Source organism: Gorilla gorilla, chromosome 8 (assembly GCF_029281585.2).
Source record: "Gorilla gorilla gorilla isolate KB3781 chromosome 8, NHGRI_mGorGor1-v2.1_pri, whole genome shotgun sequence".
NCBI lineage: Eukaryota > Metazoa > Chordata > Mammalia > Primates > Hominidae > Gorilla > Gorilla gorilla.
Window position 1 is genome coordinate 99,712,904 of NC_073232.2, and position 72,089 is coordinate 99,784,992.

General features: G+C 45.2%; 1 protein-coding gene, 2 long non-coding RNA genes and 1 pseudogene across 3 annotated transcripts in view; 2 read left to right on the top strand and 2 right to left on the bottom strand.

Annotated features, from left to right (window-relative positions):
* Positions 1 to 10,383: 10,383 nt before the first annotated feature.
* On the top strand, positions 10,384 to 21,920 carry LOC115936005 (uncharacterized). The gene is made up of 3 exons (XR_010135090.1): positions 10,384 to 11,370; positions 12,403 to 12,461; positions 18,391 to 21,920. It is a non-coding gene; the product is annotated as an uncharacterized lncRNA (long non-coding RNA).
* A 3,891-nt stretch (positions 21,921 to 25,811) lies between these two features.
* LOC115936003 (NUT family member 2D-like) lies at positions 25,812 to 34,847 on the top strand (annotated as a pseudogene).
* A 19,194-nt stretch (positions 34,848 to 54,041) lies between these two features.
* LOC101143887 (procathepsin L-like) lies at positions 54,042 to 58,892 on the bottom strand. Its single transcript, XM_055353220.2, is given in 8 exon segments — positions 54,042 to 54,420; positions 54,935 to 55,052; positions 55,645 to 55,807; positions 56,287 to 56,511; positions 56,718 to 56,864; positions 56,965 to 57,087; positions 57,705 to 57,841; positions 58,764 to 58,892. Coding segments are annotated over 7 exon segments (1,002 nt in total). The 5' UTR covers positions 57,831 to 57,841; positions 58,764 to 58,892; the 3' UTR covers positions 54,042 to 54,320.
* Positions 58,893 to 64,210: 5,318 nt separating this feature from the next.
* The window catches only part of LOC109028507 (uncharacterized), an 11,160-nt gene continuing 3,281 nt past the window's right edge, over positions 64,211 to 72,089 (bottom strand). Inside the window, exons 2-3 of the long non-coding RNA XR_010135116.1 lie at positions 65,676 to 65,828; positions 64,211 to 65,026 (exon numbers count right to left, since the gene is read on the bottom strand). This is a non-coding gene — a long non-coding RNA (uncharacterized lncRNA). The remainder of the gene's footprint in view (positions 65,027 to 65,675; positions 65,829 to 72,089) is intronic.

Here is a 72,089-nt window from a genome sequence, read left to right on the forward strand (position 1 = left end):
CAATAATCCCTTGAGAAATATACTACAATAATCATCTTTAATTCACAGTTATTGAAAATGAGACACAAAGAGGTTAAGAATTTTGTCCAAGGTCAGGCAGCTAGCGTGACTTAGCAAGGGTGTAATTAAGAAAAAATATGTTTTTCTTATCTTATGGGAAATTTGGAAAAGCAAATATCTACATTCTCTTTTTAATAAAAAAATAAAATATAAAATGTGAGTCTCTCTTAAAGCAGGGAATCAACTTTAATTAAATTGAAACAATACACAATCTTTTGTTGTTCAGGTTCTATATTATTATTATCTGTGCTGACAGCAAAAGCTAAGAACAGAAAATATTTCTGACCCAAGTTGGCAAATTATGAATCAACCTGCTAAAGAATCAGAATAGACTAACAAGTGGAATTAAATATGATTATTCTATATTATATGTATAATATAAAAATTTCTTATTGTTATAATTTTACTAAGATTCTACCAGTTTCAACTAAATTATCTTTTAAATCCAAGCTTAATAAAAGAAATTGGCATGAGATGTTTTCATGGGAAATAGTGACAATTCATATTATTTTTAATTAAGTGCAAATGAGATACATTATTTCTGTATTTCATTTTCCTTCTAAAAGTCATCTTTAAAGTTTTAGTTTTTCTGAAGTTGACAGCTATTACTAACTCTTTTGGGCCAAGTTTTTTGAGATAGATTAATTTATAAAATTAGGAAGAAACTAAAGTAGTTGCAAAAGTTTCTAAAAAGATAATAAAGTAGTTGTCTCTATGTTATAATAGAAAATGAGAATGTGAATGCAGATCATTTTGACTGTTTGTGTTTTCAGCAAATATTACCTGAATATTGATATATAAATTAGAATTCCCCAAAGGAAAACATTTTAAAATGTTAAAATTAATAAAATCATTAACTTACATACTTGTCCTTAGTATCAGGACAATCTCCAGTGGATTCAACAGAGCATCTGCAGTTTTGTTGAATAAAGGTTTCTGCAATATAGACTTATGGTGTGAGCTTACTGGGTCACATTCTTTGTTCCTTCTTGGAGCTTTGGGAGGCTTTTATAAAAGAGCTGCTGCAGTAGAAGGACTGAGTTGTGTCACACTGAGGATTTAAGTTTCTATGGGAGAATCAAATTCACTTTAGTATAGGGATTTAGTGGGTTTCCCTAGCCTTATTAATAAAATACTAATACGACATTAAAAATGCATACTTTGTCTTACAATAATCCAATTAAGACACTATTTTTGCATAGCAAAATTCTTTACTAAACACCAGTTGCAAATCAAGTGAAATTGCATTGGCAAGAGGTGATCATACTGCTCTCCTACTCCTGCCCTTTCCTCCTACTCCAGCTGAAAATACTTGCTGCAAATGTCCTTTTATAGGAGACTTTGACCCCAGGGTATAGAAAAGGAAAGGAAAAGGTCACATATATATATGTCTTGTCTATAACTGAAACCTAATACCAGCACAAAAGCCTAAAAGGACCGATTTTTAGAGGGCGTTGGCAGGAAACTCTTTGCTCTGCTATCATCTGTTTTAAGCTACTTTTATACATGATTTATTTTTTCAGCTTCTACTCTGCTACTATTCAACTGCAAATGCAATTTGTTATATTGTACACTTCAACACCTTGAACAGCATCCTAATTATTATTGAAATGTATTACGAGTTCATAAAGAAAACAGCATTTTGTTTCTTCAGTCATCTACTTAGGATGAAAGTGTTATTTAGAAAACAATAAATGGGAAAAATGATACATTAAAAATAAAAATTGCATATTAACTTTTTAGATCAAATAAACCAATTTTAAGCATTTTCATGGACCTTTATAACCAAAATAAACATTTAAATACAGATAATTTAATTCAGTATTTTGTTTCTTGAAAATATTGGAATATGTGTTTTAGATAATGCATATATTTGTTATTGAAAAATAAGCTTTCAATAGTCAGCTGACTTCATACGTAAATAATAATACCATTTTAAATTTATTCAAGGATTTAGGTGTTCTTAAATATGACTTTATAACTTATTTTACTCCCTTAAAGTAAATATTTATGGCATCTGTAAGTCATTGTAAAATTGTAAAATTGGTATAGCGTAGTATTCAGATTGTCCTTTGTAATGTTTTATACTATTCACATTTGTATTTAATCACAAATTTGATACAATTTAGCCAAACCTTCAACACATTTATGAAGAGAGCACTACCGAGACTTTATACAATGGAATAAAATAACAAAATGTGCTGACAGCATTCTTCCACTCAAAGAGGTATATATATTTTTTATTATAATTCTTTAATTTTATTTTTTAGCACCCAATGATAGGGAAAATTACTGGAAGTGTGATTAAGGCTATCATAAGATACATAAACTGTATGGCATAAGCATTCTCAACTCAACTTCACACTCTACATCGTTTTATCAACTTAGTATGCCAGCTTTTTAAGTTTGGTGGAATCTGGTATTCCACACCTACATGTCTCTGAATCCCATCCGTGTACTGATGCCAAGATGAACTGAACCAGGGACGAATTTTTCTCTTATATGGAAACATGAATATATTCCAAACTGGAGTGAGCTCTCATCAGTGGTTTGCCTATGGTAATTACTTTGTGCCTTGTAATGGGTCATGTAGTATCCTCATAAGGGTGCGTCTGAGTCCCAGACCCTCTCCCATTCCAGTACCTGTAAATATCACCTTATTTTGAAATAGGAGCTTTACAGATATAATAAAGATCTCAGGGTGAGATCATCCTGAATTTAGAGTGAGTCATGGGTATTTGGGACACAGAAACACAAGCAAGGTCATGTGAAGATAGAGACAAAGGTTAGAGTATGCTGTCACAAGCCAAGGAGTGCCAGGAGCCAACAGAATCTAGAAGAGGCAAGGAAGGATTCTTCCCTAGAGCCGTCAGAGGATGTATGGCTCTGCCTCCACCTTGATTTTGGTCTTCTGGCCTCTATAATTGAGAATTTTTTTTCTTTTTTTACTATTTTAAGCCACAAATTTTGTAGCAATTTCTTTTGGCAGCACTAGGAAACTAGTTAATACCTCTATTGTTTGGTTAAACAAAGAACACTATTAAGTATTTTTAAAACAATGTACATCAGTGTTGACTACGGTAAGCATACAGTTTATAATCAGATAGGTTTCTGTGTAAAATTTCATGTTATTATATTGATTTGTTTTAACCATACAAGACTTGCTTGGATGTGGTACCATTGAATATCATCCCCATTCCCTCCTGTCCTACAGCTTTTTGAAATTTATGGGGCTTTGTTCTAGACTGAACATTCCTTTTCCCTCAAATTTCATATGTTAAAGCCCTACCCCACAACGTGACAGTATTGGGAAATGAGGCCTCTGAGAATTAATTAGGTTTAGACAAAGTCATGAGCATAGGGCCCTCATCAATGGAATTAGTGTCCTTATAAGAACAGGAAGAGAGTCTATAGAGTGCTCTCTCTCTCTCTCTTTCTCTCTCTATCTGCTATGTGAGGATACAGCAAGCCTGGAAGAGGACCCTCACCAGGAAACAAATTCACTAGCACCTTAATCTTGCACTTTCCAGCTTCTACAATTGTGAGAAATGTCTGTTGTGTAAGCAATTCAGTCCATGATATTTTGTTATAGAAGCCTGGACTGACTGATAAAGGCTGGAACATGCTGGAGAGATGGTACAAAAACTAATTTTAGAAAAATATTTTAAGTTGTAAGATCTGAAGCAAAAATCCCTTACATATTACCATTTACATCACCAAATTACTCCATTTACAGTATCAAATTAAGGAAATTTATGTTTTATTCAAGCCTTTTAAAATCAGCACACCCACCTTGCAGAACTAATTAATAACCCATGATTATTAATTATGTTTGCCAAGTTAATTTTCATCCAGTATTACTTGCAGGGAAAGTTTGAAATTGATGAATCATCTCCCTTTTGAGATGTCACTTGTAGAACTAAAGGCTACCTATAATTTCTCTAATTGTTACTCTTTAATGGAACTTTAAACTTCTAAGAAAAATATTTCAATATATTGTTAAATTGACTTCAATGACTAAGATTGTGGTGGAGAGGATATTTCCCCAAACTAACTCTTTCTCTGACACTTAGGGGTTCATTGTAATAGTAACACCTTGCTAGCAATCATCTGCTAGTGATTTGCTCATGGAAGAAGAAGGCTAAGGAAATTTAGGTTTGATGACCTTTTTCAGAGTTTCTGGGAAAGCAAAACCTTCTCTCTACTACTCACTGCAAACAAGCATGTTGTGCAAGCTACTGCTGCCAACCAGGTCACATCCATTAGTGAAGTCAATGCTGTGGAGAGAGACATTCAAACCTGGGTCACTGATAGTATCATTTTCAATTTCTGACCCAATCAATTCTGGGGCTTCCAATTCCTCTCTCCATGGTCTTATGTGAAATAATACATTTTTTAAACTGTTGAAGTCATATTGAGCTGAAATTTCCCTTAATTACAACTCTTAATATTTTAACTATTTATGCTAAGTTTCTTTGTTCCAGAAAAAGTACTTTAACTCGGCCGGGCGCGGTGGCTCACGCCTGCAAGCCTGTAATCTCAGCACTTTGGGAAGCCGAGACGAGCGGATCACGAGGTCAGGAGATCGAGACCATCCTGGCTAACACGGTGAAACCGCATCTCTACTAAAAAAAAAAAAAAATTAGCCGGGCGCGGTGGCGGGTGCCTGTAGTCCCAGCTACTCCGGAGGCTGAGGCAGGAGAATGGCGTGAAGCCAGGAGGCGGAGCTTGCAGTGAGCCGAGATCGCGCCATTGCACTCCAGCCTGAGCAACAGAGCGAGACTCCGTTTCAAAAAAAAAAAAAAAGTACTTTAACTCATTTTCATTTTTGTAGGACTTGAATTTTTTAGGGCAGTTTCAGTTTCACAGAAAAATTAAGAGGAAGACATAGAGATTTACCATATACATGTACTAATATATATTATATATGGTAATATACTATATATATATAAAACAAGCATGTGGAGGCAGGGTATATTATATATATATATACACACACACACCCTGACATATATCCTGCCTCCACATGCATGGCCTCCTTCATTATCAATATCTTCCTCCAGAGTGGTACGACTGTTAAAATTGCCTCGCCTACATTAATACAATTTTATTACCCAGTGGTAAATATATATAACATAAAAGGTACCATTTAATCATTTTCAATTCTAAAACTCAGTGATATTGAATACATTCACAATGTTGTATAATTAACACTGTTTTCATAACTTTTGTATCACATCAAACAGAAGTTCTGTACCATTAAGCACTAATTCTCCATTCCCCTTGCCCCAGCCTCCATGCCCTGGAAACACGCAATCTGCATTCCCTCTGCATGAATTTGACTATTCATGATCTTTCATATAAGTAGAATCATATACTGTTTGTCCTTTTGTGTCTGGCTTATTTTATTTAGCATAATGTTTTCAAGGTTTACCCATGTTGTAAACATGTATCAGAACATCATTCCCTTTTTATGGCTAAATAATCTTCCCTTGTATGTACATGCCACGTTTTGTTTATCTACACATACAGGTTTGTTTTCACTTTTTGACTCTTGTGAATAAGAATGAGTGATGGTATCTGGTGTGTGCATACAGCCATTTTCTTACTAAAGGCCAATAGCATCAAGCAGTCTACTAATGGTTGTTATTTATCTGATTAGGATCCAGAGTTCCAAAAAGGTTAATTCTTACTTTTTCCAGTTTAATGGCAGTTTTTGTGGAGGGATTGGCTTCTATAACTTCCTATTCCAATCTTCTAAAATCCACTTTAAAAGAATGGTTTAAATTGTGTGCTTGTAGGATGAAATTGATAAACAATTATTTTAATAACTTTCAAAATTACATCATAGAGATAATGCCCTTTGACTATTGGGTATTCACATATTTGGCATGTTATGAACAACCTTCTGGAAGATAAAGGCCTTTTATCTCATACTTAATATTAAGACAGGAACCAGTGTGCTAGCAATGGCTTTTGGGTTTGATGTGATATATTTGTATGTAATGATTTTTTAAAACTTAGAAAAATCCTCTCATACAAAACAGTTTTTACTGTTATGAGAAAGTAGTTATTAATTACTTATAAAACATGCAAGTATCTTTATAATATTTGGTGATTTATTTTTCTCCAGCCATCCTGTCTTGTTGTTAGTGGGGAAAAAAATAGGGATGCTCTTTATCTATGAAAATGTGAAAAGTATATACACATTTTAACTATACATGGTTTCCCTAAAAATTCTTCTTCTGTTTTTAATCCTCTAAAATGATCATTGATATGTACAAATAAATATTGACGATAGCAACTGAAGGATCATTTTTGCTGTTATCAGAAATTGAAAATACTGTAACAGTCTATCAATAAATGGTTATGTACATTATGATACATAGCATATGTCCATATTTAGAATACGTACCAAATGTATACAACAAAGTACAATGAATACATGATTATACTAAGATGGATAGGCATGGATCCACATATTACTCTGTTTGCACATGGTCTTTTCCAAACAGAAATACAATGTAAGAAAGAAGAAAAGAAAAATAAAGAGAAAGAGAATAAAGGCGACAAAATAAAATATAAACCAGGATGCATAAGCTGGTCTCACCTTAGGGCTGGAACACCAGTAAAGCTTCTCTTCTCTGGAAAAAGTTTAGGTCTCTGAAGTTTTCTCAGTGCATCATAACTGACAGCAGCAGGAATATGGTTTTGCTAAAGGCAACAGAAAAGCAAAACAGTCTCAAGATTTAAATATTAATCCAAAGGTTAAACTTTTTACCTTAATGTTGCTGCTTTCTGTATGCACATCCCACAGGATGTAGGAAGGTGGAAAGGATGAAGGAATGTGGAAAATGTAGAAAATTAGAAAATAAGGTAAATTTAAAAGGTAATACGACTAACATTCATTCATTCACATTAAGCTCCTACCTTGTACCACATTCTATTGTAGACACTGGATATAGCAGTGAAAAAAAGAAAATAAAGAAAAATATGCCTTTTTGGAGCTTACATTCTCTTGGAAGGAGATGTGTAACAACATAAATAATTAAACTATATAATATGTTAAGTGTTGCTAAGTGCTATGGAGGAAAGTAAAGCAGACAAAGCAAATAAAGAACACGAGGAGGAGATATAATTTTAAGTAGGGAAATAAGGAAGGCATGACGGAGACAGTAGCATTTGAGTGAAAGACTTGAAGAAGGTGATATGGTTTGACTGGGTCCCCCACTAAATCTAAAGCTTGAATGGTAGTTCCCATAATCCCCACATGTCATGGGAGGGACCTGGTGGGAGACAACTGAATCATGGGGGCAGTTACCCCCACGCTGCTGTTCTTGTGATATGAATGAATTCTCATGTTCTCTGAGGGTTTTATCAGGGTTTTTTCCCCCATTTTGCTTGGCACTTCTCCTTGCTGCCACCACGTGAAGAAGGATGTGTTGCTTCCCCTTCCACCATGGTTGTAAGTTTCCTGAGGTCTCACCAGCTGTACAAAACTGTGACTCAATTAAATCTCTTTCCTTTATAAATTACCCAGTCTAGGATATGTTTTTATTAGCAGCATGAGAAGGAACTAATCCAGGAGATAAGGAAACAATTCAGGGAGGAATTTGAAGACAGGTGTTTTCAGTCAGAGAAACCATGTACAAAGTATCTAATATGAGAGTGCTATGGTCTGAATGTTGACAACCCCCCCCCCCATTACTGTTAAAATGTAATTCACAGTATGATACTATTAAAAGTTAAGGTCTTTGGAAGGTGATTATGTCATGAATACAGAGCCTTCATGAAGGAGATTGGTGCCTTTATAAAGGATGCCTGAGGGGGTTGGTTTGTCCCTTCCACCATATGACGACTCCACCATGTGAAGAAGAAGAACTAGGAAATAGGGCCTCATCATATATGGAATATGTGAGCACTTTGATCTGGGACTTAGCTTCCAGAACTGTGAAAAATAAATTTCTGTCATTTATAAGCTACTTAGTCTATGGTATTTTGTTATAGCTGCTCGAATGGGCTAACACAGAGACAATTCCCAGCCTGCCCAAAGAGCACCAGGAAGTGTTGGGTACAGCAAAGCTGGAACAGAGGCATGAGGGGAAGAGCAACAGGGCTGTGATCAAAGAGGTGTGCCTGGTGGGGAGCATGAGTAGAGCTATATAATCTGTACAATAATGACTCAGAGTGGAATTAGAAGTCCTTAAAAGTGAGTGAGAAGAGTGGCATGATCTCTATGATACTATGTTATATTCTTGCTTGGGTATTGAGAATAGACTGAAGGTGAGGGCTAATGCAGAAGCAGGAAGGGGGATAAAAATTCAGATGAGACATGATTTTGGCTTGGCCTGGGTGGATAACAGCAGTAGTAAAAACTATTTAAATGTTTTGAAGGTGGGTTTGCTGAGAAGTAAAGGATGTGTGGAGAAAACTGGATTGAGAATTGTATAAGGACTGTATTGTATATTGTATGAGAGTGTAGATCCAGGATGAGTCATAGTATTTTTGAAGTTGTAGTAAATGGAATGAACTAGAAAGATAGAAGTTAATGTTCAGAAGGCAGGAGACTTAAAAGTTAGATTGTAAAAATTTGCAATTAGGAGTAATAACGTGGTTTGAGCTGAGATCATGAGATTGAATAGCTAGATACTGAAGATAGCAAGTACATTGGAAATGACGAGGTCAAATGTCAAAGAAGGTAAGTAATTTAAATGAGACATCAAAATAATGGCAGTTAAGTCAGGTTGTAAAGACTTCAAAGAATGAGGGAAAGTGACTAAACATTGGGAGTGATCAATATAATCAAATGGTATGAGATTCCAAGCTGGAGGGGTTTGAGGAGAAGGAAGTAGAAGTATTCTGCAAGAGGACACTTATTTTACTTCTAGAGGCAGTGGTTAGAGCGCTGAGGGTGAGAACTAGTCTGCGCTTAGGGGGCGACATGAGAAGCAGCAGCATCAGTGAGAGACAGATGACAATAAGAATGAAAATGTAAAGGGAAAATTGAGAAACTTATAAAAATTGAGATTCTTCTATGCACTCTGTACGTTTCTTACAGAAGCTTTCAACGCATTTAATTTCATTTAAATCTTGCAATACTCTTGAGAGATACTATCATTCCCTTTTTACCAAAAAAAGGCTGAATGGCCAAGATCACATAAAATCACATAAATAATAGAAGTCAAAAGTATGACTTTAACCCATCTAGTGTTATAAGAATCACATAATCTTCAATAAGTTGAAAGTATCTTAATTAATTAAATTAAAAAAATAAAAATTTTTTCAAAAGATGTATTCAAGTTATCAATTTGAAGAAAAATGAACATATTACTTAGAAACAGCCCTGGATTAGAGTCCCAATTATATCACTTAATAATTGTGTGGTTTAGGTAAGCCATGTAAAGTTGCTGTACTACTTAAATTTAAAATAAAGACAATTTTACCTAAACATAAAATTGTTGTTGGCCAGCGGAGGTTAAGGAAGGAGGGCCCAAGCCCAAGGGTAGGGGTGGGAAAAAGAGAAGAGGAGGAGGAGGAACTGCGCGTGTGAAGAGTGTTAAGAAAACGACAGGACAGAGCGGGGAGGGGAAAAGCGGGCCGAGGGACAGGGTGAAAGGTGAGAAACGAGGGTATGAGGAAAGAGGGTCCGGGGCGCTGGGGAATTGGGGAGACGATGGAGCGACGGGTAGAGCAGCTTGGGCCGAGCCGCAGGGGTGGAATCCAGACGCCGGGCGGGCGAGGGGGCGGCGGGGCGGCGGGGCGGCGGGACGGTGGGTGGGGGCCACCAGGCGGCGCCGGAGACCACCAAACATTACAGCGAGCGAGCCTGCTTCCTGGAGGGAGTGCAGACAAGGACCAGGAGCGGGAACCGAGCCTCGCGGCCCGGGGCACGGCGCCGCCCGCCCCTCCCCGGCAGTGCCTCCCGACCCCCTGCCCTCCGCTGGGACATGGCCTGAGGCCCCGCCCGCCACCCGGGACCCCTCCCCCACGCTGCCCCCGGACCCTCGCCCCAGGACCGCGGGGTCTCTTCCCGGCCCCGCCGCCCGCCCCGGCGAGAACAGGCAAGGCGGCGGCGGACCGAGGGAGGCCTGGCCCGGCAGCGGGGAGAAGGGTGCGGCGCAGCCCGAGTTTCCCACCTTTTCTCCTGGCCCAGACGCGGCTGGGGCGGACGGGACCTCTCGCGCTCTGCCTCCTCCTCTTGCTTCATGGAGCCATGCGCCTGGGTGGGGGCTCCCGAGAGAAGCTGGCCTGCGGGCGGGCCGGACGCGCTGCGCGGACGGGGCGGGGCGAAGGAGGCCGGCAGGCGGAGGAGGAAGTGGCGGAGGCGGAGGCGGAGGCGGAGGCGGCGGCCGGGAAGAACTAGAGGTATTCCCCGGGCGGCTGGAGGACTGAGTCGAGCCGGGACCCGAGTCCTCCGGTATCCCAGCAGCCACCGGAGGCAGTGAGGTAATGGAGGAAGAATGTAGGGAGTCCTCCAGTGGACCACACTCCTTCTAGCGAGCCGCGGAAACCATAGAGATCAGGGCTCAGCCGGAGGGCCGGCCCACTGCTGTCACGTGGTCTCCATCCGTGCGCTTTATTGGCTGGTGCTGGCTTTACGGGGTTGAATTTTGGACGCTGCCTGCCATTCGTGGGACCGAGTTTCAGGCAGCTGGAATAAAGAGAGACATTGGGGGAAAGCCGCGAGAAGGCCAGCGTCCCTGGCTGGGAGCAGAGCTAGCCGAGTAGGGCGCCCGGCTGTCAAACTGGCAGGTGCAGTGCACGCTGGGCCGCCCCGGAGCGGTCGCAGAGCCCGTCGGGAGTCGTAGTCCGGGACGGGCCCGCGGCATTGTCCGCGACGCAGCTCGGGATCCGGGTCGGGTTGTCGGCCGGGTTGCTGCCGGGCACCGTCGAGCGTTAGCCACCCAGCATTGAGCTGCCAGCGGCTGTTCTCCCTAAGCACCCTCGGTCACGTCGCCTCGCCTCGCCTCGCCTGACCGGCCGCAGCCTTGGATACCAGCCTTAAATCGAGCCGACTACGGCCCAGCCCCGCCCGCGGCGAGGTGCGCGGGGTTCGGTGCCAGCCGCTCGCCCCTGGCCGGGCCAGCCTCTTGATGCACCGGGGACGGGCGCGCCCATCCGACTCTTCGAGGGGCGGCAGGGCCCCATCTGTGTCTTTCGCTCTGGAGCCCCCAGCTAGAGTTGGCTTCAGCGGAATACCTACTGTGCAGGATTATTCAACAAGCCGATTGATCACATTCTTCAGCTCTAGCAGTGCAAAGGCTTCACTGAAAAAGAACATTACAAATTTTTTTTGAAAGAAATTTGGGGGTAAATTTAATTTTAAATACTGATTTTTGATAACATTTGATCTTATGACAGCATTTGTATTTTTAATTACAGATAGGATTACACTAAAAGTCATTTCTGACCTGCTCCCTTACCCTTATGGCTAAAATAAACTGCTAGGCCCTGAAGCAAAGGCGAGCCATGTTCTAGAGCAATGTCTTGTATTAAAATACGGCCCCATGCTCACAAAAAAAAAAAAAAAAAAAAAATTTTGGAGTGTGAACATATACATCATCTTAATTTGAGTCCTTATGTGTTGACGGTGTGCAGGGAAGAATGGGAAAGTAACTGTAAGTGGAGCTCAGAAAGAACTAACAAATTCATGAAAAAGTGACATTATTGCTGGTCTTTTTTTTTTTTTTTTAATTTTCTGCTTCCTCACACTCTCCCATACTAAATGAATTATTTAGTGGGTTTTTTTTTTTTTTTTTTTTTTTTTTTTGTGATACGGAGTTTTGCTATTGTTGCCCAGGCTGGCACGATCTTGGCTCACCGCAACCTCCGCCTCCCAAGTTCAAGTGATTCTCCTACCTCAGCCTCCCAAGTAGCTGGGATTACAGGCATGCACCACCGCGCCCGGCTAATTTTTTGTGTTTTTATTAGAGACGGGGTTTCTCCATGGTGGTCAGGCTGGTCGCAAACTCCCGACCTTAAGTGATACGCCCACCTCGGCCTCCCAAAGTGCTGGGATTACAGGCGTGAGCCACCGTGCCCGGCCGACAGGTGTTTTTTATGAGTTACAGACTATGGGCTTTCAGAATGAGGCAACCGATTTAAGGATGTAAGCATAATTTAAGGATATTGAAAATGATATAGGAATAAATTTTGTTTAGTCATTCATGGATTTATTCATTTTCAGATGACTATGTGTGTGAATATTTAAGAATTCTAAAACCGCATGGGATTACTTATAACTATATAGGAGCCTAACACGATAATGGAATCAGAATATACTTTGCTGAAGGGAGGAGGCTTTTAACTGAAAGTCTCTCTACGTTTTTATGTCTCTAACAGGAATCCACTGAAGACCTACATTTCCCGGAAGGTTAACAGCCCCCTTCTCAGTTTTCCTGGTAAAGTGTTTTTATATTGGTAGAATACCTTCTATCACACTCTATATTTTTCTTATCTCAAGTAGAAAAAATTTTTGCCCTTTTGCTTGGGACTGTTAACAGCCCTGGTAGTGGAAAAGTAGAAGGAAATGATTCTGTGAATTTTCTGTTATATAAATTTTAGCCAGTTTAGGACTTTTGAATGAGGGGCCATACAGCCAAGGATTTAGGATTTCAGCTCAGGAAAGAAAACTACATAGGTGTTTAATCGTGTCCTAGCCACTTATTAGCTGGGTAACTTTGAGCAAGTTTTATACATATCCTTCCCATGAGTTTTTCATTTCTAATACTGGCTGTGTAATACAGTATGTTTCATAGACTTGATGTAATAATCAATGGAGTGTATCTAATAGTGTTTATTTTACTGTAACTGGGCCACAGTTAGGAAGTACTCAATTAAAATTAGCCGTCGTTATTCCTAGTATTAATATGGTGATGAACAGCTAAAGAGCATTTAAATAATTATCATTAATATGGATAAATTTTGACCATACCTGAATAAATATTTATAATATAACTGTTGAGAGTATACAAGTTTAATATTTTAGGGAAATACAATGTCAAATTCTATCAAGCTCTATTCTCAAACTAAAACAATAGCAGTTTGCTTTCAGATATTTTGAATATTATTGTGACATTTCCGCCTTCTACCTTTCTGGGACCTTGGATACAGGAACCATGTAAGGGTAAATCGTCTAGGTCTTCGTTGTGGGACAGGGGTGATATACTACAGTTCCACAGGGGCTGAGCCAGGTTTCAAGGGTGAGATAGAGAGCTGATGGTAAAAATAACAATGAGAGCAAAGGCCAAAATGTATGGAGTATTTATTATGTGTCAGACATTTTTCACTAAGCATTCTAGTACAATATTTCTTCAGATCTATGAAGATCTTAATCTTAAGTAGTAAATGGTTTTATAACCACTATACAAAATAGAAACACTAACATAAAAAGGTTAAATAATCTGTTTAAATTATCTTGGATTATCAACCCAATTAGCTGTGTCCTCAGAACAGAAGCTGGTAGCACTACACTGAACTATACCACACTTGCAAGCCTTCAGAGGAAAATTCCCTAAGAGAAAATGGTATCTATGACTCAATATTTCTTCCCATTCCCTCAGTGACTTACGGTATTTATTTACTAAATGCCAAAGCAGATAGTCCAATAGGAAATATGTAGCTAAATGGCCTGCGAAGAGAAGGGAATGTCAAATAACAGGCAACAAAGAATCTGACACCCTAGGTCTCAGCAAGTGTTTTGAATGGACAATAAAGAAAGTGACTAGAATGTAACCTCTGAAAAAATGTTGTGAAGCACCAATGGCCTTGAAAAAATCTAGGGAGCTGATGTAAAGGACATCCACTTCATAATGACAATTGTTGAACAAATTACTTGTCGGAGATGGAGTTGCAGACAAAACAAATATTTACCACTGCTTTAAAATACGTTTATTGTACTCAGGAGAAGAGTCTGGAACTGTGGTTTCAGAATGAGCTTATCCAACAGTAAGAAGAGGACTGGGGCATACCTTTTAAAATAATAATGATATATTTATAATCATCCTAGTGTGATTTATTTACCTTTTAGTAAATCAAGTTCTCGGAAAACTAAAGTAAAAAAATCTTAACATTACATATGCAGGACTTAATCTGAATAATCATAAATTTTCATAAACTTAATTTACATACCACACCATAGTAGCTGTGATATAGTAAATTAGTAAGTTTTTTGTACTATGGTGTAGCTCTTTCCTAAGAATAAAAAAGATTCTATTATGTCAAAAGACATGTATCTGGATGGTTAAAAAAATCCAATCATACATAACTGAAGAAAATGTAGGTATTTTAGTGGAATAAGAATGTGATATATGAAAACAGAAAAATAAATATCTTCAATGTTACTTAAAGAAACAGAATTAACAAAGATGTATCATGGAAGAGGATAGTTCTGTAAAAACACGTAAAATAACTTTCAAAGATGAAAATTTTACATACGTAAAAGCATTTGTCAATGAAAGTAATAATAATTCCGTTCATGCATTTGTTCATGTATAACCAATAACTTACTTGTGATGCCATAGAAAAAATTCAAGCATCAAACTGAAAAGCAGATTTTAATAGGTAAGAAACCAGTGGCCTTTAAGCTGACAATATATTTGTTTGAATAAAAAATATTATTTTAAAATAATCAAATTAGCAAAATACAAAAAAAAGAACATTTCACATGAACATCTTAATTTTTGGTATGTGTTTAAATATCAGGACATTTACTCATATTCTTCATAAACAGAGTCATAAGTCTTAGTAGATGCTGCCATGTGTAGGCGGGTTGTCTTCTCTAATTATCCTCAGTCCCCACCATTCCATAGTGTCCCCAGTAGAGATATTACTGACATTTTTCATTTATTGCCATAATTTAGCTGTTGTTTTTCACAGTCAGCTTGCCTTCTTTATTTTAATATTTATATACCACGTAGGCATCTCAGTGTTTCACTCTTGCTATGAGACAGCCATAGATCTCTTTTGACCTAGAGTTTTTTATTCTCTTTGTTTTTCAAAATTATTTTCCCTAAAAGAATGGAACCTATGAGCCTCCAAATAGTGCATTTAAACTCAATCACCTCTAGAAAACAATGCTAAACTATTCAGAAAGAATGAAGAGAATAAGTGAATTCTCCAAACCCAGAGCTAATGAGTGCCAGCTCTGAAAATGAAGTCCTTGATTCTTGACATCTGGCCTGGTGTGCCTAGGAAGTATAATCAGTTACTCTGACTCAGTCATTTTAATAATTGAAGTAAACTACTTAACAGTTAAACATTATATACTTAAAATACTTAAATTAGCTTAGATATAATCGAAGAATTTCACTTTTTAACTCCAAATAATGAAGTGTTTGGTTGTAGGGTATTAGATCTTTCATGGAAGAAAGTAGTCCCGTAAGTCTAAGTACAAATTTCAAATGTAAAATAAAACTGATCAAGCCAGAGACCAGGTTTGGCAAAAAGTATCATGTGATATGACTTGTAAAATGTCAATTATTGTGAACAATTTTAAAAAGACCTCATCAGACCATATTGCATGTTCTCGTAAAGGGGAAAAGAAGTATATAACAGCATGTACTGAATACTTTATACCCATTATACATCGGGCTTTTTAGATTCATTCTACCATTTAATTTTTATGGACATGCTGGGGATACGGTATTGTTATCATCCTTATTCTTTAGTGAGAACTGAGATTTACAAAAGAATAAGTAAATTTTCCAAAATTAATCACTGATAATCTGTACACAGACCATTTCCAAATTCATGAGATAATTGCTGTTTTAGTTACTTTGGGCTGTTAAATTACCATAGACAGGGTGACTTAATCAGAAAACGCGTGTTCTCACAGTTCTGGAGGCTGGAAAATTTAAGATAAAGGTGCTTGCACATCCAGTGACTGATGAGGGCCTGTTTCTTTGTTTGCACATGGCCATTTTCTCATTGTATACTGACATGGCAGAGACTGAGAGAGAGAAAGAGATTATCTCTTTGATGTCTCTTCCTATAAGAGTATTAATCTCATTCACCAACTAATTACTTCCCAAGGGCCCACCACTGAATACTATCACACTGGGGACTAGGGTTTCACCATATGAATTTTGAAGGCACATAGACATTCAGTTTTAGCAACTGCTAACAATATTACTCTTACACAACCATTTTTCTCACTTAAATATTTTCAATCAATTATTTAATAAATGGAAGCAGTGGGATTACCTTGGTATGACCATAAGAATTTATCTGGGAGATGTCTATGTGTGTGTGCCTGTGTGTGTGTATGTTTATCGTGGGGAAGAAGTTTGTGAGTAGAAGCAGTGGATTGAGAATCTGGATAATAAGAAAATATTCTATTGATCCTGGTGATTTGAATGTACGATAGGAGCTGGTTGTCAACTGATTTAATCAGTGGGTATTTCAGTATGAGGCATAGTTGGTGACTGAGCTTTCATGTGGTAATCTGAGGTGAATATTGACATAGAATTAGAATTATAACTCACATAAATTCACACAAAAACATTTTTACATTGCCTACTGATTTTTATACATAGAACCAAGAAATAAAGTATATGGTGGCCACCTTTCTCCAGGGATTTATAGGGTAATTAGATGAACTCTTCCAATAATTATAAAAATAAGAACTGAAATAACAAGTGCATATTCTGAATTACAAAAATCATTCAAAGTAACAAAAAGCTTATATCTTTGATCCCAATAACGTATTTTAATTTTCTTTTTAAAATAAAAGTGTTAGAGGCAAAAAAAAAAGCCATAACTAAACCAAGTACAGATAAAGGAAATAAGAATGAGAAACAGTGTATGTGTATGTGTATGTGTGTGTGTATGTGTGGGCATGCCTATAGGTATAGTTGTGTGTGAATTTAAGTGAACACACTTACTAATTGAATAAAATACAGTAAGTGTTTGTATATGTATCTGCATGTTTGTGTCGTATTTTGGAGTTGTTATTCAGCTTTTACAGAATATTCAAATAGAAAACCAAATAAGACTGTCACCTATATTGCATAAATAACCAGAGAAAAGTCACTTAAGTGGCCATAAAAGAAATGTTGAACATAAATGCAGAGAATTCTATTTAGAGTAAGAATGCCCACATGTATTACAGTCCCCAAAAAGCAATTAAGCAGAAGAAATTGCTTTCAGAGCTTGGAAAGATTTAAAGCGTTACCATTAAAGTTTGAGTTGGATGTTACTCCATGAAGAGAATATATCCTTAAACACTGCTGCCCTGTGCATCAGAACATACTCACTCCGATATTGGACCTGTTGCTGGTTGGAAATGTCTTGACAAATGGGATCTAATTAAACTAAAGAGCTTCTGCACAGCAAAAGAAACTACCGTCAGAGTGAACAGGCAACCTACAGAACGGGAAAAAAATTTTGCAATCTATCCATCTGACAAAGGACTAATATCCAGAGTTTACAAAGAATTTAAACAAATTCACAAGAGAAAAACAACCCCATCAAAAAGTGGGTGAAGGAAATGAACAGACACTTTTCAAAAGAAGGCATTTATGTGGCCAAAAACATGTGAAAAAAAGCTCATCATTACAGAAATGGTCATTACAGAAATGCGAATCAAAACCACAATGAGATACCATCTCAGGCCAGTTAGAATGGCAATCATTAAAAACTCAGGAAACAACAGATGCCGGAGAGGATGTGAAGAAACAGGAACACTTTTACACTGTTGGTGGAAGTGTAAATTAGTTCAGCCATTGTGGAAGACAGTGTGGTGATTCCTCAAGGATCTAGAACTAGAAATACCATTTGACCCAGTAATCCCATTACTGGGTATATACCCAAAGGATTATAAATCACTCTTCTATAAAGACATATGCACATGTATGTTTATTGCAGCACTATTCACAATAGCAAAGACTTGGAACCAACCCAAATGCCCATTAATGATAGACTGGATAAAGAAAATGTGGCATACATACACCACGGAATACTATGCAGCCATAAAGAAGAATGAGTTCATGTTCTTTGCAGGGATGTGGATGAAGCTGGAAACCATCATTATCAGCAAACTAACACAGGAACAGAAAACCAAACACCACGTGTTCTCACTCAGAAGTGGGAGTTGAACAATGACGTGGGCACATGGAGGGAAACATCACACACTGGGGCCTGTTGCGGGGTGGGGGGCAAGGGGAGGGATAGCATTAAGAGAAATACGTAATGCAGATGACAGGTTGATGGGCAGCAAACCATCATGGCACATGTATACCTATGTAACAAGCCTGCATCTTCTACACATGTATAACTTAAGTATCATAAAAAGAAAGAAATGTTTTCAATAATATTTCTCACCTTTTCTAGATATAAATTTAATTCACAGTTGGGCAGGGCATGGTGCCTCACACCTATAATCCGAGCACTTTGGGAGCCCGAGGCAGGCGGATCACCTGAGGTTAGGAGTTCAAGACCAGCCTGGGCAACATGGTGAAACCCCGTCTCTACTAAAAATACAAAAATTACTACTCGGGAGGCTGAGGTAGGAGAGTCGCTTGAACCCGGGAGACAGAGGTTTCAGTGAGCCCAGATCGCGCCACCATACTCCAGCCTGGGCAACAGAGCGATGCTCCATCTTAAAAAAAAAAAAATGAAAATAAAATACAATAAAAAATAAAAATAAAATTTAATTCACAGTTGTAACCAGCCTAAATTAAAAATATTTCTTAAGAAAAAGATTGAGACTTTATGTTTTAGATAGTTGTGTTTTTATGACAGAATACCTACACACACACACACACACACACACACACACACACAGAACTTTTTCTGTTATATATCAAATCATACTTTTGTTAGTGTGTTTAATTTTATTTTATCTTTCTCTCTGTGTGTTTCTCTCTCTCATCAATTTATCTATTATCTACCTCTTAATCCATCCATTCATCCTTCCATTCAATCTTCTATTACTTTTAGTATTTTTAAATAAACTGCCTTGTTGCTGTGATTTGTATTAATGTAGACTGGCAGAGCCTGAAATGACAGAAAGACTTTTATTTGCATGGAATCTCCTGGAATCAGCTAATAATTCACTATGGACTCTATTTACTCAGATTAATAACTGTGCAGAAATGTCATTACCTGAAGAGCACAAATCTGGGGACAGACAGAATTTTAATCATGGGCTCTGTCATGACTGATTGGTGATTTTGGTTGCTTAAATAATCCGGGCTCTAGTCTCCTCAATTATAAAACAGGGAATAATAATGGACTTAACTTTATTATATGTTAAGCAACATAAATTGCTTTGGGTATTCAAAGAGGATAATTAATTGCCGTGGATTAGGAATCTGAAATAGAAGCTTGAATTCCCAGGAGTGAAACAAATTTAGCAATATTTGCATGACTATTGGAGAACCAGGCCACTTAACAGGTATACGTATGTCCCTCTGACTACCTCCTAGATATTTTCTGCCACGTCAGCAGTAGGCAGAGGACCAGTTGGCTTAGTGTCTATATTGTTTACATGTGGCAGCTCAAACAATGTGATATGAATATGAACTAAGGAGGGAGACACTTCACACTTAACATCTGTTCTTCAGTTTCCCCAACAGGATGCCTCCAAATGTGAAAGGAAACTCATCAATAACAAGCTGAGCAATGAGTCTAAACAACTGACATTTTGGAATAACATATTTGACATTTGTGAGGTCCACTGGTTGTGGCTTAATCAAGAAAGCCATCAGATATCCACAGTATCCATCTTTTAGGCATACACATCTTTAAATCCATATTTTAACGTTCAAAATATTATTTCATGGATATTTTGCCACACGATTATGCTAGTTTTTACTATTTTCTCCCCTAGTGTGTAAAAGTACAAGAGAATACAAATTCCTTGGCAAGTCAGTTATTTAGTCATTTCAAATTTTGATATTTCCAGAAGTCATAAGAGGATTCTTCTCTCACAGATGTGATTATAAAACACATTTGATTTATCAACTTTTAGACTTCTGTTTTCTACAAATTAGCTCTCGCACAAGTGGAGAAATAGCATATGTATTTGGTACTAAGTTTCCCTCATAATTGTCAGAACCTCACCATTTATTGTTTTGTAGAAACTGGGCTTTAAAAAAAATCAGACCATATGATAATTTTGTTATTAATACTCTTCTGAAAGACTAAGTGAATGAACTAGTCATCTATATTCATTGATTAAAAACAAAATAAGACAAACTTATTCCATAGTATAGTACTTTGGGTTTGTCTAAAAAAAAATTCGTTTACAAATACTATTTCTGAGGGACAATAGCATTTCTCTAGGATACATCTATCTACATGCAACTGAAGAAAATAGTTTTTAAATTTACTTTATCTCTTGTAGTAGTTTTATAGCTACATAAGAGTATTGTAATGCAAAAGGTACATCATAAAAACTGCTTTTGTTATATGTTGTGTGCATTTGTATTTGTGTATTTACATATCGACAGCGTACTCACTATTGTTCAGTAGCATATTTTATGATGAATGATGAAACCAGTACAAATTACATGTGAATTTGACTTATGAACTCTTCACATCCACTACCTCATAAACACTACAAGCTAGAGAATGTAGGGACTTGAATCCACAAACCACAGATGTCAAGATTAATCTATTACGTTTTGAGTACTTGAAACTGCCTGTACAATTGAATTTATAGCTGTTTTTTAAAAAAGAAAATAGAACTGAGAAGTGCTGCAGCAATCATACTTTGTGATTTAAAAGAAAATAAATACTATTAGTTCATGCCGAGAAAAACAAAAACAAAAAACTATGGGAACTTTATTACCCTTATCTATACTCTCCCACCTGCAAGAAAAAATGCCTCTCCTCACAATGAATAACACTAGGTAGAGGAAATATTTCTGCTTAGTTTTAGAAGGAAGAGAAAAAAAGATTGTGAAACATTCATCTGTAAATAAGAATCTGAAGGAAAAGGCAATGTGGAGGATGATAGGGCATGACTTCACTGCTGGGAGGGAGATGTAGCCTGGCAGGCTCACAGTGACTTTTTCATAGTCAGAGCCACCTACCCAAAGGTAGAAACCAAAGCAAGTATAAATCAGAAAAATAATCCTCAGTATATTACATTTAATGTCAAAACATACTTTGTAGAATATGTGAACTGCAATCTTATTTTGAGAGCTAATCTAGAATTATGATTATATTTGGAAGCCTGATTCTGTTTGCCTCATTTGGTCCATTTGGTTGTACATTAAGGCTTGAACATAAGGTTTGTGATATAAAGCTGTCTTTAAATAGGCTCCATGACATTTAAAGTTATCTGCTGGGAAATAATCAACTTTTTCAAATTCATAATAGCCTTGCTTTGGGGAAATTAGTTTTGATTTGATGAGCAAATGGATCACTAAGGATCACTGAGGTGGGGAGTAGTGATGGGAAGCAGTCATAGAAACCACTAGTTAACACATGTCACGGCTAATAATATCAGGTATTTTGATGCTAGTGTCAATGAGATCCAGCATGCCAGTTAATTTCAAAGAAAATAAACAACAACAAGCACTTTGATTGTGTTATACAACCTGCAGTCATTATTTTCTATTAGCTGTAATCTACCTGTCTGTTTATCCATTGATTGATTCATCAGTGTGTGTATGTGTGTGTGTGCATTTCAGAATGGAATGAGTGATGAAAATTATATTCTTTCATGCATAGATATTTGTAGAGGGCTGCTGTGTGCCAGATATTAAGCAATTGCAATTGAGTAAAATAGTATTTAAAAACTACTCACAGCCTTCAAGGAGCACAGCGTCGAACTAGGGAACTCAGACAAGTAAATAGGCAATTACAGTGTAGGATAGTTCTGGGGATCAGAAAACAAAACCCCCAAATGAAAGCCTCAGCAGCAGCCTCAGAAACAAACTTTTTTCTCTGACCTTCTCCAGTCCTCTTGTCTCTCAGTTCTATTCTCCCATAAGGCTGGCCATGGAAACTAGAATCTCTCTTCCACAACAGTGGGTCATAGTAGAGAGACCCCTAGAACCCCTTTTCTCCAAAGCCAGCCATAAAACCTATGGCTTTACTGCATTTTTTATTATGGCTTTATTTGTAAATTCCGCATAAGTAAGCGATTCTCATGGAAGCTTTTCTTGACTTTGGCCACACTCTTGCATCCACAACCAACTTCTGCTACCAAGTGAACAAACTATGACTAAAGGCCTGTTCTTCCACTTTGCAGCTGCTCCTGTCAGTGACAAATCAGCATGTTAGAACATGCATGCTGGCTGATCATTCTGATCAAGTCAACAAGCTTCACAACTTACTCAATGAGGTCGTCCATGAGAACTTCACTGTTTTACGAGGACAGGAGCTACTTCTTTGCTGAACTGCATCACGGTTTCAACTGCTGAGGTTTTCTTCAAGCTTTTGCATTGTTTGGAATGTGAAAGGCACGGCCGAGACACACTTTGAGGTTCCCACTGCATTGTTACACCTCCCCCCTCACTTCAGGGCCAGGTGAGCAAGGGAAAGGAGCACGGCCTGGGCGTCCCGCAGGGCCCCCGCTAGGAAAGCTATGAACGCTCCCGCCTTGAGTGCAGCCACAGGCCTGCTCTGGTCACAATGTGGGGTCGCCCCGCGGACACTGGTGACCAGTGGGAGCATGACCAGGAGGTGATTACCTTCTGATCACCCTTGGCTTTATTTTTAGGTAACACCAAGAAGGACGCCATGAGAGCAAAGGCCGTTGGGTAACCGCCCTTTGCTGTCACGCTGCGCGTCTCCCTGCCATGAACCGCCGCAACCGGCGCTGGGAGCGGTTGAGGGCGGCCGGCCTCGCGCTGGAAGCGGTTGAGGGCGGCCGGCCTCACGCTGGAACCTCGCCCGCCTCAAGGCTCGTGCAGCGGCGCACGGGGCAGGCCAGGAGCCCGCCCTAGGAGGGCCCCGCTGGAGATGTGGAAATGGAGGGACGTGGCACCTGGGCGCTTCCTGGGGCCAGACAACGCCCCCTCATTGGAACCTCCATGACCGTGCCTCTGAGAAACCAGCGCGTCCGCAACGATCACTCCTAATTTTCGGTAATACAAACCTGCAGTCCATGCACTTAGGTAACACGCTTGCTGAAAGGTTTACCTTTGGAGGGTTTATCCTAAAGCAAAGTATCCTCGAATTGCATGTCTTGCATTCCCTTTGGATGGCATTGATTTCATTCCTGCTCATGCCTTTCGAAAAATAGTATGCCCTGTTTTCCTACTCAGTCTGGAGGTTCCATTAAAGAGTATTTCTGGCAAAGATTTTTAGACCTGAAAACACACTCCAAAATATACTTTCTTCTGACTCCATTCCCAGAGTTTTTCCTACCGCATTCAAATGATTTCTAGAAATGTTTTTGTTGTAGCCTTGATCAATTTCAGTCGATAAAGCAGCAGATAGTAAGGGAACAATTCCACGCTCCCCACCCCTGACTCTGCAACACAGTGCAGAATTCCAGTTGGCAATAAAAAACTAGTAGAGAAGCAACTCACTGACTTGAGTTTGTAATAGCTTCAGAAGAAACTTTAATCGTCACATCCTTTCTGCTCATTTGCAGGATTCCTATCGTCTGTCTCCACGTGATAACACTGAAGAGCCTTCACGTTGATGCAGGCCCAGGGCCTCAAGTGCAGAGACTGAGAGCTCTGCAGGACACAGCATGGAGCCGCCATTCCTCTACTGGGTGGAAGAGCATGTGTCCTCTGAACAGGGGATCCAAGCCCTGAGATGTTCTTTCTCAGCTGTCAATGCGGCCCAGGACTTTCTGTGGGGATGCTCAGACAGCAGGGGCCAGAGGACTTTTAGCCACCACCTCCCATGGCCAGTCTTCACAAATTACCTTTGGCTAATTTGACTGTCTCTCCTCCTGGGGTCTAGGACTTCAAACATGTACAGAAGCGATTGCAGAATTAAGACAAGGCACTTCCACAATATATTTTTTGTATCACTGGCTCAGAAAAAGACTCATTCAAATCCTGTATCAAAGCCATGTGTGAGAATCTTGAGAAAGCATCAGCTGACTGACTTGACAAGGGAGGAAGCAACCAAAAATTCTGCGCTTCTTCAGTATCTGAGTATGATATTTTGCTTCAACATCCCTCTTAGATGAAGTTATTGATTGAAAATCATTTAAGTTTGCCCCATGGTAAAAGATCAAGTCCTCAGAAAGATCTCCAAGGCATTTATGGTTTGTTTTGTTTTGGTAAGTTTACCATGATTTTGCTTGAACTGCTCTCTGTTGATCTTCTCAGCTAAGATGGAGGTAGAGTTGCACAGTGGAAGAGGGCTGCATGTAAGAAGGCAGTTCTGTCTCAGAGGACAAAAGGCCTGGGAGCACCCAGACAGGCAGTCACTGCATGGAGGTCACTCCCCTCCCAGTGGCCACTGTGGAGACATTTCACTGAAATGCTTGCTGGACCATTCAGGTTCAGAGTTGGGACAAAACCGAGAGCTCATGGGGATATTGGACAGGAGTTAGGAAATGACCTTCTCACACAACTGGGGCAGTGAGGGAGAACCCTGGGCTTGAGACTTGCAATCCACCACTTGCCCCTGCCGCTGCCCCTGCAGTGTGGCCGCTGTTACATTTTCCTGCAACTCTGCCTTCTTGAGTCCAAATGTCTTCGAAAGGGGCAAATGCTTCGTAAGTGCCGACAGGGTGTGTTTCAGTGAATGTTTGCAGTGTGCACTGGTCTGGCTGAAGGCCTCTTCCCTTCCCCAACACCCTCCCATCGTGCAAAATTACCCTGCCCAGCAGGGAGTGACTTGTGTGTCAGAAGATTTTGTTGCTGTGCTCTGAGTTCTCACTCCTCATCTCCTTTGACCAGTTTCTTCTAATACTCCCCTTGTTCACAACACAGAACATGAGTGCTCTTTCCTGTCATTTTGACACTAATAAACGGACAGTGATTCTCAGTGTGGAAATGAGAATGAAGTTTTTTTTAAAGACAGGCTACAATAATTCCCATGCAGAGAACCACACGCGATGACACTGGATTCCAAACAGCAAGAACGTATGGTGAAGATGAGGCCAACAGTGAGCTGAGAGAGGCCAGCCAGGGTGTGTTTCAGTGAAGATGAGAAACAATCAGATAACACCTGTTTTCTCCAGGAAAGAAAATGTGGCCAGGGAAAAGAGATAGGAGGAAGGCTGGTCATTGCCTATTCCACTGTGCACAGTTTGAATTTGGAGCCATGAAAAGTATTGCTTGGTTAAATTAAAATCATTCAAAAGATAAAACATAAACATTTAACACCAGCACAATATGCTGGGAAACAAAATGAAAGGATTTCTGGTCTCGGTGCTGTAGGTCACATAGCCACTCTTTCCTGGATTGAGGCTTTCCAGCAAAGGGGCTGGGACGTAAGGCTGGCCTGCTGGTGTGGACAGAGATTCCAGCAACATGCATGACCTGGGGGTACAAGGATTGCTTCCTAAACAATGATAAGCACACAGCCACCTAATAGTCTGGATCGGCTGAGACCATCCTGATTTCAAACACCCAGTCCCCTTGCCTTCCTAAGAACCCCTGTGTTTCTCAGACTGAAAATGTGTTTTGAATTTTGTTCACGAAGTGAGGCCGCTGTTGAAATTCGTCAAGACTGGGAAAGAGCCAAAGTGGGAAGGAGCATGGGTTGATTGGCACAAAAGTAGGTCTGTTGATAAAGAATGGAAGTAAAGGGGCCATCAGGTAGAAGCTTTTGCTGTGAGTCAGAAGGACAATTTAAAAGTTGCCTAAAGAGGCACACGCCATCTCTGCTGCTGCCTTCCAGTTGGAAGGGAAACTCAGGTTCTTGCCTAATGGCCGAAGCCCTTCACAGAATGTCCCCCACCCCTACCAGCTGCCCACTGCCCCTCCCCCTCTGCAGAATGTCTGGGGTCCTATGTTCCAGAAACCTGTTGACTTTCAAGTTTTCCCTGCGTCAGTTGGACTCAGGAGCATCTGCTGAGCCAGGTCACTCTCTGGGTCTTACCCTTGGCTTTTCTCATTGTGGAAACTGCCAGACAGCGGTGGTCAGTGCCCAGCCTGAGGGGATGGCTTCAAATGGAGGTAAGCCTGTAGGGATGGGGGCATTATCTGAGTCTGCCGTGCCTCAACTCCTTAGGAATTCAAATTTGACAGTTGATAGGGCTGATATTGAGGAGGGAGGGAAGACTGGATGTCCCCAAGGACATCACACCTGGGGATGGCCATGGCACCCTGAGTCTGTGTTTAGGGAGGATGGCCCCTTAGAGGTGGAACAAGATGCCTGGGGGAATACACCGTGTAGGAGAAAGGACAGAGTGGATGGATTGATCCTTTCTAGAAGGAGACAGGTCACGTCATTTTGTGTTTGTAGGGAGTGGTGGGATCATGTTGTGCTGGTGGCCCCGGGAGGATGATAGGCAAGCCTGAACCCTGTGCCATATCTTCAGGCACCTGGAAGGTGCCCTTCCATAGTGTTCAGAGAGATTTGGACTGGAGTTTTCTCGATCTTAGGGAGGAGTGGGGAGAAGTGGTCTCAGCCAGAAAACTGTTGGGTGGGTTGGCTGTGACAGAGCATGTAGTGACAGCCCCTGGGTGGGCGAGGCTGGGGGCTACTGTAACTGCCACAGCCCAGAGCCCCTCAGCTCTCTCCCTAGAGATGGCTTCTCTGTCAGTTCAGGTAGCTGTTGGCTTTAACAGGGGTGGGGGCAGATGAGGAAGTTCAGGCAACACAGGGCCTGGGTTTCCTGAGTTGTTCTGAATTGTTTCCCCTTTTGTGGAAGCTCAGGTCTTCAGACCCACTTCCTCTTGTCTGCTAGCTCGTGGCCTGTCCTCTGCACTTTGTGTTACTGTGGAGATGAAGAATTTGCTCCTATTCCATTTATACTACCTCATGAACGGGGTGCAGGTGTGGATTCTTGCTAGTTCTCAGTGGAAGGGTCTGGAAAGGCTGGTTTCCTTTTCAGTAGAGGAAGGAGAGTAGCGCACGAATGGGAAGATGGTTCTCTTATTATTATTATTCAAGTTAGGATATGTGTCCTGAATGATGAGGTGTATGTGCTGTATCCCTTATTCCCCTTGACTAGAGACTGCATGAGGTCCTACTGAACAGGGATGAGTTCCAGACAACTTTGCCTCACCCGGCCCATGGCCCAAGAACCCCTGGTTTTCGGTTGGTCACTATGTTCAGTTATTGGGAGCTCAAAGGAGAAGGGCCAGGGATGGGCTCCTTGTCCCACTACCTATTGTAACATGACCAGCAGCTGTGAAAATCCCTAGACACCTCCCCTGATAGCCCTGCTGCTCGCCATTTGCTGGCTGTGTTCTAATCGTGTGTGGCTTTTGCTGGCTATGCAGTGACACTGTCTCAGGGGACTCCACCACTGCCTCTCAGACCTGCTCCCTGGGAACAGAGCTTCCCGAGTGGCAGCCGGGACCATCGAGTACTGCGGAAAGGGTGGCCCGAATCTGACCCCTATTTAGCACTTGCTGCGGGTGGTGCCAGGACAATCACTTGCATGCTGGGCATGATGAGTTATGGATTATCTTCAGGGTTCCTAGGGCGCTGGCTTGGGAAAGATTTCCATCCAGTGGTTTTGTTTGTTATGTCTGAGCTGGGAAAGAAAGGGGTTTACAAGAGTGTCAGGAAAAGGAAGATTGAAGAGGAGATGGGGCCATAATATTCGGAAGCTTCTGGCTTCCTGTCGGCCTTCTGAGTGCCGAGCACTGCCCTGGGGTAGGCCCCTCACCTGTTGCTGAGCACGCTGAGGACCACCAAGCCGCTGAGAGACTCATCCCTGACCCATGGCTTGGGAGATGCCTGTGAGGCTGACAGGGTCTGCCAGGGACACCCGAGGGAGACCCTCGGGCAGTGAAGGCTTGGCTGTTACTTCTTGGGAGACAGGGGTCAGGGAGTCTTGGTGACCGGGGCCAGGCTCTCTAGTGGAACGACTCTCCGTGGAGGAACAGAGCATCCGATGCACACTCAGGGACATTTGCAAGCTGCAGTTTCCCTGTCATACGCCCTTAGCTGTTGGCACTCCCCTCTGATTCCCCAGTGGGACTAGTGTGGACCTGGAGACCCCAGCTCATTCACCTCTTTCCTTTGTCTCCACAGCATACCCAGTGCTGGGACCGGGCGTGACCGTGAACCCTGGCACCTCCCTGTCTGTGTTCACGGCTCTGCCCTTCACCACACCCGCTCCCGGCCCAGCACATGGGCCGCTCCTTGTGACTGCAGGGGTTCCTCCAGGCGGCCCTCTGGTGCTGTCTACCTTCCCCAGCACACCTCTGGTGGCAGAACAGGATGGCTGCGGCCCGAGTGGGGCCGGGGCTTCCAACGTCTTTGTCCAGATGAGGACAGAGGTGGGGCCTGTGAAGGCCGCTCAGGCGCAGACCTTGGTCCTAACTCAGGCCCCCCTCGTCTGGCAGGCTCCAGGCACCCTCTGCGGAGGTGTTGTGTGTCCACCTCCCCTACTCCTGGCAGCTGCTCCTGTGGTGCCTGTTATGGCTGCCCAGGTGGTTGGGGGCACCCAGGCCTGTGAGGGAGGCTGGTCCCAGGGCCTTCCTCTTCCACCACCACCACCACCGGCTGCCCAGTTGCCCCCCATTGTGTCCCAAGGGAATGCTGGGCCATGGCCACAAGGGGCTCATGGAGAGGGCAGCCTGGCTTCCTCCCAGGCCAAGGCCCCGCCAGATGACTCCTGTAACCCCAGGAGTGTCTATGAGAACTTCCGACTCTGGCAGCACTACAAGCCCCTGGCCCGGAGGCACCTTCCCCAGAGTCCTGACACCGAAGCGCTTTCGTGCTTCCTCATGTGAGTGTCCTCGGGGCATTGGAGCTGGTCCTGCAGCTCACACGTAGAGGCTGCTGGATGGACGGGAGGTCACGCTGTTCAGGGGAGCTTGCAGGGCGGTTGTGAGGGTGATGGGCTGCACTATGGGAAGGTACATTTTCAACAATATTAATCTGGCTGCAGCTCAGGACAGACTGTCAGGGGCCTCATCTCAACTGCCCGTCACTGTCCCGTGGGTCCAGCCAATCCTTACTTTCAATAATTTTCACAACAATGTTTACAGAAGACCCAGGTCAGAGAGGGTTCCTGGTGTGACGTGAGCTACGGTTTGGGTTTAGGTCTTTGAGTACACACCCCAGTGCCTCCCCTTTAACCCAGTATTGATGGCCAGGAGCACCTCACATGGGGCCGGGGGGAGGAGCTGCAGGGCCCAGCAGGAACCTGGCACATAACTGCAGTTCCGCTGAGGTCCAGTTAGCACAGCGGTGGTGGAGCCTGCACAGGGGGATGGTCTTGGGCCCTGCACTGGGGCCGATGCCGGGCAGGTATTTGCATCTTCACCCTCAATCCCGCCTAGAAAAAGGGACAATGATGCTTCATTCAGAGGATGGTGAAGAGATAACTTGAGCTCACATATGACATGCATAGCACAGTGCCTGGCACATGCTATGACACATTACATGACAGCAGTTATGATTACTGTCCCCATTACTATCATTATCAAGACTAGGCCATCTAGGAGAGCACTCCCCAAAGCCACGGGCTCCAGTGATAGCTCTGAGTGCACCATGAGTCCAGCAGCCCAGGGCCATGGACTGTGGTGACTGTGAGGCAGCAACGTCAGCATCTGGGAGAGTTTGTGGTTTCATTCCCAGTCCCTGCCTCTCTCCACCCTGCGGTGCCTCTGTGACCCTGTGTTTCCCGCTGATGAGCAAACGGGAGCTTGAGCACATCCACCGTGCAACACACTGGCCATTCCCCTAGGGAAGTCCCCTGCCTGGGGTGTAGGTGGAAGGTGGCCCCATTTTCATCCCCAAAAATCTCGCTGTTCCCGCACCCTGGAACTGGTTGCATTCCTCCTTGGAGCGGAGTCCCGGTGCACTGGGGACCCTGATTCTTGGGGTGGAGCTGCCCCAGGCTCACAGGCCTTTGCCATGGCTCCTGTGGGAATGTGGGATCTGGACCTGCTGCTTGCAGTGGCGTGGACACTGCTCTGCTTTGGTTTTGGACGTGTGCTCCTGCTCCTCATGCTCCAGGGCCCTGAGGCTACGTCCCCAGGGGCTGCCTTGCTCCGGAGTCCCCAGGAAGCCCGTTAAATGCTCAGTCTTGGGGCCCTGGAACCTGCACTTTAACCCTCACCCCCAGGTCATTCTGTGTGCACGCTGTCTCAGTCAGCTCAGGCTCTGCCGTAACGAATGCCATAGACTGGGTGCTTTATCAAGACATATTCATGTCTCCCAGTTCCAGAGGCCAGAAGTCCCAGATCAAGGTGACAGCAGATTGGGTGTCTGGTCAGGGCCCTCCTCCTGGCTGGAGAGAGCTGTCTCTGGCTATGTCTCCTCGTGGCTGAGAGCAAGAGCCCTGGCATCTCCTTCTGCCCTTATCAGGGCTTGGATTCCATGACTGGGACCCACTCTCATGACCTGCTTTAACCCTGATTGCCTCCAAATACTGACACACTGGTGCTGAGGGCTTCAGCACAGGAATGTTGGAGACACACATGTTCCACCCATAGTACTGAGTCCACTTCTCAACACTGAGGACTCGAGGGGCAGTCGGAGAGGCCACTTGGTAGCTTGTGTTGATGTTTGATCTTGGGGGTGTGTCCTGGGGCCTGCGGAGCCCACATGGGGGAGAACAGGACAGGGACAGATGGCAGGACAGGTGTGGGGAGGACAGGGGCCAGGTGTTGGGACCAGGTGGGCTTGGGATGAAGGCTGGGCTTATAGACCGAGACTGACTGCACTGGTTTACAGCCCAGTTCTCCGATCTCTGGCCCGGCGGAAGCCCACCATGACCCTGGAGGAGGGACTGTGGCGGGCCATGCGGGAATGGCAGCACACGAGCAACTTTGACCGGATGATCTTCTACGAGATGGCGGAAAAGTGAGTCTGGGGTCCTGGGAGCAGGGCCCGCGTGGCAGGGTGAGAGTGAATGACAGAGGCCCGGTGGCCGTGGTGGCTTCTCAACGTGGAGTATGAGGAGGGTGTGGAGAAACCCAGGACACTCTGGGCCCCTGGCTCCCTCAGGAAGCTGCTCCTGCCACCTAGAGTGTTCTGGGGTCTCTGTCCTGGCCTATTGGGAAGCACCCCCTGCCTGGCCTGGGGCCATCCCTGCCTTGACACTGGAGGTCATGGCAGGAGCAGCCAGCATCACAGCCCAAAGTGGGTCACCTCCAGCTGTGGGGATGGGGAGAAGGGGCGCTAGTGACTATGGACAAGAGTAGGGTGCAGGCTCCTCACAGCAGTGGCCAGAAGTCGGTTTTCTCCCATCCCAGCCTGGCCAGGGAGTTGGGTTGGGGAGATCTGCACCTGGGACACCATGGGACCCATCTCTGGCCTGACTGCCTTTGCTCCTGGGCAGTCCCCTCCATGAAGGCAGACAGATAGACAGCAGCCTCAGGGGAAAGGGGCCCTGTCCTGTGAGCTCAGCTTTTGCTTCCTCCTGACCAGGGGTCTCCCAGGCCTCGTGCCCCTGGGTTATCTTTCAGGGGCTCACAGTCCTAGCCTCAGGACTCCTGCATCTGGGCATCATCCCTGATGCCTTCTGCCATAAATCCCACCCCTGGCCAGCTGAAACCTGGAGGAGGGGTCCCCCGAGACCCTCCTGGACCTCGTGGCCCTGAGTTGAGTCAGGAAGCCCCGTTGATGCCATGGGCTCTGCAGGGGCCGGGTGAGGGAGGGTGAGCCCAGAACTCTGGGAGCAGCTTTCTCCTGGGACTGGGGGATGGGACACAGTGAGGGCCTGGACAGCCCACCCGAGGCACTCCCTCCTATCCCTGCCCTCGGCCGCTGCCTGGTCCTGGGGGGAGGGGGCCTGGACCCTCTCAGCACAGCCTGGGCCTCCTTCACCGCCAGGTTCCTGGAGTTTGAGGCTGAGGAGGAGATGCAGATTCAGAAATCGCAATGGATGAAGGGGCCCCAGTGCCTGCCTCCTCCAGCCACACCGAGGCTTGAACCTCGAGGACCTCCGGCCCCTGAGGTGGTCAAGCAGCCAGGTATGGCTTCCCATATTCCCACAGGAGCCATGGCAAAGGCCAAAGGGGCCAAGGGAGGCCACTGTCCCCACACCCCATGCTTCCCTTCGAGAGGGGAATTTGCTCCCTCCAACAGGACAGTTTCCAGGAGCATATGTTCGGTATTGACCTGGTCAAGTTTCCTAGCTACTCTCTCCCCTCGCCTGTCCAAAACTCCACATATGCTCTGCCCAGGAAGCAGGGATGAGCGGGGAGAGTACACGACATGTTGGTGGCTCCAAACTTCCTCCCAAGTGATGCTGTCTCAGATGTGCCCCTCCTGCCTCCTCCGGGGGCGCTGTGGTTCAGGTGGTCCTGACCCAGCTGGGACCCACTTCACATCCCCAAGCCCTGCCCTCCCCTGTGTGGTGCAAGCAGGAGGAGTGGCCCTCACCACGCCCGTCCTCCTCCCTCTCTGCCTCAGTGTACCTTCCCAGCAAGGCCGGCCCCAAGGCCCCGACTGCCTGCCTGCCACCACCCAGGCCCCAGAGGCCAGTGACCAAGGCCCGCCAGCCACCACCCCGGCCCCACCGGCGAGCAGAGACCAAGGCCCACCTGCCACCACCCAGGCCCCAGAGACCAGCAGAGACCAAGGTCCCTGAGGAGATCCCCCCAGAAGTGGTGCAGGAGTATGTGGACATCATGGAGGAGCTGCTGGGGCCTTCCCTCGGGGCCACGGGGGAGCCCGAGAAACAACGGGAAGAGGGCGAAGTGAAGCAGCCAAAGGAAGAGGACTGGACGCCCCCAGACCCGGGCCTCCTGAGCTACATTGACAAGCTGTGTTCCCAGAAAGATTTCGTCACCAAGGTGGGCTGGCCTGGAGTGCTGGGGTCTGCTGGATTCCAGGGTGTGGCACTCCCAGGTCCTTGGAATTAAGCTCTGTTCCTTAGCTACTCAGCAGTGTGTGTATTTCCATGGATTTGAGTGTCTGTGTATGTGATTGTGTGTGTCTGTGTGTTGCTGTGTGTTTGTGTCTGTGGTTTGTTACTGTGTGTCTTTGTGTGTCTGTGTGGGTGTGAGTGTGGAGTGTGTACGTTACCTGTGTCTGTCTTTTCCTGTGTCATATGTGGGTCTGTTTGTGTGTCTGTGTGTGGTTTGTGTGTCTCTGTCTGTGCGTGTGTAGCTACCAGGTCTGTGGTCTGTGTCTGTAGCTGGTGGTCACCATGATATGAGACAGCCCCAGGAGGGTGGGGACGGGGCGCTCGCTGCTTTCTGCATCTCCTCCAGGTGTCCTTGGCTCCAGGTTACTCCCTGCCCAGGAAGCTCACGCCTTCTTCCTTCTGTTTCCAGGTGGAGGCCGTCATTCATCCCCAATTCCTGGAAGAATTGCTTTCCCCAGATCCACAGATGGATTTCTTGGCCCTAAGCCCGGAGCTGGAGCAGGAGGAAGGACTCACCCTTGCCCAGGTACCCCAGGGGCAGGAGGGACCTGGCACACAAGGCCCACCTGATTGTCTAATCCCCCCCGCTGGGGATGCTCGGCTTCTTGGGGAGCCACTCTGGAGTGGGAAGATGCAGGTTCAGAGGGAGTAGGATGGACAGGAGCCAGGGAGGGGAGTCAGCATGCAAGCTGTGGTGAGGCCCAACGGGAGGCCCGGCAGAGCCACACCCTCTCTCTTTGACATAAAGCCCAGCTGCCTCAGGCTTCCCTACCTGCCGCCTAAGTGCCCTGGTTTCCACCACCCTGGGCCCTGCTCACACCTGGGGCAGTGCCAGTAAGTGCCCCCTTTCCTCCCGCAGCTAGTGGAGAAGCGCCTCCTACCCTTGAAGGAGAAACAGCATGCGAGGGCAGCCCCTAGTCATGGCACAGCCCGGTTGGACTCAAGTTCTTCTAAGTTTGCAGCTGGCCAAGGAGCAGAGAGAGACGTCCCTGACCCCCAACAAGGGGTTGGCATGGAAACCTGCCCACCCCAGATGACTGCCCGGGACTCTCAGGGACGAGGCAGAGCACACACTGGCATGGCCAGGTTCAAAGACTCTGTTGTGCTTTTGGGATGTCAGGATTCCCCTGGGCTGAGGGCTGCCTGGCCAACCTCTCCTCCCCAGGACCACAGACCCACCTGCCCTGGCGTGGGTACCAAGGATGCCTTGGATCTCCCTGGAGGGTCTCCTGTCAGGGAGTCACATGGGCTGGCTCAGGGATCAAGTGAGGAGGAGGAACTCCCCAGCCTGGCCTTCCTCTTGGGTTCCCAGCACAAGCTTCTGCCCTGGTGGCTACCCCAGAGCCCTGTCCCTGCCTCGGGCCTTCTCAGCCCAGAAAAGTGGGGACCCCAGGGAACTCATCAGTCCCCATCTGCTGAGAGAAGAGGCCTCAACCTAGCACCTTCTGCCAACAAGGCCAAGAAGCGACCTCTGTTTGGAAGCCTGTCCCCTGCTGAAAAGACACCCCACCCAGGGCCTGGGCTCAGGGTCTCTGGGGAGCAATCCCTGACTTGGGGGCTGGGTGGCCCCTCACAGTCTCAAAAGAGAAAGGGTGACCCCTTGGTCTCCAGGAAGGAGAAGAAGCAGCATTGTAGCCAGTAGGGGCTTCTGAGCAGGCTCTCTGGGGCCAATCCCCAAGGATGGGGCTCTGGCATCCGATGCCCCAAAGCAGTCAAAAGCTTCTTCTCCCCCAGTGCTGATCTTGCTGGGCCTTAGCTTTGGAGGGTAGGGGAGGGAGGGGAGGGAGAGGGTGGCTGAATGGGGAGGGCAGGAAGGGAGGGTCTGGGGGGAAGGGGCTGGGGAATGGGGGTGGGAAGCAGTGCATTGAGGGCCTCGTGTGTAAGTGTGAATAAATGTCGTTGTCTTGGAAAATGCTCTTGGGGCTGCTGCCTCTGTCCTCGGTGCTGTGCTGCTCCGTGGAGGGTGTCTGTGAGGGAGGGCAGAGGAACTGGCAGATGCCAGGCTCTGGGAACCCACAGGGGCCGGCCCCACTCTTTCCTCCTGACGTAGGGAGCCCCTTCAGATGCTCCAGGGACTGACAGATGCTGAGGAAGCCCTGATCCCTCCCACCACCCACTCACAAGGCCCTGCCTGCTTTAGGGAGGCTTCTTGGGGCCCCCCATCGTTATCAGCATCCCTGGAAAATCCTGGGATTGGAGAGAGCTGGCTGGCTCTTGTTCTGCTCGGTGGGAGCTGAGGAGAAGGCAGCCGCCTGCAACATGGACATGGGGAGAGGAGGCTGCTCCTGCTTAACCCTCATCAGGAAGAGCGCGGGCACTGGGCTGAGGGGAGACGTTGAGGTGACCATCCACACAGGTGTGTTTGGGATACGATGATGGGTGGGGAGCAGGGGAAGTCCTTCTGCCTGTTTCTGGGCAGGAGAGAGTCTTGTCCAACTAGCTAAAGCAGATGCTCCTTGCTGTGGCCACAGGGACTGGCCTCGGGGCCCTCAAGGTCCTGCATGGAGCCCCCCACAGCTATGATTCCCTTCCCATATGATGACTGAACTCATGTGGAATTGATGTAGACACAGATTTACATTGGTTTCTAAAACAGTTCCCTCCCAACACACCATCACCAATGGGAACAAGCATGTCCAGTCCATCAGGCGCAGGGTGGGTGTTTCTGCTGGTTCCAGGGCCCGGAGGAGCTGGGGCCCAGGCCAAGAGGGGCCGAGGGTCAGCCGCCCTTCTGCCAAGCACAGACCCCAAGGGCAGAGCAGGGGCTGCCTGGGATGTGGCATTGGCTATCTGGGAAGTGCCCTGGGAGTTGGGGGCTAGGTGTTCGCCAAAGGGAGACTTCCAGAGTCTATGAGTGAGATGAGGACTGCATCAGGAGAGGGACCGAGGCTGGGGAGGATGCTCTGCTCTTTCCCAGGTTGTCCTGTCCTCCCAATCTCTGCTGAACTGCCCTCACCCCATGGGCCAACTTCTGCCCCCTTACCCCTAACCCACCTCTTAGAATCTCAGATCCCAGCATAGACAGGACCCGGCACCCACCCTGGTTCCCTCCTGGCCAACACCTTCTTCTCCACGGTCTGAGTTCTGATTCCTCCCCCAGGGCGCTTATTGGCTCAGGACCCCTGTGACTGCCAGGGCACTGGTCCGAGCACTGCCTGTGTGCAGAGCTGTGGTCACGGCGCTAGGGGCTGGCCCAGCAGCAGAGGCTGGTGGGGCAAAGCTGTCTGGTACACGGTGGTCTGGCCCCTCGGCCAAGTGACAAAGGGAGCCATGTTTGGGTCCTCTCTGGCCCCATCTGCCCACAGAACACAGCAGTCAGCCTGACAGATGCCCCTCTGCCCCGTCCCTTCTGCTCGATGTGGGCAGTGTCGGAGGCCTGCTGTCTTCTGTGGCCTTTGGGAAGGAGAGTTTATCTTGGCAGGGCTTCCCCAGCTCAGTGCACATCAGGCCCTCGGGGAAAATGTGGGGAGCGAAGAGTCACTGGTGGGTGATGTGGGCAGCTCCCGTGACTCCTCTACATTCAGGGCCATCCTCAGGAGATAAGGTAGCACTGCCCCTTTGCAGGGTTTAGGAATGTTAAGTGAGCCGTGTTTGAAGGGAACATGGTCCATACTCTGGCGTGTGTGGGTGCCCAGCCAACTTCCTCACCTAAGGGTGAAAGTGACACCTTGGAGCTCCTGCTGGTTACCCCACTGGCTATTGTCTATCCCACTGTCCCTGTCCTTGTCTTGGCTGAGCCATTCCTAGGAAGCAGAACTTGTGCCTCCTCCACCTCTGTGTCCCACCTGAGCCCTACAATCTGCCCCTAAATGGGCACAGTGGGGCTGACTGGGGGGCTCTGGTAGACTGAACATACGTCCCCCGCCCAGTTCCTGTGCTGAAGCCCTAACCCCCAACGTGATGGTATTTGGAAATGGAGCCTTTGGGAGTTATTCAGGGTTAGAAGAGACCATGAGGGTGGGGCCCTAATGGTCGGATTAGGGCTCTGGTAAGAAGCAGAGACCCCAGAGCTCTCTCTCTCCCTGACACGAGGACACAGTGAGAAGGCGGCCATCTGCAATCCAGAGAGAGAGCCCTCACCAGAACCTTGCCCACTGGGATGCTAACCTCGGACTTCCAGCCTCCAGACTGTGACAAATACATTTCTTTTTTTAATATGTGCCACCACCCCCAAGTCTATGGCACTTTGTCCTAGCAGCCCTATGTGACTAGGACAAAGTCCATAATCTCAAGAACTTCCTTCATGACTGGTATCTGGAAACCGTGCATCAGAGCCACGGGAAAGAAAGGCTCGGCCCTTTACAACTGTCAGCACACCTCCACCCCAAGTGCAGTGTATCACACATGAACCAGGAGAGCCTGGGACACAGTGAAAAGGAATCTGTAAATACCCATGATGTCATCGCATCCACACTTGGGGAAGCCATGCAGCTTGCTCACAGCAGGTGCTGGGGGTGTGCTGAGGCTCTTGGTCGGCTTGGCCTCCCTGCTCACACACCCAGGTCACTCTCTGGGAACCAGTGCGGCTGGGGTGGCCCCTGGCAGTTTTGCGTCCAGAGACCCCTCCCTTCACCATTGGATGACAGATCCCCGAAGAAGCCATAGCCTCCTGGGAAACTCCATTTGACAACGTGAGCAAGGCTTGCCCCCGTTAGTGAACATGCTGTGCTTTCTGACAGCTATGAGGATGGACTTGATCCAGGTGGCTGCCCTTTTGTAGCTCACTTTGATTCTAACTTCAGCGTTGCATGATGCCCTATGAATGGAATATACAATGTGTGTCTTTCACATCTGTCTTCTTTCACTTAGAATAATATTTCCAATGTCATCTACATTTTTAGTATGTATCATTACATCAAACCTTTTTGTTGCTGAATAATATTCCATTAATGGATATACTAAAATTTATCCATTTATCAGTTAAGAACGTTTGGGTTTTTTTCACTTTTTGGCTATTGTGAATAACACTTCTAAGAACATTTGTGTACAAGGTTTCCTGGGGATGTATGTTTCCATTTGTCATGGCTACATACCTAAGAGTGAAATTGGTGGGCCATATGGAAACTCTATGTTTAACCATTTCAGAAGGTGCCAGACTGTTTCCAGTGTACATGAACCATTTTATGTACCCACTAGCTGTGTGAGGGTCCCAGCGTCTCTCCATATTCGAGCCAACATTTATTATCAACTCTCTTTTTGATAAAGTCATCCTAGTGGTTCTGAAGTTGCATCTCATTGTAGTTTGCATTTGTGTTTCTCTGATGTTGAACCTCTTTCATGTACCTATTCGCCACTTGTATATCTTCTTTGGAGCAATGTGTACTCAACATTTAGTAATTTTTAACTGGTTTGTGTTTTGTCATTGACTTATAAGAATTCTTTATATATTCCAGATAAAAATGCTTTACAAGATATAATTTGCAGAAATATTCTCCCATTCTATGGGTTGTCCTTTACTTTCTTGATGGTACTCTTTGAAGCACAAAAGTTTTTACTTTGGATGAAGTCCAATTTATCTATTTTTTCTTTTGTTACTTGTGGTTTTGATGTCATGTTTAAGAAACCGTTAACTAGTCTTAGGTCATGAAATTTATTCCTATGCTTTTTCCTTTTTTAAAAACCATCTTAAACATTTTAAATTGTACAATTTAGTAATGTTATGTATATTCACATCATTGTGAAATTTAGATCTTTAGAAATTTTTTATCTTTCACAACTGAAATTTTGTACACATTAAATACTAATTTCCCCCCTACTCCCACCCCCAGCCCTTGGCAACCACTACTTTATGTTTCTGTGATTTCGACTACCTTAAATACTTCATATGAAGGGAAAGTATTTGTCCTTTTGTGATTGGCTTATTTCACTTAGCATAATGTTCTTGAGATTGATCCATGTTCTAGCATGTGACATGATTTCCTTCTTTCCGTAGGCTGCTTAGTCTTCCATTGTATGTATATACCATATTTTATCCTTTCATCCACCAATGGATATTTGGATTGCATCTCTTGGCTACTGTGAATAATGCTTTAATAGGGATTGTATGGAATGTGTAAATTGTTTTAGGTAATATGGACATTTTAACAATATTAAGTCTTCAAATCCACATGCATGGAGATGTCTTTTCATTTATTTATATACTCTTTGGTTTCTTGTAGCATTGTTGTTTTGTAATTTTTGGTGTCCAAGTTGTTTGCCTCCTTGGTTAAGTTTATTTCTAAGTATTTTGTTCTTTTTCATGCTATTATAAATAAAATTGTGGGTTTTTTGTTTTTGTTTGTTTGTTTGTTTATTAGTTTGTTTTTGTAGTAGAGACAGGATTTCACTATGTTGGCCAGGCTGGTCTCAAACTCCTGACCTCAAGTGATCCGCCTGCCTCAGCCTCCCAACATGTTGGGATTACAAGTGTAAGCTGCCGCACCTGGTCTGAAATTTTCTTCTTAATTTCCTTTCCATATTGGTCATTGCTAATGTATGGAACTGCAATGGATTTTTGTGTGTTAATTTTGCATTTTGTAACTTTGCGGAAATCATTTATTAGTTCTTACAGGTTTTTGGTGGAATTTTTATGGTTTTCTACATATAAAACCATATAATCTGTAAATAGAAATAATTTTACTTCTTCCTTTCCAACTGGAATGCCTTTTATATATCTTTTCCTTGTCTAATTGCTCTGGCCCAGTACTACGTTGAATAGAAGTGGCAAGAGTGGGCATCCTTGACTTTCTCCTGTACTTTGAGGAATAGCTTTGTCTTCCACTAGTAAACATAATGTTAGTTGTGGGCATTTCATGTAAGGCCTTTATTATGTGGTAGTATTTTCCTTTTATTCCTAGTTTGTTGAGTGTTTTTAATCATGAAATGGTGTTGAATTTTGTTGAATGCTTTGTCTGAATCATGTGGTTTCTGTCTTTCATTATATTAATGTGGTGTATGACTTGATTGATTTTTGTATCTTCACTCATCCTTGCATTCCAAGTATAAATCCAACTTGGTCATGATGTATAATCTTTTTTTTCCTTTGAGATGGAGTCTCACTCTGTCACCCAGGCTGCAGTGCAGTGGCGCAATCTTGGCTCACTGCAACCTCTGCCTCCCAGGTTCAAGTGATTCTCCTGCCTCAGCCTCCTGAGTAACTGGGATTACAGGCACCTGCCACCAAGCCTGGCTAATTTTTGTATTTTTAGTAGAGATGGGGTTTCACCATCTTGGCTAGGCTGGTTTTGAATTCCTGACCTCGTGGCTCTGACATGGCAACTTTGCTGACCAGTACAGGGTGTTCTTGTCCAGGAGTCCATGGACCCTCAGGCAATCTAGCAAAATTTGGAGTCTGTGATGGGCTTGGAAATTTCAGTGAAGATTTGGGAGTGTCCTAACCCCAGCTATTTAAGAGCCTCTGCTTTAGATGGTGTGAGGGACCCAACAACCACATTCTATATAGCTGTCCTGGGCATGCTTGGTCTTCCCAGCAATGAATTTTCTGTGGTGTGGTCTCAGAGCTCACTTCACTCCACCCTGAGGCTCTTGTACAGTGAAGTGCAAGGATGTGGCCAGGCCAATTGTCAGCAGTCAGCTCCTGGCCTGCCTAACTCAATATAGAGCATGCGTCCACCGTGTGCTACTCTGCTGCCCAGAGTCATCAGGCTCATGAGCCAGATACAAATGCTGAGTCTGAGGCCTGCGTGCCCGAGAGGCCCTTTCCTGTCAGTTGGCCCAGGGAGCATCACACAGGGCACTCTTCTCCTCAGTCTCTCTCGCATCTCTCTGGTAGACAGGTGGTCATGATCGTCAGTGCTGTGGGGCCCTATTATTCCAGAGCAAATGCTGGAGCCAGACTTACCCTGTGGAAATGCACAAGGACGTGGGCTGTGGTGATGGGCACCCTCAGTCAGGCACCAGCTGTCCCGCGTTCCTGGCTTCCACCTCTGGGGCAGCTCCCTGACATTCTCTGAAGTCTGTCCACTTCGTTTTCTGTTACATTTGCCCTTGTCAGGGGGAGCAGTGGGCTTTGGCCTGTTTACCTAAGCCCTCATGTGTGTGCTGCAGCCTGGCTTGGGACACATTTGGTCTCCATGTGAAGACCGAGATTGCAACTTTCTGCGCTTGGAGCCCAAAAGGACAGGTGGGGCCTGAGGGACGGATGCCCCCATCCCAGGACAAGGAACTTCCCCCAGGAGAGCTGCTCATGGCCCCCTGTAACTCCCAACTCCCATGGAGGGGCTGACAGGGGCTCCCTGCAAGCTGAGGTTCTGAGCACAGGGACACCTGGGGCCCCACATACCAGCCCCATGAGAAATAGGGCCAAAGAGCCTCATTCCCCCTGTGAGTGGCTGGTCACCCACACTTCAGGGCCTCATCCTGCACTGATCTGCACCTGACATGCTGAGTCTTCCTTGGGCTTCATCCCCTGGAGTCGTCCCCTATTCCTGGCTCCCATGCTGGTGGCCCTGCCTTCTCCCCCAGACACCCAAGGACTCTCCAGGCCATACCTCAGTGACAGCAGCTTTGCCATCCCACTGGCCTCAATCCCAGAAAAACTTCAAGAGAGCAAGGCCCAGGATTTTAAAAGGGCTAAGACTAATGTTACAGAAAATGGACTGTGAGATAAGGAATTTTCACAAGTATTCTCCAATTTATGCAGAGAATGAAACAGAAATTGTGGAATTCAAAGTTGCAAAAAACAACACTAAGAAATAGTGGTTTAAGCGGATGATGCTTTCATGGATTCAGGGAAATGACTGCTATCCACAGAGTGTGCAGAGGAAGTGCCTGGTCCTGGTGGGTAGCATGGCTGTGGCTCATCCAAGAGAATGAGACAGGGCTGGGCAAGCCTTATATGTGGAATTCACCAGAGTGAAGCTTGGCCAGTGATGCAAGGGAAGGACCACGATGCTGAAGGTGTTGACTACCAATTTTTGCCACCATCAACCCTGATTCAAAGCATTTGCTGAAGAACCAGAGCAGACTGACAGTGAGATTTTGGGCCCCCGGGCCAGTCATCCCTACAAAATGAAATATTTCTCTAAGAACAGGACAAGGAGTCACCATTTTCCCAAACCACAGACCATATCTTAATAGAACAACTTTTTAAAAAGTTTTTATTTTATTTTAAAGTTCCAGGATACATGTGCAGAATGTACAGTTTCATTACATAGGTATACATGGGCCATGGTGGTTTGTTGCACCTATCAACCCATCGTCTAGGTTTTAAGCCCTGCCTGCATTAGGTATTTGTCCTAATGCTCTCCCTCCCCTTGACCCTGACCCCCTGACCGCCTGACAGGCCCCGGTGTGTGATGTTCCCCTCCCTGTGTCTATGTCTTTTCATTGAATAGAACAACTTTTAAAAATGTGCAGCTGGAGCAGCCTTGAAGGGAATTGGTAAGCAGTGAGTGGAGAGTGATGTGTTTCAGGGAGGATTTGGACTGTCTGACTTGCAGGTGACCCTCTTGTCCCACAGAGGCAGTCTGCCAGTAACTCATCAGGAAGCCCAGGTAGTCTTCCTCAGGCACTTCCATCATTCCTGGGATGGCAGAGATTAAAAGGGACTGGAAGAGATGGGGGCAGAGAACAGCCCTCACTGACAGCACAGAGCCTCACCTCTCCACACAGTCTCTGTCTCCTCTCCTCCTCTGCCCACACGGTGACTCCCAGCCACTAAGATTCCTGCTTTCAGCAATGCCCCTGATAGCACACCAAATATCTGAGGAGTTCTCAAACACCAACTCTTCACTGCCCATTAGCACAATGAAGAAATTGAGGAAAATGTATATGTCCCTGAATGTTGCTAATGGTCTTAGGGCAAACTGCTACTTATTCTGCATTATGTATTTCTTAGTTAATTGGGGTTAGGATGTCATTTTTAATGAAATGATGTTAATAGTGTTTGTAAAATGAACGATGTGCAACCCCATGAAAAACTCTGTGCTTTTTGAAGGAGTAAAGGAAGCAAGGAGGAGTGATAAAAATTTTGATTGTTGAAGTGGCATGGGGGCAGGTTGAACTTGTCCAAGACTGCTTCCCTGCAGGCCAGACTCCTTAAATGCTTCATGAATGCTCTCCATCGCTGGGCATAAGGTCATCAAGGCTGAGTTCTAGTAGAAGAGACATTCTAGAGGTCTAGAATGTCTTATACAAACACACTTAGAGACACCTGTTCTAGTAGTCCACCATTGCCTCCACTCCTTAGGTCTTGAAGCGAAATCATATTCATTCATTCTACAAGTATCTACTCAAGATGTGATATTTGTCAGGTGAGTGATGAGCACAATGGTTGATAGGCAGAGACAAACAATAATAAAAAAATGAGTAATAAAGGGTAATGAAGGCTGGGCGTGGTGGCTCATGCTTGTAATCCCAGCACTTTGGGAGGCGGAGGCAGGTGGATCACCTGAGGTCAGGAGTTCGGGACCAGTCTGGCCAACATGGTGAAACCCTGTCTTTACTAAACATACAAAAATTAGCCGGGTGTGGTGGCCTCTGCTGAGCTCTCTTTTGTGTTTTAATGTAAGGTTAAGGAGCTCCTGGGCCTTTGGGGATTCTCAGCCAAGCCAGGTCCCATCATCATGGCTTTCTCCCCTCTCTGCACGGGCGGACAGATAATCTGCTGCTGCACACAGGACACACAGAGCTCACCCCTGCTCACTCAGGCTCACCTCCTAGGATGCCTCCTAGGCAGGCAGAAGTCGAGGCTGGCTAGCCACACTCACATTCTGGGACCAGGGACCTGCATCTGCCCTTGCTACACTCAATTGTCTCTCGGGCTGTCACCACTGCCCTCAGAAGAGCTCACACTGCTGGGGAGCCCAACTGTTTCTCAGGCTCTTGCCAAGAGGTGGCAAGAGAGTTTCCCCTACTTACCTGCCCACTGGGAACAAAACTTTATTTACTTTTTATTGAGGTAAAACAGATTTAACAGAAACTACCATTTTCATCATTTTTGAGTACAGGGTTTATTGGCGTTAAGTTTATTCACATTGTTTTCTCACCATCACCGCCAATTCATCTCAAGAACTTTCTCATCATCCCAGTATCAGACTGTGAACCCATTAAACACCCAGCTCCCTGCTCCCCTTTTTCCAAGTCCCTTAATTTGAAGTGCAATGAGGAGACTATTTTTGAAATTAGAATGTTCACTTTTTGTTGACTTTCTCCGTGAAAACCTTCCCTTGATTTAGTCAGAAGTCCCCACACCCTGGTTTCTGGGACAGATTCCTCCCAGGCCTCAGGAGACTGTGCCCCATCTGCTGATGATGCCATAATGGGACCCCAACAGGAAAACCAGGATATCTAATGTGCAAGGGCGGGGTTTTCAGGGGAGAGGAGGGGGTTTCCCGAGAATTCTGGAAGCATGTCTGGAACTAGAGCCTTGCGTGGGAAGTGCGGCATTTTTCTATCAGTGAAGCACTGATAGAAAAAATGGGGAGACACCTTCTGAGGGGGCATCACAGGCAGGGGAGAGGAGAGGCAGACAAGCACTGGCTGCACTTATACTCAGGCCACTGAGCAGCGGAAACAGTCCAGAGTGTGTGGTGCCACTTTCCCATTGGGATGTTGTGCCTTTTCTTACCAATTTTTGAGAACTTTTGGAATATTATGGATAATATTAAGGATAATAATCCCTTTCCCAGTTCTGGGCTGCTTCCTGTGGCCAGAGAAGGCAGCCTTGAAGGTGTTGGGTAAAGACCACCTGCCCAGCTCTCCAGGCTTGCTAATGCGGGGGAAGGAGATGCAGCCCAAGGATCCTGAAGCTCTTGCATCAAGTAGCTATACTCCACCCAGAGTTGCCAGCCACGGGTCCAGCGAAAGAAAACTGTCAGGACCACCACTGCTGCTGCCACCAACCCCTCCCCAGCAATAGAGGTGGAATAGAGATGACCTGCCCCCACGTGCTAAGCTTCCCTGCCTATCTCCTGAGGGATTCCTGGGCAACATGGATAAGAAGAACACCAGTAGAACATCAGAATCCAGGAGACTAAAACAGCTGCTTGGGAAGATAAAGAAGACATGGCAGGGCAGGCATGGTGGCTCACACCCGTAATCCGAGCACTTTGGGAAGCTGAGGCGGGCAGATCACGAGGTCGAGAGATCAAGACCATCCTGGCCAACACGGTGAAACCCCGTCTTCACTGAAAATACAAAAATTAGCCGGGCATGGTGGCTCGTGCCTGTAGTCCCAGCTACTCAGGAGGCTGAGGCAGGACAATGGCTTGAACTCGGGAGGTGGAGGTTGCAGTGAGTGGAGATTGCACCACTGCACTCCAGCCTGGCGACAGAACGAGATTCTGCCTCAAAAAAGAAGACATGGCAAACTGCAGTGCCACCCAGCCTGCCCCTGCTGTCTCCACACCTGCTGAGACTCCCTGCCCGGGCCACCTACACTTCACAGATCCCAGCTCCTCCTCCTACCTCTGACTTGGCCCACATGGCTGCTGGGCCCCTCACCCTGCCTGTCCCTCCACCTTCGCCCACACCAAGAATTGAGTAAAAAATGATATCCATAATTCCTAACTCTCCCCTGGGCCTTCCTGCTGACCTTGCCCCCATTTTGGGGGTTCCACCTAATGAGAAAGGAGGCTGCCCTCATTCAGCTGCAGCTTCAGCACCTCTGACCTCTCAGCCCTGCCCCATACCTCCTAGCCCCGCATCTTTCTCCTTCCAGCTTCCCTTCAGAAGGGAGCCTCCTACACCCATATGTGTTTTCCTCTCCTCCTCTTTCCTCCCCAACTCCTCTTCCAGCACCTTCCACCGGGATCCCTGCTATCACTCATCAGCAGATGAATTCCACAGCAGCCATTTCCACCATCACAGCAAGGGCATCTGCCCACCTGACCTTGCAGCCTCCTTGAGCCCTCAGCTCTTTGCTATGGACATGACTTCCACTACTAACGCTGTGGTTTTCAAATCTTCACCAAGCTCCAGAGTGAGCACCCTCTTAATTTCCCAAATTCAGTGCACAGTAGAGGCACCCTGGAAAGACATCAGCTTACGTCTGCCTGGCTACATTCATATTCTCCAGGCCCACACCTCAGCCCACACTTGGGGCCCCCTGATGGGCAGCAATGAAAAGCCTCTGTCCCCAGTGCCCCTGTTTTTCCAAGCCTTCCCATCGGGGCTCCTCCAGGCACCTCCAGTTTATGGAGCAGCACCTCTGCAACATCCTCCTCCAGAACAGATTGTGCGATGGGGGATGGCACCACAACTGCTGCAGCTGAACACAATTAGGGTCCCCATTCAGAAAGAGCACCCAAGGCCCACCTGGTACACACAGGTGGTATGATGGGGAGCAAATAAGAAGCAAGTCTCCCTCCACATATGGTCCCCATGAATGGACATTGCTCCTGGAGGAAGGGGCTCAGTCTATTGAAGTTAAATTTAAGCTGCTCTCTCCTTATAAAAGCCAGAGGCCCCAAACCTCAAAGTGTGTGCGTGTGTGTGTGTGTGTGTGTGTGTGTGTGTGTGTGTGTTGGAGGAGGATGTGGGGCTGATGAGCCCAATCAGAACCACAGTGTATTTGAGGCACTCCCCTGTGGACAGAAGAAGAAGCCAGCAGGTGTCATCATCAGCTGTGCCCTCCCCGGCTTGACTGTTCGTTCATCTGGCTGACCAAAGCCCCCAGCCAGGTCTCTATTCTTTGAACTGGCAGGATGCCCGCTGCTATTTCCAGGTGCCCCTCTTCCCCTTGCCTGTTTACTTTGATGGGCTCTTCTCTGTCCTGATTGTAAATTAAAACCTTATTCTTGTTGCTCTGCCTCTGTTCATGTGTCTATATATTTTATAATATATATCTTACATATTTTAATTTTTAATTAAATATTATATATAGTAATTATATGTAACCTTAAAACTAGATATAAAGAATGTAGGCATGTAGATACCTTGCAACCATAAAACCTAAAGAAACTTGCAGATCAACAAATGCAGAGACCTCATAAAATTCAAATGACAATATTAATATAATGGAACAAAGGCAGAACAGTCACTCCCCTCTGCTGTGAGGAAGTGGTGCCCCCTGTCCACATGCAGACTCTCCTGAGACCCGCCTGTTGGCGGTGTGCTTTGCAGTAACTGGCTGCTTCCACCACTTGTCCCTATGTAAGTTACACAGAGGCTTCCTTTGCACATCCTGTAATGAAGCCTTTTGGCCTTCACTTGGTGAGAACACAATATTTCATATTAACTCCCTGTGCATTCTTTTTTTTCTTTAATATGTCTCTATAGCAAAGAAAATGTCATGCCCTGGCACCAAAGAAATGTAAAATAGATAAAAATATGGAAGCTCTCTGTTAAGTCGATCATCCAAATGAACCAAAATATGTTGATCTTGATCGGTCACTCCACATCTCCAGCAATATGACCCTGTAGGCACCTGATCTCCTCCATTAACATTTTACTTACAAAATCAGGCTTCAGGCCAAAGCTGGCTATGGTTTGCTGACCCCTGTTCTAGTAGAAGAGACATTCAACAACTAATTACACAAATAACAACCACTAAGTGCTATCAAGTAAAAGTACCCAATGCTTAAAACCCTCTAAGAGTAGAGATTGAACCTATGCAGGGAGATCAGATTGCCCTGAGGGAGTGGGTCTTAGATTAAACGTAGTTAATTAGTCAGGTGAGGGCAAGACTACTCCAGATGGAGGAAACCACCTGGGGAAAGCGTTGGGGCAGAAGACAGCCTGGCAAACCCAGTTTGAAAGAGGCTTATGGAGCGGGAGCAGGAAGAGTGAGGGCCAGCGCCTGTGAGCTCAGGCTGAAAACAGCAGGGAGGCCAGCCCCTGTGAGGTCCCGTGGGTCTTGTGAGGGAAGTAGGTTTCTATTTAAACACAGAGACTGCGGCACAAGACAAGATGGAGTTGGAAGCCTCCTCTGTTCACCTCCAGACCCACCTTCTGTATCCTCTTTGTGTTCATTTTGGTTCTAGGCTTGCCCAGTGTCTTTACAAGTTTTCCTCCATGCAATTCCAAAATCTTCCAACAAAACAAAAAGGAAAGGAAATTTTGTCTGCACCTAGGCTATCCTATAGTGGAGGACCTAGAGGACTGGAGAGAGCTGTGTTCCTGCTTCTCCTTTCCTCTCTGATGCCCCCTTATATGGAGTCTTAGCAAAGCTTTCTCTGTCCTCGATGTCAAAGGAGCCTTCAGAATATCACCTGGGCTCCTCCTCCTGTGTTACCATGCCTTCTGGGTCTCGCCCTGCCCGCCTCTGCACTCTGTCCTCACTGCCTCACTTCCACGCTCCCCTTGGGGACACTTGCACAGCTTGCTGCCCCGTGAGTGCTCCATGTCCCCTTTTCAGTTCCACGTTGTTCCTCTGCTGGAAGAGCATGTGCCTCGCCCGGCCCCTTTGTCTGGACACCTTCTTTTCTTTAAGAATCCACCCAGGAATGGCTCCTGATGCTTCCAGGTCTGCAGGAAGCCATCCCCGGCCCCTTCCTCATCCAGCCTGAGCGCTGTGCTCCCCTGCAGTGTCCACACAGTTCCCGGTATGAAAGACTGACATCCCAAACTACTGTTCACGTCAGCCTGCTGCACCGCACCCTGAGCTTGTGAGCTCTATGACAGCAAAGGGCTTATGTGAAGGGCGTTTGGCACTTTCCACATGAAGTTTAACCCATTTACCTTGTTAATTCCATTTGTTCCCACCTCTTAGGTACCCGCATATTTCTATCCTTCAGATTTCCTAGCACTGGGCCTTATAGCAGCATTTCTTAAAATGGGGTCCCCAGTCCAACAGCATCAGCATCACATGGGAATTTGCTGGAAATGCAACTTCTGGAGTCCTCCTTGGACCCCTGGGATCTAAAACTCTGGGGTTAGGTGCAGCGATCTTTGCTTTCATAACCCCTCCAGCTGACACTGAGGCCGGCTAACGTTTGAGAACCACGGCCTCCCAGGAAGTCACTGCTCATGAAATTGTTGATTCCCTGAGGACAGTAACTGGTTATTTTCAATCTGAAAAAGAAAAAGAGTAACTGGAGGAAATGACAAAGAAAATTTTTACTTTAGAAAAAGAATTTTCCAACTTGATATTTCAAATACGTGACTTCCAAAGAAGGCCTAGCTTTGTACATTTAAAAACAAGGTTGATTCTGCCTGGCTCAGTCTACCCCACGTGTGGTTTTGCTGAAGGGCAGGTGTTTGGAAGAGATAACCCTACCAGGTGCCCTCCACTGCTCAGATTCTCTGCTTCTAGGATATTCTATGTAGCATAAAATAAATATAAGCTAGAGAGGAGGGCATGGTTGCTAGGGGAGTAAAAAGATGGTTTCTGTTTTGCAGGATGAAAGTATTCATGGATGGATGGTGGTGTTGGTTGCATAAAAATGTGAATGTATTTAATGCCACTAATCTGTGCAGTTCAAGATGGTTAAAATGATCAATTTTATGTTATTTATGTTTTACCACATTTTGAAAATAAAAATAAAAAGATAAAGCTGGCACCTAAAAATGTCCAGGTAACAATAAATCTGGCAGAGTGAAGTACAGGACTACCCATTGTATTTAGAGCAGCCCAGCAAAGCAGAGGCCCCTAGAGAAATGGGGGATAAGAAAAGTGAAAGATTGTTATTTCCAAAATAACCACCTACAAAGTACAAAGTGGTCTTCCTAATGGGAAGAAGTGATTGTTCCTTGGCTCATTTTCTTTTTTTTCCTTTTTTTTTTTTTTTTTAGTTTTCAGGGTTTTTGTTCAGTTTGAATTCATATGTGGGAGGATGTCATAGTGTTTGCAGGCCTTTGGATTCTTGAGAACTTAATCAGGCCAAGCTGTTCATGAGGAGTGGGGTGCTCAAATTCATTCTTCCAACAAGGGGCTGTTGGGTACCACTATGGTGCCAGCCCTGTGCTGGCCACAGGTATGAAATGCCCAGTGAGGGCCACATCCTGGCTCACCTACCAGGCCATGGGCTGAGCTCCACAGTTGCCTGAGAAATTTGCTTTCAGGGGCAATTTGTAGAGATTGTAGCTGAGCTTTGGGTGACAACCTGAGGTGCGGTCAGACTTTATCATCACAACCAAAAGTCACATGCTGATGAGAGGCTCCAAACAACACCTGGAGCCCATGACCCAGCAACTTCCAGATGTTGAGTTGGGACAGGGAACAGGCTTGTCTGCTCCAAATGAATGCTCTGACTGGAAAGAGTAAACCAGGGAGGCACTCTTGAAAGAGCGTGTTAAGGAGCAGTGAGCCCCCTTCCACCTCCACCAGGAAATGTCCCCAGGACAGACAGCTGCCGACCTCTTTCTGGAAGCGCTGGGCCTCAGAAGATTGCTGGTTCCTGCCTACTTGCTCCCAGGGCATATTCTTGATCAGAAAGGAGGGAAGAAGTGCGTAGGCGTGGGGAGGAGGGGCAGGGAAGAAGTCACAGGAATGCCCACAGCAGAGGTCTGTGGAGATGCTGGGCTATCCCTGGTGGCAACACTCTTGGGGCTGGAGCTGGGTGAGGATGGCCTCCAAAGCACCCTATGCTGTGACTCCAGCCCCCAGGATCCTCCTCAGGGTACAGAGAAGGAGCTCAGGTGAGCTCTGGGTGGATGGTACCGTCTTTTTCCATTGAAATCACATAATTTTACAACTAAAGAGAACTTCCAGATGATTTCAGTCAACCGCACTCTTTTGGGGGCTGGAAGCAGAGATGAAAAGATTTAGACAAAATTACACAGTTCAATGATTAACAATTCAGACTAAGTGTCAGGCCATCTGACCACAACTGAGGCCCCCCGATACTACTCTACTAAGTGTATTATACTGTGGTGTGTATGTAGGTGTGTGTGCACATGTGTGTGAATGTGTGTCAGGACTACATGTATATACATGCATATTGTGTAAGGGTGTGAGTATGTGTGTATTTGGGCATCTGTACATAAGTGTATGTGTATAGGTGTGTTGTGTGCATACATGCTCATATGTGTAATGAGTTAGTGTGCATGTACCTATGTGTGTATTGAGCATGTGTGTAATTCTATGTGTTTGTGGGTGCACATATATATGTGTATTTGTGTGTGCTTAGTGAGCGCTTCGCTGGCCATAATGGCTTGTTTTTCTGGCCAAAAGACTTGATTCTCCCTGATTCAGCCGTGAGTGTGCATTTCCCAGGGTCAGGGTGACTAACCAGGACATCTGGAGAACTTTCTTCTTCTCTGCCCCACCCATCCTGCCTACTCCATTCTCGGGTGTCAGAGGCTGAGGCTCTGGCCCCAGTGTGAGCCTCACAGGAGGTCTTCAGAGCCCTCAGGTTGCCTCACAGCCAGCCTCCATGAGCATCTTTCTGTTTTCCAAGAGGGTGAGCCAGGGCTGCTCCTGTCAATGACAAGATGCTGGGACCTGGATTCACGTGCAAGGAGAAACCAGGCACTGGGGGCTGAGCGTCCAGCTGCTGCTGGGCTGGGAGTCAGCAACCTCTGTGCTTCCAGGGCTCACCCTCCCTGGCCATGGGCAGTGCCCCTTGGCTTTGCGGCAATTTGAGGCAATGAAAGTTTTTATTTCCTCTGGCTGTATTTTCTAGACATATTTTAACGTAGCTATAATCTTACAAAATGTTGAATTTTTTGTCCTGCTTTTAAAAAGATTTTAATTAGGTTAGATTATAACCAAGGCAGGTGGATCACCTGAGGTTGGGAGTTCAAGACCAGCCTGACCAACATGGAGAAACCCCACCTCTACTAAAAATACAAAATTAGCTGGGTATGGTGGCACATGCCTGTAATCCCAGTTACTTGGGAGGCTGAGGCAGGAGAATCATTTGAACCCGGAAGGCAGAGGTTGCAGTGAGCTGAGATTGTGCCATTGCACACCAGCCTGGGCAACAAGAGCCAAACCTCATCTCAAAAAAAGTAAATAAATAAATAAAAATGACTAATAAATACTTACTGAAAGTATAAGTATAAAAAACTTTAATTATGTTAATTATGAGATTTTAAAACTGTTATTACTGGAGAAAAGAGACCAAATCTCCTCATAATACTTTTTTTGTTAATTTATTTAATAATAAAGATGAACATAAACACCTGTGCAATTCAGTGTTTAAAGTTTGCCAAGGTATATGTATATATTTTTCCCAACGTTGATGCTGTGAGAAGCCCAAGCCATGGAGAGGCCCCAGGCAGGTGCTCTGGTCAACAGCCCAAGCTAAATGCCCAGCCAACACCAGCATCTGCAACCAGCCCTGTGCGTGAGGGTTTGCAGATGTCTAGTCCCGTCAAGCCCTACAGATGTCTCCAGCACAGATAGAGCCTACAGATGTCTCCCCGTGAAACCACACAGCCAAGTCCAGGTGGAAAATGTGAAAGATGTTTCTACCAAGCCACTGAGTTTCTGGGTGGTTTGTTTTACAGTAATAGAGGAGAACCAGAACGATCTGTTCCTGCACTCTCCAGTGGTCCCCTATGTTCAAACACTCCGCTTAGCAAGCTTCATCACCCAACACCTGGACCTAATCACTCTGCAGGGTCTCTCATTGCAGTCATTTCTCAGGGTTACCGATATGCTAGTCTCTGCTAAGATGCTCACCTCTTCACCTTCCCTTAGTGACTGGCTGCTCTGGTTGATATTGTCTTTCCCTTCCTCCCGGAAACCCTCTCATTACCTCCCTTTCCCTAACAGTTGCAGCTCCTTGAGGTCAGGGCCTGTCTCTTCCACCACAGTGATAACCTGCATATGTTGGGTGCTGCATAAATTCTAACTGTATCAAATCTAGGACCCAACCTGCATAGTTAAGGGATTTACCTTGGGAATCTTCCCAATCTTCTTGCTAACATGGGCTACTTTTATTATAAAATTTCACAGTTGCCATTTTTGTCATTTTATGTCAAAAAGATGGTTTTAGCAACGACTAGGGAAGGGCACGTAAGAGTCCAGCATGGCACATGATCCGGTTCAGATGAACTTAAATGGAGCCTGCTGGAGGCTTTGTGGGATGAGACCCCATTGTCCTCCTAGTTTGCTTCCTGAAAGACTATGGAGTCTATTCACTAAACACTTCTAACTATCTTTTATATTTTTTTTCAGTGGGAACATGAGACTTTTGAAAAAACACAGGTGATGAAACTATGTGCTCTTTTAGCCAATACAATGTGGGAAGTTTTTCTGTTGGTTAAAATAATTCAGGTGCTTACAGGTAGCTTGGTGTGAATGTGGCCCCAGACTCTCAGTTTGGGTCCTCTTATCTGTCTTCCACCTTCCAAGGCCAGCACACCATTCCTGAAGCCCAGCCTCACACCCTGGAGTTTATCCCTCATCCCTTGAGGACCCAAAGACAAACAGCCTTGCCAACGCACTAGTGCCTTGTCTCACCTCAACTGCAAAGTGGCAATGGGGTCTTCACCAGCAGCTGGGGAAGATGCTCCAGAAACTGGCCCTGATAGCTTTGCCCTGTAACTTGACTGGGTTGCAAACATTGTGGGTGAGATAAACATGATCTCTAAGGCTCTTTTTCAGTATTGAAATTACATGTATGTCTGATCACTTTAAAGAAAAATGTGAATTTTTTCTTTATTAAAACAATTTTCCTTTGTCCTTATAGATCGTTTGTCATATTTTGCTTCAATCAAGAGTTGGGTCAGACACAACCACTGGGCAGCTGACATGAGATCTGCACATTTGTTACTAGAAGAGCCAGAAGGCCACCCACTGTTCCTCCTAGTGAACCACTGGTAGAGCAGGTATGGCTTAGAGCCCAGTTTCATGCTTGACTACTGATATGGTTTGGCTGTGTTCCACCCAAATCTCATCTTGAATTTTAACTCCCACAATTCCCACATGTTGTGGGAGGAACCTGATGGGAGGTAATTGAATCATGGGGGCAGGTCTTTCCCATGCTGTTCTCATAATAGTGAATAAGTCTCACGAGATCTGATGGTTTTATATGGGGAAACCCCTTTCGCTTGACTCTCATTTTCTTCTCTTTTCTGCTGCCATGTGAGACATGCCTTTCACCTTCTGTCATGATTGTGAGGCCTCCCCAGCCACGTGGAACTGTGAGTCCATTAAATCTCTTTCTTTTATAAATTGCCCAGTCTTGGGTATGTCTTTCTCAGCAGCGTGAAAACAGACTAATACAACTACACAAAAAAGTCAGTGCATCAAAACAGAAAGAAGCCCCACCAGTACATTTGAAATTACAGTTTATTTAAACAGGTAAAATTGTATATATCCTTTTAAAATGAAAATACAAAGTAAGTGAATCAATAATACAAACATGTTTATAGCAGTAATTAAAATACAGGTAACATTTACCAGTGTGAAAATATCAGAATTCCACTCACACTTGGATCTTCAATGATTGAAATGTGCATTCAACACAGCAGGGGCTGGTAGATTGAAGATAAATTCCTCCTTTGGATGTGCCATCCTCAGTCAAGTTCTCCCTCATCACCATCCATCAGCTCACACAGTGGGGTAGCTGGCTGCTGTGGCAATTCCACAGTTGTTCCTCCGGTCTGTGGCCATCTTTATGTAGCCATCCATGCCCCAGTTTTTACCCCAGCTGAAAGGAGAGCAGGTTTTCCATTTCAGAGGAAGGATAAAGCACACTGGGTTATTAACTTAAACAGTGTGCCAGAAGCCACAGTGTGCCAGAAGCCACAGGCTTAACATAAAGAATCAGGAGATGCTGATGTTCCTGTTCATCACTTGTAAATTCTTGAGTCAAAACCTGCATATCGCTTCAATCCCAGACCCAAAACTGTGACCTTTCACAGAACTGCAAAATCAGAAACAGAAAAAGGATAGGATGCCTTTCCAGCCGATATACTTCAGAATTAAGAAAATGTTCAGAATTTAGACATGCAATGGGACAAATACCATATTAATATCCCCAGCATGCTTGTGACAGTATCTTGACGTTACAATCAATCATTAATATTCTGTGTTCTGCCTAAGGGGGAAAAAGACTTCTGGGATTTCAGAAATGTGATTAAGGGCTTGTGGTATGTAAATACTGATTGCAAAAAAGGATTCCCTTTTGAATTTCAAATATAAGTCTTTCTGGCAATTTATACCTGTTCTTCACCAGCCAATATTTATTGTTATCTGAGTCTGCTCCTTCATAGCTGTAGCCAACCACCAGCATAGCATGATCCAGGCCTTCAGGGTCACAGCGTGGCTCAAAATAAATTCCTGAGAGAATAAAATGAAGGCTGGGTGAGAAGTTCCCAAGGACACCTGACAGTAACCCACCCTGTCACCCACAGGGAGGGAGGCATCTCTAAAATCAGTGAAATGACACACAGTCCAGATCGGGCTTAACAAGATCTATTGTTATCAAGGCTAGGGAATTAGGCTCTCATCCACAACTAGCAGAAATAGAACTTAGCATAAGTCCCTCATAAAAAAACTTTCCTACAGGCATAAAAGACCACTCATTTTAAGCTTGTAATTCTACTCTAGAATATCAATCTTAAAAATAGCACAGAACACCAAAATCCTTGACTCAAAAGGCTCTTTTCAGATTTAATCACAGAAGTAAAAATCTTTGGAAAAATTATAAGAATACAACAATTAGACAATATTTAAGTAAATTAAACTATACTATAAATAACATAGCTATTTATAAAAAGTTATGAAGTACAGGTATTCATGGAGATATGCTCAATGTAATATCAAATAGAAGCATTGGGTATGATTATTGCGTGTATAGAGTCCATCATGCTGGTGTGTCATGGTGGTTTACTTTTTTTCTGCAATAATTTCTATGAAGAAAGATGCTTACCTTTTTTATAGAACTGGAAGGGGACATGGCTTGCACCAACAGCAACAGAGATGGGCCCCACAGTTGCCACTGCCTTCGCCAGGTCCTTCTCCCGTGAAGGGATGTCCACAAAGCCAGTGTCATTAGCAGCAGAATACTTGGGATTGTACCCACAGGTTTTAACCTTTTAAAGGTGAAGAGGGAGGCGACTTGATTACTACCATCCTTCTCCTGGGGAATGTGAGTCAGAACCACAACACTCAGCAGTTTGCAGCATAGAATTTCCAAGTCAACACTGTTACAAATCATCCAAGGAAGTGAAATGTTATATTAATAGTTAATTTGAAACTGAAAATTAGCTCAGTTCTCTTCAGCGAGACCCCTAGGTTTACTTTCCGTAAGACATTTTTCACAATGGAGACATCTGTATTATATGTAGAATGGTTTGTATATTCTCCATGTCACATAGAAGCAAGAACAGCTGCATGTTAACCATGTAATCACAGAACTGTGCAAAGGCTATAATTTATAATGACAACACTGTCACTTTGCAGATAGAGATTCCACCATCTAAAACGTGAATTCTGAAAAGTGTCTGTTATCTCTGAAAGTGTCCCAGTAAAACCAAGCAGGAATGGCAGCAAGAAAAGGAGCTCCATTTACCTTTCCTTCATGTGGATAGGATGCCTCAGAGTCCAGGCCTCCGTTCTCCTGAACATACCGGGAGGGATTATCCATGAAGCCACCATTGCAGCCCTCATTGCCTTGAGGCCCAGAGCAGTCTACCAGATTCTGCTCATTCAGTGAGATAAGTTTGCCTGTTTTCCAGAACATCTGCCCTTCCAGAGCACCAGTTGCACTAAAAGCCCAACAAGAGCCACACTGACCCTGAAAAGAGAATAAAAAAGCTGATATCCACACACACACACACACACACAGCAAGACTTTTAACAACATGAGTGTTTAGCTCATGTAGCTAAATACTCCTTTAAAAAGTGAACTGCATGTTGCTGCACAGTCTACCATAGCACAAATGTCAATTGCTTCCTGGCTTTCCTGGGGTGATGGGAGGTCTGAACCTAACACAGTCTCACCTGATCCTTCACAGGAGTCACGTAGCCTTTCTCTCTCCAGTCCACAGATGTGGGGATCTCAAGAAGCAGGCGTTCCTGGAACTGTTTCCCCTTCCTGTGCTTCTGGTATTGAAAACCATTCATCACCTGCCTGAATTCTTCATTGGTCTTCAAAGAAAAGTAAATAAAATGTTAAGAAGCAAGAGATTAATTTGGTAAAGAACTGAGGAGGGGAAGCACAGAGCTGGGCAGCCCACAGCATACTTACCATGTCTCCAAAGGCGTTCATGGCCATTGTGAAGCTGTGTTTCCCTTGGCTGTATTCCTGATTGTGCTGCTCAATCATCTTCACGTCCTTCTCTCACACTGCTCTCCTCCATCCTTCTCCATTCTACAGGCAAACATGTAACTGATGCTCTTCATTTCTTTTTTTTTTTGAGATGGAGTCTCGCTCTGTCGCCCAGGCTGGAGTGCAGTGGCACGATCTCAGCTCACTGCAAGCTCTGCCTCCCGGGTTCATGCCATTCTCCTGCCTCAGTCTCCCGAGTAGCTGGAACTACAGGCGGCTGCCACCATGCTAACTTTTTGTATTTTTTTTTAGTAGAGACGGGGTTTCACCGTGTTAGCCAGGATGGTCTCAATCTCCTGACTTTGTGAACCGCCTGCCTCGGCCTCCCAAAGTGCTGGTATTACAGGCGTGAGCCACCGTGCCCTGCCGATGCTATTTATTTCTAATTAAAACCCAACATATGCTAACCAAGTGAATCTTCAGACAGAGATGTAAGAGTAACCATGGCCAGGGAAGGCTTGACACTTCTAGGAGATGTTCTCCAAGCTGAGACACAACAAGGGTGTATGCCCATATCGTGCTCATAATCAGTGCTATTAAGTTATTGCATTAGGTTATTGGTAGGAGCCAGCCTCTAGAAGCCACTCTCTGGCCATATGATCCCAATAGCAATGCCCATCTCTCTGGGGTTCCCCTGGACAGTTTCAGATGCCACCAACCATGCCATATAATCTCTTGTGCTTTGCCTTCCACTTGGTCCACTGTGCGTCTAAACTGTGGTCACGTGTTAGAGCAGCTGAGGCAATTCCCAGGCAAAAGGCAGCCAGGAGGAGTGAAGGATTCATGTTTCAAAAATCTAGGAAGGGAAAAGAAATGAGGATCTGATTAGACCGATCCTAAAAAGCCATTTCACTACGCCCTGAGAAACTAGGGCCACCATGGTAGAATAAAAATATTTAAATTATTCTTCCAAGCATTTACCTAAGGACTGTGGAAGAGGCCAAGGATGTGGCTGGAGAAAAACAGGGCAAGTGGAGGTATTGGATGGACCCACCAAAATGAAAAGCAGCCTGTCCAGAGCTGTAGGAGTTGAAACAGTTTTATGGGGTGATGATGACAGGCTATGAAAAGGACAGGAAGGTACCTGATGGGCGAGAAGCTTAAGGCAACAACCAGGAAACTAGGAAACCGTCGGCCCAAGTTTTGTACCAATTGTGCTGAGGTCATCCAGGCAAAACCTCAAGAACGAAGACATCTAATTTCAAGAAGGGACAAAGGGATCCCCAATAATTGGGAAGTCACGTCACACCTTGTTCTTGGCTAATACACAGCAGAAGGTGAAGTATGTTTTCCAAATGCCCCTTGTAATGAAACAGTTCTTGAATGTCTTCCCAGGACAAACTGGGAAGGAGAGCACCTATCTACGGCCGTTCCCGCAGTCCTGCAGTCCTGCAGGTGGGCCAGTACTGCCAACACTCCAACTCCCCTCACAGAGCATAAACTGAATCAGGTGGCCGAACCACCGGAAGCCAGAGTCCCCAGTGTCCGCGCCCACACAGGGGTAGGCAGCTTCCCAGGCTTTGGGCTGGGGACCCAGGCCAGGTCCCCTGGCTCTTGCTCCCGCCCTCCGCTCATGCTCACTGTGGCCCCAGGACGTGGGCAATGTTGCAGGGAGCAAGGGGCGCCTCTGCCTGATTTGCCGGGGTCGAGCCTCCCTGTCCCACCCCACCAGCCCTGGGAATACTGCGGCCTGGCACTCCCGAAAATCCCTCACTCACAGAGCTGAAGGACTTGCTGGGTCCCTGGTGGCCCCTGTCCAATCTTAGCCCACTGGGGTCTCAGCTGCTGTAGCCACAGGTGGACAGGCACAGTGGGCAGGTGCTGGGTCCAGGAGTCTCCTGTCGCCTAAGGCCGCCCGAAAGCAGCTAATTGACCTCTAAAGCCCCTAGACCCCCCTGCCCCCTTGCCGCCCAGGCAGGCCCGCCCCCACCGCTTGCCCGCTCTGCGATTGGCTGCGCCAGCCGCTGGGCGGGGCCTTCCGGCGTGCTGACTCCTGGCATGTGGAGCAGCTCAGTCCCCTTGCCTCAGTGGAACCGGGGGAGGGGAGCTGGGGGCTACGAAGAGAAGGATCGGAGGCCTCCCTGGAGGGTTCGGATCAACTAAGTACCCTATTTAATGCCCTCGGCGGGTGGTTTATGAAAAGAAATTTACGGGAGCCCTGTGTGCATTTTCAGCCTAACCCTGCTTTTCCCTTAGGCCTAGAATGTTTGATTAAAATCTCCTGCAGGGCAGAGAGCCAGAGGACTCTAATCCAGTGGTTCCTGTTTAGTCCACAGCAAAGGTGCGGCCGGTTGGAAGAACGCACAGCCTGCAAGCAGAAGCCTTATCTCCCAATTAAGGGTGTAGAAGAATCTGGGCGTGTTGCTGGTGGCTCATGCCTGTAATCCCAGCACTTTGGGAGGCTGAGGCAGGCAGATCACTTGAGCCCAGTAATTCGAGAACAGCGTGGGCACCCTGGCGAAACCCCTTCTCTACTGAAAATACAAAAATTAGCCGCGTGTGGTGGCCCGCGCCTGGGGTCCCAGCTAGTCGGGAGGCTGAGGCACCAGCATCGCCCAGCCCGGAAGGTTGAGGCTATAGTGAGCCGAGATCGCACCACTACACTCCAGCCTGGGCGAGAGGAGACCCTGTCTCAAAAACAAAAAAACAGCAGACAAAAAAACAACTGGTAGGAAAACGCACCCTCAAAACACATGATGAGATGGTCGAGACTAGACCCTAGGAGGGTGGGGACTGGCTGGGTGGGTATCCAGAGACCATGGGCGTTTCATAATGCATTGTTTCCAGTCTCCTCCACTCAGCGACTCTTCTTCCCCTGAAGTCTTGCATTAAGTAAGTGAATGAATCAATCATCAAGTTAATGAAGCTCTGACTTTGTACTTGTTGTCCTTTGCTTGGTACAGTTGGGCACTGCCTTAGAAACAATCTCCAGGTAATTTTCCCAACTGCTTTTGTGAGGCCCAGTTTTCCATTTTAAAATCTAAGATTACCTCAGTAATCTTGCTTTTACAGCAAATGGGCATGGAGCCTGACAGATATATTTAAACTAAGTTATGGACAAGCTGCCTGGTGCATTAGGTAGCATAGGAGCTAACCTTGTGGGACATCTCCCCATATTCGTAATATTCACCCCTACATCTATAATCAATAAATGCTTGTTTGGAGGCCATAGAAACTCTTACTGAGATCTGACCCGTGTCTTCCGCTATCTGCCTGATTTCTCCCCATAGAACAGGAAAACACTGTGTAGGAGATATTGTGAATAGAAATATGAATATAGGCCGGGCGTGGTGGCTCACACCTGTAATCCCAGCACTTTGGGAGGCCAAGGCGGGTGGATCACCTGAGGTCAGGAGTTTGAGACCAGCTTGGCCAACATGGAAAAACCCCGTCTCTACTAAAAATACAAAAATTAGCCACGCATGGTGGCAGGCGCCTGTAATCCTAGCTACTCAGGAGGCTGAGGTAGGAGAATTGCTTGAACCCAGGGAGGCAGAAGTTGCAGTGAGTGAGTTGGCACCATTGCACTCCAGCCTGGGCAACAGAGTGAGACTCTGTCTCAAAAAAAGAAAAAAAAAAAATTACAAAAATTAGCCAGGCAAGGTGGCGGATGCCTGTAATCCCAGCTACTCAGGAGCCTGAGGCAGGGACAACGGCTCAAACCTGGGAGGCAGAGGTTGCAGTGAACCGAGATCGCACCACTGCACTCCAGCCTGAGAGACATAGCGAGACTCCATCTCAAAAAAAAAAAAAAAAAAAAAAAAAGTATATAAATAGAAAATACAGTGATTCAAATAAGCAATTGTTAGTTCCTCAGATCAGAACTGTGAGTTCTATACTAGACTCTTACATGTTATTTCTTCTGGTATCTTAGCAATTATTCCGAATAAAGATCAGACTCCTTAGTCAGCAGGTGGGATAGTTCTCAATAACAGAAGCTGGGTTCTCAGGGGATCCTGTGGATATGAGGATGAAGGTTAGAAGCACTTGGGACCATACCTGCAGGTCTGATTTGAGGACAATGAGACCAAGACAGGAAGGCAGCAACTGCTGAGGGGCTGGGGGTGGGAGAAGGGAGGAAACAGGACACAAGAAAATAAATATAAACCACCAGACTGCAGTCGGTGATCAACAAAATTTCCGAAGTTTATATTGAGAAGATTTCCCTGGTTTGGGGTTTTGAAGAGATTATATAAGGGATTCGGGTTGCTTGATTTTTTTCATTCTTTTTCTTTTAACTTGGTCTCAATTTTTTTGTAAAAAAAAAAAAAAAAGAATGTCTTATGTGCGCCTTTAGAACTGGTGAATGAATGAACCTCCCTTTTTAAATAACTGAGATTGTCACTGAAGCACTGTCATCCGATTTAGGCTTAAAAATCTGACACTGAATTTATCCTAGGTGATAAAGTGCAAGTCTCTTGTCTCCTAGAAATGATCAGGCAAGGAAACACCCAGGAGGCCCAGGGCAAAATGCCCTCCTGGAAGCTGGTGGGGTAGGAAGATGCTGAGGCCCAGTATGGTCCCTGGAGCATGCATTCTGTGTGATGACAGAAATTGTTTGCTTGACCATACATTAGTCAGGCTTCTGAACCTTCTGATAAACGCATCTGTGCACTTTTTGTAAAATTCAGTTTTAGCAAATTACCCTGCTAAGTCAGTTTAGCTGGCAGGAATCCCCGTCCACCATATGCTGATCAGGGTCCTCATCCCCCACCATCCCGCAGCTGATGTCAGATAACCTTGGCCTGTGCTCAGCGAGAATCTCATTAGGTCAGTTTAGCCAGAATCCTCCCTTACCCTTGATGTTCCCTCGTAGTCATTTCCTATCTGCTAACCCCCATCCTCCTCCTTGACTATAATTCCCACTTCCTTGTGCTGGATTCAGAGTTGCGCACAATTGCTCTCTCCCACTGTAAGAACTACTTGCAGTGCTCCTAGACCTACATATGTGAACCTGTTTCTTTAACAGTGACTCACCTGTCTTTTTCTCCTTTCAACTTGACACTAGCTGAGGCTTATCCGCATCAAAGTGGAGGGACTGGCCCCGGGGGATCCTCAGGGCTTCACCTTGATGGCCTGCAGGCTCACATTCCACTTTTTCTGGTGCCTTCTGGCTCCCAGAGTCTAGTTTGCCAAACAAGTGATGGAAGTTGGAAGGAGGGATGAGGTGACAGAGGTGAAGGAGGGTAAATTCTTTTCGAAGCCCTACTTGCCTGACATGCATTTAGGTTTTTAGAAAGGAATGTGACCCCACCCTTTATTTTGTGTCTCCCACTTCCATGACCAGCCTTACCTGTAAAAATGGGGCATAGAAGAGCCCCCATCTCCTAGGGCAGTGGTTTTGATCAGGGGGTCACTGACCAGTAGCACCTTCCTCTCTTGGGAACTTGTTAGGAAATTCTGGACTTGGGGTGGTGGATCATGCCTGTAATTCCAGCACTTTGGGAGGCCGAGGCTGGCAGAACACGAGGTCAAGAGATCAAGACCATCCTGGTCAACATGGTGAAACCCCGTCTCTACTAAAAATACAAAAATTAGCTGGGCATGGTGGTGTGCGCCTGTAGTCCCAGCTAATGGGGGGCTGAGGCAGGGGAATCACTTGAACCTGGGAGGCGGAGGTTGCAGTGAACCAAGATCATACCATTGCACTCCAACCTGGGTGACAGAGCAAGACTGTCTCAAAAAAAAAAAAAATAATAATAATTCCTGGAAATGGATTAGCTTGCTGACAAGAGTTATTCCATTGTGTGTTTCTACCTGCAATACCTGAGGATGCCCATTTTCTCACGATTTATAAACTAACTCATTTTATAGATGTAATTTTCATACATTTGGGGGTATCATTCTAACTTCATTATTATTACTTCAAGGTGTTATTATTTCCCCATCATCATCATGGTCATTATCATAACTAGTTGGTGCTGACAGTAGTCACCCCGCATTGAGAACTCATGCTCCAGGCCCTTTCCACATAGACTTGATTTAATTCCATTCACTCCTCACAACAATTGTCTGAAAGAAAGAATCACTAAGCCATTGTATAATTGAAACACAAGAGGCGAGTGACTTGTGTGCCCTTGGGCAGGTAATTTAAACACTCTGTGCCCCCAAGTTCCAATAGATAAATGTAAATAATAATATCTTTCTTACCTAATACACGGGGTCAACAGTTAAAGTACTGTACATTTGTTAGGTATTTCATGGCACCTGTGAATTGCTCATGTGATGACATAGTGTGCTTCCAGTGTCAGTGTGCTGGGAAGGAGACAGAATAGGAAGAAGACTGAAAAGATGCCGAGTCTAGTGCAGGGTATCCTGGGGAAAACACCTCCTGTTTGTCCAACAGCGATTGGCCACACATTGAAGACACACTACCTGCCTGTGAACTGGGGTGGCCCTGTTGAAATCTTGTGGAAAGCTTGAGATGCTCCTTAGAGGGTGTTTATCCCTTGAGCTGGCACAAATGCGGTTTGTTGTTCAGTTTTTCCTTCTACTCTGCCTCTATCTGGCACAAAATGGAATTGAAGAGGATATAAACCAGCAAGGAACAATCTGAAATCAGAATGGTGACAATGGAAGAAAGTAATCTTGGTTCAACCCAATGTTCACCTGAAGTCTCTTTATTAAAGACTACTAACAGGAACAAAATTGCATAATAATCTTCCTATGATAATTTCAAGTTCCAGAATTTCTCTATGGAACTTTCAAATTTCACCTCTGTTAACTCATGGAATTTTCCCTAGAATCTGGAAATTACCGAAGTCTTTGGAGGTTTGATGATCACTCACTGGTCAGCGGTACTATAAAAGGATTCTGGGGAGTTTGACTCAGTGGTCAGCAAAGGCTCTTCCGAATCTTCAGTCTGATTCTGAGATTCCCCGGGGAGAACTGGAGGCTTTCTTAACAGCTCTTGATTGGAAAGACCACCTGCTTCATCCTCTATTGCAACAGAAATAGCCATTGTGAAGCTCCATGGGGAGGCACAATGAGTTTTTCCTAGCATGTGTGACTCAGGTCATTTTGTTCTGTGGTTTCCAGCTGTGGGGACTTGGCGAGGTCACACCCTCCCCTGAGCCTCAGTTTCATCACTCAGAAAATGAGGATAACAATTCTACTTGCCTCATAGGATTGTTGTGAAGATTAAATGAGACATGTAAACATTTGCTTATAGTAATTTCACACCACTTTATTGTGGAATCAAAGACAGAATTCTTACAGAGGTCTTGGTTAGTTAAAAAAACATCCATTCAAAGATTTGATTCACAGGACACCCTCACTGTCTTTCTCTTTTTTTTTTTTTTTTTTTGAGACAGGGTCTCACTTCGTTGCCCAGGCTGGAATGCAGTGGTGTGATCTCAGCTCACTGCAACCTCTGCCTCCCAGGCTCAAGAGATTCTCCCACCTCAGCCTCCAAGTAGCTGGGATTACAGCCATGCACTGCCACCCCTGGTTAATTTTTGTATATTTTGTAGAGACGGGGTTTTGTCATGGTGCCCAGGTTGGTCTTGAACTCCTGGGCTCAAGCAATCCACCTGCCTCAGCCACCCAAAGTACTGGGATTACAGGTATGAGTCACCACACCTGGCCCTTGCTTACTTTCGTACTTCCCATGAGGCAGGTTACCAAATTGGTGAAATTAACCATAACGTCATTGTGATGGGCAAGCAGATAATTAAAAGCAAAGATACAGCAGGTTAACATTAAATTTTGCTCATCCCAGGACAAACCTGGCCACACGAGGCCTTTGCCAGTATTCTGAAAAGTGTTGTGACCATCTCCTTTAAAGCTCAGTTAAAGGTTTCTGGCTGGACTCCAGGCTGCTTCAAGCTCTTTACTTGTCTTTATCATTCTTTAAGGAGGGACCCAGACACAGTGTGCAGAGGCCTGAATCCTCTAGACCATTCTCTTTCCACCATGAGTCCTGCCGTGGGGACCTTTCCAGCTCCCTTTGGCCTTATGAGCCAGAAAATCAGGCTAGAGCCTAAAGAGAACAGAAATTTCAGAATCAGGCCTGTTCTGCGACTGTATGGGGGAGCTGAAGGACACAATGGGCTTTCTATATTGGAGACTACCCATCATACTCTCTCTGACCAGGGAGAAAGGACAGATGCTGTGTGATTTTGCAGTCTGTGATTTGGCTTCTCATTCTCGCTGCTCTCTACACCTCATTATTTACTTCACTCCCCTGAAAAAAATGCTCCCTAACAGGCTCAGTACCCAACTTCTGGGTATTGCTGCCCACATTTGCCTTGGTTCTACCTTTTCAGATTGCAGGATCCTGAGGTTTTGCTTGGAGCAACTCAGATTCTCCACTAGATCTAAGATCTCACCTAGTCCTGAGGATTTCCTTAAAGGGAAGGGGAAATTAGATAGATAGATAGATAGATAGATAGATAGATAGATAGATAGATAGTTGCTGCCTTTGCTCTACAGCATCTGCTTGGTGAAGAGGCTCAGGATCTGGATCCTGGCCTCTCAGCTCTCAGGAACCCCATTCCCCCCTGACAGGGGTGGCGAGTTCATCCCATTATTCATTAAGAAATTTGAAAACAATCATTCAGGAATTTTAGGTCAAGAGCTGGAAAACCCCAAGCCTCCATCACCTAAGCAAAGGGAGATACTGTGAGCACCTGCAGGATACACCCATGTTCCACCACCTGCTGAAGAAGCCTGTGGTTCTTGTCAGCTTCTCAAGGGTGAAGCGCAAATCATTTTCTGCTTGAGCAGAAGAGCAGACCAAAGAGCTCATTGACTCAAGGAGCATCATGGCAACTGAGCTGCACCTGGAAGAGAAGAATCCAGGGTGTGATCCACAGCCAAGGCCTGAAGCAATGGGGCCCATACTTGACCTCTCCAGGGTGAGTTGTGACCCAAGTGCTGGGCTTTAGCCCATGAGTGGTCCCTCTTGCCATTTCCAGTTTCCTCCCAAAGAGAGGCCAGTGTTGGTGATTTCATTTCGCATAATCTCCTTAGGAGCACAGGTTTTGGTTTGTGCCTTTTTTGGATCAGGTTCCCTGCATTGCAGCTGCTATAATTAAAACTATTAACAACAACACAGCACCACAGGAGCAAGTTAGTTGCTAATGGAATTTGCTGATAATGCTATCTTCTAGAGACCACTCTAGTAACTGGAGAGCCTTGGTGTAGAGCTGATGATAAAACCTGTTCCTGCTTTTGTCAGTCATGAGGAGCATTTCCTTTCTAGACAGAGGAACTGAAACCCACATGCCAGCCCAAATTTACCAAAAGCAGTCACTGGAATACTCATCACACCATCATGTCTCATCTTATCCCTTTGGTTACCTTCAAATACGGCCCCATTTCCTCAGGACCAGAACTCCCTTATGTGGGCAGCAGGACTAAGGCCCTTGAGTTACCTGTAGTGACTCCTCATTAAATGGAGGAATGTGCCAGTATTTTCAGCAAAACATGAATCTGATGAAACACTGACTGAACTGTCCCCTAGTTTCAAAACAAATTATTACCACTCAGGGCCTCTATTTAGGGCAATCAGAGTCAGAAGTGGGAACGCATCTTGTCCTCCTACCTTGATTAACAGTAACTCTAGTTGCAGGATGATGGTCAAATCCTCTCTCCTCTAATGTGCAGTTGTGAAGGATTTAGGCTCCACTGCTCCTGCATTTGGGTGGGGCCTGAATCACTTTCAGTCTAGCACAAGCGGGTCACTTCAGGCCTTCCCACCTCCATCAGCATCCTTCAATCCTTCCCTGACATCTCTCATTTATGCTTCCTATTGATTCAGAGATCCCATCCCGAGTGGCTAAAAGAAACATTCATTAACCTTTCTACAAAGTCATGAATAATCCATGGATTACATTGAATTCATCCCTACTAAAACCATCTTCAGAAATTCAGATGTAGTAACCTTCTTTCTGAATTTTTTTTTTTTTTTTTTTTTGAGATGGAGTCTTGCTCTGTCGCCCAGGCTGGAGTGCAGTGGCATGATCTCAGCTCACTGCAAGCTCCACCTCCCGGGTTCATGACATTCTCCTGCCTCAGCCTCCCAAGTAGCTGGGACTACAGGCACCTGCCACCATGCCCGGCTAATTTTTTGTATTTTGTTTAGTAGAGACGGGGTTTCACTGTGTTAGCCAGGATGATCTCGATCTCCTGACCTCATGATCCACCCACCTCGGCCTCCCAAAGTGCTGGGATTACAGGTGTAAGCTACCGTGCCCAGCCAAGTATTCTATTCTTAATGAACACATATATGCACAATATATCTATTTTTTATAATATATATATATTTAGAATTGAATGTCAGAGTACATATCAGTGTTGGAGGAAGAGAATAAGGAGGAAGCACAGAAAGTAAAAAGGAAAAATAGGCACCAAAAAAGATTTGGAGAATGGCAGATGGCCAAGGAGATGCAGCTGGGAAGTGCCTCTTCCATGGAGAGGAACATAATATCTAGTAAACCTTCACATTTTAAACAGATCTTTGGAGAGAAAACACTGAAAGTTGACACAGAGGTGACACAGACACCATGGTTGAAGAGGGAATAAATGGGGCAGTCTGCTCAGAGTCACTAGACACCAGGACTGGCCCATATACCCTGAACAAACCCAAGGAAGGGGTGAGTGAAGGAACCCTGGGACACTACATACCCATAATGTATCTCTGAGATCCTAGTTACAGGAGTTTCTACGACCCTCATAGATCTTTGGACTGGTAGGAGAGCTGCCTCGAGCACATGCAGAGGCACAGTTTGAACCCACACAGAGCCCAGAAGGCTTTGTTGTGCTGTGCAGCTGCAGCAAAATGCAACCCTAGGTGCCCATCCCACAAGTCTCCATTTCATACTGAGTGGCTAAGTTCCTGCTGTCTGCCAGGCTGGGAGTGAACCACGCCTGGTCGGCTCACATGCCCAAGATAGGCCCCATCACCAATGCTGTGTGATTAAGTTGCATCTGGTCCACATGCCCCCTTGCCTGTCAACCCCTTCCCAGACCTCATGCCTGGTCACGCCTGCAAGAGGGTGTCCACAGCACAGCATCCACTGCATAGCTTGAGTGTTTTGTTGACAGCCTGGGAAAAGCTCACCACCCTGTCCCCAAATCACAGCCAGTGCTTGAAGCTTAGAGGCCAGAGGACAAATCCGTGAGCCCAGTCCCAACTCCCCAAGACTCAAGTATACCACCCAGGGACATTGAGCTGAGATATGTAACCTAAACTCAAGCGAAGGAGGATCCTCCACAGTCAGAATGCAGAGAAGGGTGTGGTATGGATTCTCATGGGGGCATGGGAGCTGGATGCCCCTCCCTTTGCAAGACCAGACCACGAAGGGTATGGCCTGATGGTGGTAGCTTCTTTCCCAGGGAGTGTCCTGGCACAGAATGCCTGGAGCAGCTCAACAATGTGGGAGCAGATGGCTTGGGGAAAGCCTAGTTGGTTGGGCTTGCCGCCAGGGCGAGTGTCTGTGGGAGATCTGCTGGGTCAGGGGAGTGTAAGCTAGGCAGACTCCATGGTTGCCTGCTGGGCTGAAAATCATGGGCTGCAGACTCCATACTGGTGTTGCACCCATTGTGCCACTGCCCTGCCTGGAGATCCTCTACCCTTGAAATACAGCATCATCAGAGCAACTGCAGACATACCCTAAAACCTGCTCTGACTTTGGTAAGCACAGTGGACTGGTGGGTCTCTGGAGAGTTGTGTGTCCCTAGAGATGTAATCCTCAGTGTGGACCATCCCTAGGGGAAGGGGGAGTGCAGCCTGCCAAAGCACAACATGAGACAAAGAAAATGCGGCCATGGCATAAGCCACTGAAAGGAGCACCACCAAGGCCCAGAACCAGACTTGGAGAAGGAATTATGTCTCGCCTCCATCTCCCCTCCCCAGTGCACTGTTGCAGATGCAAAAATAGCTCTTCCTGTAGGGGCCCAGAAAGCAAGCACTGAAAGAAGTTGTTTCTCATGATTCTCCAGTGAGGGCAAGCATGCACCAAGACCCCACCTGCCAGCTCTTACTCTTAAGTCCATCTACCAGATTGAAGTTTGAGTTATACCATCATATAAAAATACATTGCTAAAACAAGCAACATCTGTGAAAGCCACTGCAGCAACCTATCTGTAACCAAGGAACATATATGGAAACTTCGCCCTCTGCAACTAGCCAGAAATGAAGCCAATCAATCACATACACCACAGTCATACTTTCAAAGAGAATAAAAAATATAAAAGCCCTGTGATGGTTAATACTGAGTGTCAACTTGATTGCATTAAAGGGTGCAAAATATTGTTCCCGGGTGTGTTTGGAGGGTGTTGCCAAAGGAGATTAACATTTGAGTCTGGACTAGGAGAGGCAGAACCACCCTCAATCTGGGTGGGCACCATCTAATCAGCTGCCAGCATGGCTAGGACAAAGCAGGCAGGAGAAGGCAGAAGAGAAGACTTGCTGAGTCTCCTGGCTTTCATCTTTATCCTGTGCTGGATGCTTCCAGTTCTTCAGCTTTTGGACTCTTGGACTTACACCAGTGGTTTGCCAGGGGCTCTCAGGCCTTCAGCCACAGACTGAAGGCTGCACTGTCAGCTTCCCTACTTTTGAGGTTTTGGGACTCGGACTGGCTTCCCTGCTCCTCAGCTTGCAGATGGCTTATTGTGGGACTTTACCTTGTGATCGTGTGAGTCAATGATCCTTAATAAACTCCCCTTCAAATGTACATCTATCCTATTACTTCGGTACCTATAGAGAACTCTGACTAATACAAACCCCATCTAAATGAAGCAAATTCAAAAAAGAAGTGTCAACTCCCGCAGATGGAAAGGAATAAGCACAAGAAGTCTGGCAATACACAAAGCCAGAGTGTTTTGTGATCTCCAAAGCCTCTCACTAGCTCCCTAGGAAAGGATCCTGACCAGATGTAAATGTCTGAAATGAGACACATAGAACTCAGAAGATGGATGTCAAGGAAAGTCAATGAGACACAAGACAAAATAGAAATCCAATGCAAAGAAACCAGAAAAACAGTCCAAGATTTGAAAGACGACATAGTTATATTAAGAAAGAGCCAAACTGAACTTCTGGAACTGAAAAATTCACTAAATAAATTTCAAAATATAGTTGGGAGACTTAAAAACAGACTAGGCCAAGCAGAAGGAAACATTTCAAAGCTTGAAGACTGATTCTTCAAATTAACCCAGTCATGCAAAAATAAAGAAAAAATATTTTTTAAAAAGACAAAGCCTTCAAGAAATATGGGATTATGTAAAGAAACCAATTCTACAACGTATTGGTATTTCTGAGAGAAAAGAAAGAGTAACCAACTTGGAAAACATATCTGAGGAAAAAATTCAAGAATATATTCTCAATTTTGCTAGAGATGTTGACATGCATACACCAGAAATCCAGAGAACCCCTGTTATATACTATAAAGACAGCCATCCCCAAGACACATAGTCGTTAGACTATCCAAGGTTAACACAAAAGAAAAAACAAATCTCAGACACAGCTAGAGAAAAGAGCAACACTACCTACAAAGGGAACCCATCAGACTAACAGTGGACTTCTCAGAAGAAACCTTACAATCCAGCAGAGATTAGAGGTCTATTTTTAGTACTCTAAAAGGAAAGACATTCCAGCATAAACATTCATATTCTTCAAAACTAAGCTTCATAAACGAAGGAGAAATTGAGTCTTTCTGAGTCAAGCAATCGGTAAGGGAATTTATCACCACCAGACTAGCCCTGCAGAAATGCTCGAGGGAGTTCTAGATGTGGACATGAAAGAACAATACACAGAAAAAGCACAGTTAAGTACATAGTGCACAGACTCTATAAAGCAACTACACAATTGAGACTGCAAAGAAACTAGCTAACAAAACTATGACAGGAACACAATCTCACATATCAATGTTAACCTTGAACATAAATGGCCTAAATCCTCCACTTAAAAGACATAGAGTGGCGAATTGGAATAAAAAAATCAGAATCACCCATCTGCTCTCTTCAAGGGACCCATCTCACAAGTAATGACACTCATGGGTTCAAAGTAAAGGGATAGAGAAAGATTAATCATGCAAATGGAAAACAAAAAAGAGCAGGAGTTTCTATTCTCATGTCAGAGAAAACAGATCTTCAGCCAAAAACAGAAACAAGGACAAAAAAATGTTATTGCATAATGACAAAGGGCTCAATTCAATAAGAATAATTAACTATCTTAAATAAATATGCACCCAACATTAATTGGAGCATCACGATACATAAAGAAATCACTACTAGACCTAAGAGGTAGACAGCCCCTCAGTAATAACTGGGAACTTCAACACTCCACTGACAGTGGTAGATAGATTATTGAGGCAGAAATCTAAACAAATAAATTCTGGACTTAAATTTGCCACTTGACCAATTGAACCTAATAGACATCTACAGAATACTCTACCCAACAACCACAATATATATATATATTTCTCATCTTCGGATGGAACATACTCTAAGAGTGATCACATATGCAGTTATAAAGCAAGTGTCAAGAAATAAAAAAAATCAAATAATATCAAGCATCTTCTTGGACCGCAGTAGAATAAAAATAAAAATCAATAGCAAGAGGAACTCTAAAACACAGACACGCACACACAAACACACACGGAAACTAAAGAAATTACTCTTGAATGACTTTTGTTTGGGTAAACAATAAAATTAAAGCAGAAATCAAAGAATTTTTTAAACAAATGAAAATAGAGACACAATGAACAAAAACCTCTGGGATGCAATAATAGCAGTTTAAAAAGGAAAGATTATAGCGCTAAATACCTATATCAAAAAGATAGAAATATCTCAAATTAACAACCTAACATTGCACCTAAAGCAAGTAGTAAAACAAGAAAAAAAACTATATCCAAATATAGCATAAGAAAAGAAATAACAAAAATAAGAACAGGACTGAATAAAATTGAGACTCAAAAATCCACACAAAGGATCAACAAAATGAAAAGTTGGTTCTTTGAAAGTGTAAACAAAATTGATAGACTGCAAGCAAGATTAACAAAAAAGAAAAGATCCAAATAAGCACAATCAGCAATAACAAA